Below are 72,089 nucleotides of genomic sequence, written 5' to 3' on the forward strand. Positions count from 1 at the left end.
CGTAGTAAGCTATCATAGCTTAGTAAGTCATAAGCAAATAAACAACTCAATGACATAATTAACTCATTTAAACCAAACCAAATTATACTATCATAATCACATTTAATCTCAAGCTTATAATTTCATGTATAACATATACTTTCACATATAAATTTATTCATAGCCGAATGTACGTATATATATTAACAAAGTATCAATCAATTTTAAAGCCAAAATATCATTATATAACCAAGTACATTTACACTAATATACATATACTCATGAATCATAATATAACATCACATACATATTCATAGCATATGGCCGAATATACTACACAAATGCACATATTTATACATTAGTAACTTGAATAACCAACTTACCTTATTTTCAAATAGGTAATCAACTAACTCATACCTGATCGTTTTAGCCCGTTTTACACATTCGATCATAACTTATCATTGCTCTTTGAACCGTTCGAAATTGATTAGGATACTCGAATAATCACACATATTGTAGAATGCCAACGTCTCAGACGTGGTCTTACATGTAATCACATATCGATGCCACTGTCCCAGACAGGGTCTTACATGAATCAAATACGATGCCGATGTCCCAGACATGGTATTACACGTAACCACATATATTGATGCCAACATCCCAGACGTGGTCTTACACGAGAACACGTATCAGAAATCCTATGTCATGACATATGTATCCTAACTATTCCTAAGGTTCGTACGGGGCTTTCGAACGTTGTAACTCGATCGAATCGAACTCATAAACATAGTTTCCAAGTATATACACATTCGGCTATCATATATACAGGCTCATAAAATTTAAATCAACATTTTTCATTCACATATATTCAAAATTTACAGCATTTATTTGCTTATAAACTCACATCGGACAACAAGAATCGGAACGGGACGACTAATCGACAACTTTGGTTTTCCACCGATCCAAATCTGATTTCTTTGGTTCTTGATCTAAACATATTCAAATTAAACTCATTCAAACATATTTTCACTCATTTTAGTCCAAAAACACATAAATAGGCAAATTACCATTTTACCTCTGACATTTAACACTTTTTACAATTTAGTCCAAATTGCACAAAACACAAAACATACAAAATTTGCAAACACCATGCTTAAGACGAATGTTCCTTATGTTCATACAAGTCCATACATTTCATTTATTTCACATTTTAGTCCCTCAATTTATTATTTTTACAATTTAGTCCTAATTACTCAAAATCATCAAAAATTCCAATACAAAACATGCTAATCCAAAACATATCTTTCATATTTCATCAACTAACATCACAAATCTCAATTATTCATCAATGGCATAACTCAAAATATTCATCAAAATGAGAAATTCAAGCATGGGCTTTGTACATTACACTACAACGATCTAAAAAACGTAGAAATTATCAAAACCCAAGCTAGTTACATACCTTAATCAAGCTTCAATAATGCTGAATACCCTAAGCTTTCTTTCCTTTCTTTCTTTTGTTATATTTGGTCAAATGTATGAAAAAATACATGAATGTTTTAATTTATGTTTTATTATAATACATATTATTTCACATTTTGCTAATTTAACCTTAAAACTAAAATTTCAAACCATTATAAATCATGGTCACTACCGTCCATTAAATGTTATCATGGGAAAATTGTATCTTAAACACATCAATTTACAAAGACATTCATAATTCGACCTTTACATATTAAACCATCAAATTTTCATTTTACGCAATTAAGCCCTTTTTATTAAATCGACACTCAAATGATAAAATTAAAACACGAAAATTTCATAGACAATAATTCAAACATAATAAACACAAAAAATAATTTTGAAATATTTTTCTGACTCAGATTCATGGTCCTGAAACCATCATTCTGAATAAGGTCTAAATCGGGTTGTTATAGCACCTCTATGCCAATTCAAACAATTAATTCAATTTTCATAAGCAAGTAAAAGGTTAAGTGAGGTAACAATATATCTCTATATTGAAACAATTTAATCACAAAATCCTGTAAGTTCTGCAAGGCTAGTGTATTGTTTAATATCGTCGCTGATTAAATATTGTATCCATTAATTATAATTTCAATCCCCTTAATAATTAATTCAATTGTTACCTTACAATTTAAATGCAAGCATAACATAAACATTATTTTATTTAATTGAACAAATCAACAAGGCCTATAACAATACAAACATGATTTTTAATAAATTAAGCAATAGAACGCAATCAATCTAACACGAATTAAATTTAAGTCATTTTAATTAAATCAAGAGTAACGAAGCAATGAGTATTCATCATAACTGAATCAAGAAAATAAAAGAGTAGGGAACTAGAAACAAATCCAATGTCTCTCTGGAGTCGCTAGCGCGCTTCTTTTCTTCTCTACTTGTTTTGTCAATTCGAGGCCTCTATGAATAGTCGAGTGCTGCTACTCCAAGGCGGACGAAGGCTTTTTCTCAAGAGGAGAAATCGGCAAGGAAGGAAAAGAAAGAAAATAGAATACAAAAGGAGGTTTTAGAAATGAAAAAGTGACTAAAAGAGAGAAATAAGTGTGAATGAGAGGTGTGTTGAGTGAATAGGTGAAGGGGGTATTTATAGGTGGAAGTGACAGCTAAAAATAGAAAATAATTAGTAGCCACACACTTCCCTTGGCCGGTCACACATGGGGAAAAGTTTGAATGTTTCCAACTTTGTTAAATTTAGCTTGGGGCAAATCTTCAAAAGCATGATAAGTGGAGGGGTTTGAATGCGATTTCAAGGAAACTTTGAGGGATTTTTTGCAATCATAAAAATAAAAAAATCAACAGATTGGGCTAACTTATGGGACGGTTTTGGGCTACCATTTCTCTTGTTAGATTAGTCTACTTTTATTAGAACAATTGGGCCACTTTCTCCTTTAGGCTTTATATTAATTTTTGATCCAATTAACTTTGGCTAAAAATTAAATATAAACTAAATAAAATAATAAATCATTTGGACCTTCCTTGGCTAGAAAATATTTAATCTTGCCTTTTGTTCACTTGATGTAAAAATTCCCCAACGGTTCAAGCTTTCGAGGTGTCTCTCGAGCCAATTTTCACCTTTTGTGCTAAACTATCGAAAATAATCCAAATTTGTGAAAATTTATTATAAAAATAATTAAAATTCAATATGTCAATAATTTAAGTGAAAATAAATTATTTTATAATTAAAGTATGAAATTCAAACTCAAAAGGTGCTAAAAAAGCCTATATCTTTATGTGTTTCCACACCCCCAAACTTAATGCATTGCTCGTCCAGAGTAAAGCACAAATTGAAAAGAATTTCTTGGAGACACTTTTGAAAAACTCCTTCAGAAAACATTATTCCAAAAATTATGAATTTAGTATACTTATGCCTAAGAACAAAAATTTTGAGATTTTTGCCACTTAAGTATATATATCGTTCAAATTGATCTCAATTATTATTATGATAGAAAAAATAGACTAAATGCTTTCTCAATAGACTAAATCCCTACCAATTTGAATTTATTCTCTTATTTAAGATCAAGCTGCAATCATTAAGTTTAATTTGAACCTTTATATGTTGAACATAGCAATTTCTCTCTATTAATGTAGGTAGCATAGAAACTTGAATCAATAGGTCTTTTAAATAGGTTCTAACATGGCTAGGCTAGGGGCAAGTAAAAGGTAGAAAATTTAGGCTAAAAACCCTAGACTCAACTTGCATCTGACCTTCAGAATAATTATCTTCAATACACCAACTCATTTTGATTTTATATGCTCTTTTGTACATCTATTTATTTCGAGTACATATGCTCTTTTTTTTGAGCGTTTGATACTTCTTTTCAAGTCCCCCAAACCTATTTTCAAAGAATATTCTGAATAGACTGAGTCTAGTGTTTGGGATAATTTAAATATAATTATGAAAGAAGTGATGGCTAAATATTGCAAAGGTTTAAATAAAATTAGGACATATAGTCTCAAGTTGGGTTTCAAGGGATAAATATTCATCAAGGTTGGCTTGAAAGGCTCACGTATTCCAAACAAAAGTTGCCTAAATCATTTTCAACATTCCATGCTTCCTAGCATTTCGTCTGAAGAAATTACTAAATCAATTCTAGAAACTTAAACTTTCATGCATGGCTAGCTTTCCTAAGGAACTAAAAATTTTATGGTATGATTTGCATACATTAATAAGAGTACATTTTTGTCATAATTTGGCTAACATAACAATTATTGAGATAATAGAACATTATTCATACTGAAGTTTAGCATACTTGACAAAATTTCAAAATTTTGAACAAAATATAACCTAACCATAAATAAAAGAAAATTTTATTCTGAGAGAAAATAATTTCAAATTTACGGTCCCCCTACTTAAGATGAACAATGTCCTCATTGTTAGAAATGAATAGATGCTATACACCATGTAAGATTCTAGGGAAGAGAAGGTGAGTCAATTTGACTGCTTAAGTACCAAGCTCTCTCTAAATCCAATCCTACACATGTACATATCTATTGTCTCACTTCTTATTTTGTAACTTATTCATTTTTATTTATGATTCCCACCTCTTATTTTATTATGCAAGAAATAAAATACTAAAAACATTAAATATCCTAGGATAGAAAATAATATAAAGTAAAGATCCCCCTTTTTATTTATTTGCAGACCCCTCAGAATCCAACTCATCTTTTGCTCCATCGTATTTGTTTTTGCACAAATCACTTCGCTCTCTCTTTGGTATTGGACTCCATGGTTCAAATATGAAATCTGGAAACTTAGTCACAAAAATAAATTGGTCATTGAATATTTTCATAAAAAACACTTCTCATTGAGTCATTCCGTATTTTTGAATATCTCCAGTAAGCTTGTTGCTACCACTGCATATGTTACACTATGTCCATCAACTTTGATAGTTCATCATGAAGATCTAGGCTTGGTGGTTTTGTTTTGAATGTTGAGGTTGACATGTAAGGTTTATTATTGGTTCAATTGGTTCTGCCTTATCAGGGATTTCAGCTGACTGTATTGGTTCGATCTTTATGGGATATTCTTTTTTTTTTGGGGGTCCTTGTTCAATTCAAAGCATTTTGTAGAACAGAATCTTTGGCTATTCGATAGAGGTCCTGATCTGTGATTGTGCCTTGGCTATAACTTGTCTTCTTTACGTTTGTAAGAATTTTAGCTTTCAAGCACAAAATTGTTATCATAAAGGGTAAGTAAGCTGGGCCAGATCGTCTAGTGGCACAATTTCTAATTTATCTCTGAACGATTTTTCCCACATCAATGGTCTTTGTCGTTAAAATTCAGTATAACAAGACCATTTTCTCTAATGAAATTGTGGTCCTATGTGAAATAGGCATAAATGATAAGTAAACAAAGTAACATGTTTTTAATCTCATTCTTGATATGTTTTTGGATTATTTATTATGTAAATTAATGAATTTGATGCTCCTAATCCTTTAAATTCATGTTTCTATACTTAGGTGAGCATAGGGGAGTGAAAGGAGAGATAAACAAGCAAAAATCGAGCAAAAAGAGTTATTTTCAGCATCCACACAGCTTGAGCAATTCCACACGGGCTGGCCATGCACCTATGTGCCAGCTCGTGTTGATTTTGCACCCTGTTTCCCAAACACGCAAAAAAAACCCCAATTTTTAGGCTTTCTAAGCACTCTAAAGTCTATAAATAACAAGTAGAAGAAGACCTAATGGGACACAGAGAAGATTGAAGAAATTACTTAAAGAACAGCATCGAAGCCAACTCAGAAGCGAATCTCCTTCAAGATTGAAGATCTCATTTTAACTTCTTTCGAAGTTTATTTAAATTTGTTTATGTCTTGTAGTTTTTCAAACTTCGAGATGTTTTCTTTTTAGATTATGAAATAAATTCCCTAGATAACTGGGGAAGATGAAAACAATGATGAATCTTATTATTTGATTTCTATAATACATGATAAATACTTGATTCTTGTTCTCAATTATGTATGCTTATTTCGTACTTTAATATTTTAGGGATATTAATTCATGTTTAATGTTCTTATTTCGGTGAAGCAAAAGTCCCTGTTTAAGAGTAGATTTAGCATAATTGAGTGGAGTTGCATGCAATCCTAGAAATAAGACAACATAAATCTACCATATTAGAGTCAAATCTAATAGGGGAATCCATAGATTGAATTAATACAATAATAGGGGTTTTAATTAGAAAGAGATTTCAATTAATCAAACTATAGTCAGTTATTCTTACTCTTGAATGAGATATTAAAAATATAGGGATTTCTACAAATAAAGGCGCAAGTGAATAAATCATTTAATTTAGATTCAGAATAATAAGTGAAGTCTAGGTGGATTCTTTCTTGGGTATTGTGTATCTCATCGGTTTTATTTGTTTATTTTCCCATTTCATTTCTGTTGCATTCGTAGTTAATTTAGATTAAAACAATTATCCCAATTTATCAGCTAAATAATAGAAAAATATTAATTACTAGTACTTTTAGTCCTTGTGGATACCATATTCCCTACTCACCATAGCTATATTATTGTTCGATAGGTGCGCTTGCCTTTGTCGTAATTATAGTTAGTTTAGTGACCATCAAGTTTTTGGCGTTGTTTTCGGGGACTAAAATATTAGGAACACTTGATTTTTATTAATTTAGCCATTTATTTTTATTGCATTTTATTTTTGTTTCTAGTTTAATTTTTGTTTTCTAATTTTTCTTTCTATTATTTGCTTCTGGCAAGTTCCTTCAATTTATAACTAGAAAAAACCCATCGGGACCATTAGTATTTGATAGTGAAATTGAAAGTATAGCTCGTAGAACATACAGAAGCAAGGCAAAATCGACAGAATATAGTGGAAGTGTAACACCCCTATAACCCGTGTCTGACGCCGAGGTGGGTTATGAAGAGTTACTGATCCAAAATTTAATATTTAAAAAAAAACATACACAATAAAAATAAAATAAAAATATACCTCGCCAAACTCAGTTAACGATCGAAATTCAAACTTGTATCGACATTCAAAAGTAGCCATATTCACATGGCTTATATATAAGTACATCTCAAAATATCATTCGCTTAAGTCTATTCCATACATGCCATACTAGCTCCAAAATATAGTAGTACCCCAAAATGATAGATAGTGTGACGAGTAGCTTACGATTCCCTTTCCGAGCAGGTAACTGGAATCAACAATCTATAAAACAGAGAAGTTAACAAACGAAGTAAGCTTTCAAAGCTTAGTAAGTTTTAAGCATCACAAATAATTAAAACTTATCGAAAATCAAAACATTCATTTAAACAGACTTATTCTCAATTCAAATTGCTTCATGGCCGAATACACATAAACATACACATATATTCTCAGCACATATTTTCTTTTACTAAAAGTTCATGCGATGCATTTAAATCAAATAATCTCATATAATAACAACATTTGACCGAATAGGTCATTGTTTTACTCGTAGATATAACAATCATTCACACTTAACTATCATTCTTTGATACTAATAATTCACAAAATCATTGACTGAATGTACATGAGTACATAAAGAAATTTTAACATATAATTCATATACAAATATACCATGACCGATCAAATCATTCTCATATTCGCAAATATAACCATCAATCATATTTATATATATATATTCTTCTTTGATGCTAATGGTTCACTTCGAAATCAATTCACCGATAAGTAAGTAATACGTACCTGAACATATTAAATTTATAGTACTTACTCGATGATGGTTTACTGCGAACATTCAATATCGTAATCTTACTTAACTTACTGGCATTAAGCCTGTCAGGTCTTAGGACTTGAAACCAATTACCAGCACAAGCCTGCGGGAATTTAAACCCGGTATAATACCAGCTCGAAGCCTGCGGGACTTTAGCCCGGACATATTTCCAGCACGTAGCCTGCTGACCTTAAGTCCGAATATAATTCCAGCACATAGCCTGTGGACCCTAAGTCCGGATATAATTCCAGCACATAGCCTGCGGACCCTAAGTCTTGATATACATCAGTGAATGTCATGCATACTTATTCGCAAGAAAATTCAATTCACATAACATCTCACGATCATAGTTCATTTATTCCATTCGAATAATAGCATAACATGGGCACCATTCATATAACTTTTGGCTCAATAACATACATAAGAATATATGTCCATTTTACTTTCCAAGCTTAACTTCTAATGTCTATTCGTCTTTAAGCCTTAAACATAAATTATTTGTCACTTCGCAGGACAATTATCATACACATATCAAGACATTATCAATTACTTACTAAATGTGACTATTCAAAACTTACCTCGAATATTTTTGAACAGTCTCAGATTGGCTATTCAACTACTTTCTCTTTTCCCTTGTCCAACCTTGGTTCTCTATGCTCTTGAGCTTAAATTCAACAATTTTAAACTAGTCATTATTCGACTATTCAAGCATTACTTTCAGAATATAATATATATATACGACTTTCACACATATAGATCATAGTAAGTTTATAAGAAAACATTAAGCAACTCGTTAACAAATTTTTATCAATATTTACCACATAATCACAAATTCACAATAAGCTGTCTTCCTGAGCAATAGTCACTAAATTATTTATAATTGGAGCTACAAAACTCCAAATCAATTTCCGTAAAATTTCCCTGAAAGTATACTCATATATATTTTATCCATAAAATTTTCAAAATTTTTAGCTTTTCCAATAAATACCAGATTTTTCTTAAAGTTTCCCCTATTTCACTGTTTGACTAATCTGACCACTCTTCACTACGAATCAAATTTCTCATTGTAAAGAATTCAAAATATGTTCTCATTTATTTCATTTCAAACTAGACTCATTAAGGAGTCTAAGCATATAAACTCCATCATATAACCATTTTTGTACAATTTATCATGATTTTATAAAAACAGAACAGGGGATCTAGAAGTCATTTTAACCTTGTCCTACATCACTTCAAATATCTCATTATCAGAAATTCTTTTGCTTTCACAGTTTCTTTTATAAGAAAATAGACTCATTAAGATTTAATTAAATCATTTATTCATCTTCTAACTCAACTGCCACAATTTATGGTGATTTTCCAAAATCACGTTACTGTTGCTGTCCCAAGCAGATTTATTACCAATTCATTCTTTCACACATTCTTTGCATGCATGTTATTTAAACATGTAAATCACCAATCAATTTCATCACATATATCTATAATTTCACTAAAGCATAATCTCAATACAATACATCGTGCTCAAATCATTATTCAAGTTTAAATTTGGCTAACACACATATAACACTAGCAACTAAATATTAACATTGCATTTCACTATAATAGCCAATTGCCATTAAACAATTAAGCCACAATTATTCAATTTTACCAAGCTTCGACTTAATTTATAATTATCTAAATCATTTAAAACGTTCAACAACAAATTCTTCTTTAATTAAGCACATATTCAGCAATGACAATGGTAATTTAGCAAACCTTAATTTAACTTATAATTGTTCATATTCGGCATATTAAACTCTTGCATGCCTTTAGATATTAATTTCCAGCACGCATTCGAATACTTTTCGAGCTAACAACAATTAAATTTTCAGACAATTTAGCCACCTACATCCTTTCATCAAATACTTGTTTCTTAGTTTCAACTATTAATAATGGGACATTACTAAAATTGAAACTTTTGGACAGCAATATAAATAGCAATTTAAACAGTTTTAAGCTCCCAAATTTTTAAACTCCTCAAGCATAAACCGAACAGCAATGCATGTTGGTTCTAACCATATTTATTTTGTGCATTTTACCCACAGTACAAGATATGCAAAATTTAACAGCAACCAGAATCAGGTGACATCCTTAATCTTTTTCTCTTCAAAAATCTTCCATAGCCGATTACTCATATCACTACTAAAAAATCAAAATTTTGACATGGCTAAGTTAGGGACTTAGTAACTAACTTAATATATGCTACAATTTCAAAAATGAACATAAATTTCATACCTTAATTCTAGCTCAAAAGTGACCGAATGGCTATCTCCCCTTTCTTCTTTAAGGTTCGCCTAAGCAAGGAAGAAGATGAACCAAACCTTTTGTTCTTCTTTTCTTATTTCAATTAATATTTTTATTTCAAAATAATGCAAATTCTTATTATAATATTTAATTAAACATATATATTGCCCATCAACAATCATCATGGCCAGCCACCATAATCAAAAATTGGATATTTGACAAGCAAGTCCAAACTTTTTGTGACATGCATTAATAGACCCCTTTTTAAAATTACCTATCACCTTCCACAATTATTTCACATAAGTCCTATTTAATAATTTCACATACAAATGACAAAATTAGAGCATGCAACTTTCACATATGCATGTACACATATAATAAGCATAGAATATAACAATTAATTATTTTTATACTCGGTTTTGTGGTCCCGAAACCACTTCCCGACTAGGGTCAAATTAGGGCTGTCACAGGAAGAGTAAGAGGACGTTATAATTATGACTGAAGAGATGGCTGATAATCAGAATTATCAGCAACCTCTTGTGGTTGTTGCAAATCTAGCAAATCTGAATCCTGCTCCTTGTACTATGTACGATTATGCCAAGCCTACTCTAACTGGTGCTGAATCGAGTTTTGTAAGACTCACTATTGCTACGAATAATTTCAACCTGAAGTCGAACACCATTTAGATGATACAACAATTTGTTCATTTTGATGGTTTACAGGACGAAGTTCCAAATACTCATTTGGCTAACTTTCTAGAAGTTTGTGATACTTTCAAGATAAATGGCATTTCTGATGATGCCATTTGCCTACGGTTGTTTCCCTTATCATCGAGGAATAAAGATAAACAGTTGTTGAACTCCCTACTATGAGGTTCGATCACCACATGAGAACAAATGATAGAAAAATTTCTATTGAAGTACTTCCTACCGGCTAAGATAGCTAAGCTGAGAATGATATCTCTTCCTTCGAGCAAATTGACTTAGAGACTTTATATGATGCATGGGAGAGGTATAAGGATCTATTGAGAAGGTGCCTTCACCATGGGTTACCTCTATGGCTACAGGTTCAAACCTTTTACAATGAGTCGAACCCCTCAACTAGGTAATTGATCGATGCAGCCGCCAGTGGTACTCTGAATAATAAAACACCTGAAGTGGCTTACGAATTTATAGAGGAGATGGCCCTGAATAATTATCAGTGGCAAGGCATGAGGATGAAGCCTAATAGAGCAGCCAATGTTTTCAATCTACATGCAACCACCATGTTATCAAATTAGGTAGAGCAATTAAATAAGAAAATTTATGGTTTATGTGTTTCTACGTAGGTACATCCGGTGGTGCAATGCGATGCAAATGGAGGAGGAATGAACAATCCAAAATATTTTCCCTACTGTCCTAGCACAAAAAACGAACATATCAACTATGTGGGTAATAATTCTAGCCCTCAAAATAATCCTTACAGTAACACTTATAATGCAGGTTGGAGGAACCATCCCAATTTCTCTTGGGGTAGTTAAGGAAATCAAAGACCACAACCCCTTTTAGGCTATCAACAACAAGCTTACCAACAAGAGAAAAAACCAAACCTTGAGGAGATATTGATGAAGTTTATTTTGGTGTCAGAAACCCACTTTCAAAACACCGAAATAGTACTTAAAAATCAACAAGCATAGATTCAAGGGCTTGAGAACCAAATTGGTCAACTTGTAAAGTTGATTTTGGAATGACCACAAGGTAGCTTGCCTAGCAACACCGAAACTAACCCAAGTGAGCAGCTTCATGCAATTACTATTTGACATGAAGAAGGGTTAGTTGAATCTGAACTGGAACCGAGGCAAAAAAGTGTGGTAAGTAAAGGTAAGGTTGAGGTAAGCCAAAATGAGCAAAACCAGGTCGGTAAGGAGTATAAACCTCGTGTGCAATATCTCAACGGGACAAAGAAACACCACACAGACAAACAATTTGGTAAATTTCTTAAAATTTTAAAAAAATTACATATTAACTTACTGTTTATTGAAGCTCTTTCGCAGATGCCCAATTCTGTTAAATTTTTAAAGGAGCTTTTGGCAAACAAATGGAAGTTAGATGATTCATCACATGTGGAGCTAAATACAGTTTGCTCAGCTATTTTGCAAAATAAACTACCCAAAAAATTGAAAGATCTATGGATTTTTACTATTCCTTATTTAATTAGTAGTTTAAATGTGAATAATGCTTTAGCTGATTTAGGGAATAGTACTAATGTCATGCCCTATAAAATGTTTAAACAATTAAGACTTGGGAAACCCAAACAAACTAGGATGAGCATTCAATTAGAAGATAGAACCATTAGATTTCCTAGGGTATTATTGATGATGTACTTGTGAAAATTGATAAATTCATATTCCCAGTTGATTTTGTTGTTTTAGACATGGATGAGGATAGTGACGTACCTTTGATTTTAGGTCATACCTTTTTAGCAACAACCAAAACTATTATTGATGTTGATATTCGTGTAGGTAATGACATGATTACTCACCAAGCTCATGATTCTGCTAAGATATCTAGTGATCGAGATGATTATATGAGTTCTGTTAATATGATTAACATTGTGGCTAAAACTTCTTTGTAGGAAACCCCTCGGAAGAACATGATGAAGCCACGTTCCAGTCCATGTGACAAAAACAGAATGACTCATGAAGAACGAATGCTACAGATTGATGAACTAGATGAATGGCGGACACATGTCAAGGAGAAATCGAGAATACACGACGTAGAACCAAAGCTACACCATAATGAGCATGTGGATGGAACACACCAAATTAAGGTTGGGGACAAGGTTCTACTAGATAACACAGATCCACGTGTTTCCACTTCAATGCTTAATGCAAATGGAACAACTCCTTTTACAGTACCAAATGTCTTCCCATTCGGTACATTCGAGGTAAATTATTCTGAATTCGACACTTTTAAAGTAAATAGTACTTGACTTAAACCTTATTTTGATAATCGAATTGATAGCGAGAAATAGGAGTTTCAACTTCACGAACCATTGTGACCGTGCAAATTTAAGGTAAGTTGAGCTTAGACATTAAATAAGCGCTTCTCTAGAGGCAACCCAAGTGTTAACACTACTAATTTTCTTAATTTTATATCAAGATATTTTTAACAAAATTAATTAATTTTTTGAACTAAAAAAGGTGTTTTTAACCCATATGGCCTGGACACACGGTCGTGTCCTTGGCCATGTGGATCTTAAGACTTAGTTTTAAAATTTTAAGGAATTTGATAGTGAGTTACACGGCATGGCAACATGGCCATGTGACCAACACGGCCTGGACACATGGGCGTGTCCTTGGTCGTATGGATCCTGAGACTTAATTTTTCCAAAAATCGAAAAAGACATGGCCTGGACTCACAGGAGTGTCTTATGTCGTGTGAAACCTGGAGCTAATTATTTTCATCTATAAAACAAGTCAGAGAGTTACATGGGTAAGGCACACAGCCGTGGGCGAGACATAGTTGAGCCACACAGACGTGTGGGATGTCACACGGGCATGGGAGAAGTGAAGTAGGTTGCATAGACCATGCGACATGGCCTATGTGCCACACGACCTAGACACATGGGCGTGTCCAAGGCCGTGTGAAGACTAGATTGGTATGTTTAAATCATATACGGGCATGTGGCATGGCCATGTTGCCCAAAACGAGCCCTTACACAATTGTGTCACCCTTTTAAAACCCTGAATACTTTGTATGTTTGTTTTGTCTTCTTCTTCATCCTCCCTACCAACCTTAGTCGTTGTTCATCTCCACTTTGCGAATCTGGCCACCACCATCGCTAGTTGTTCCAACTCCCTCACTAACTCGAACCCTTCCCCCTCACTCTCCCTTCCAATGCTCGTTCCCAACCACACACACCCTCTTCTCTCGACCGACCCCACTAACCCCTACCTCGTCGACCTCTCATGCTCCCTTTGAACCATGCACAACCCGACCCCGTCGACCCACTCCTTCTCTGGCCTTTCCACGCTCACCACTCCCTCACCCAAGCTGTCAGACTAACCCCAAAACCAACCCACCCATGCCTGTCGCCCACCTCGAACCACCCTCGCACTGGCTACCGCGTCTCTTACCCACTCACCGGCCGACAATCCTTTTTTCAACCCCCTTATTCTTTTCTTTATTATTATTGTTTCGTTATTTATTTCTTTATTATTATTTTTTTATTTTTGGTTTTACTGATTTTATTTATTTCTTTATTCATTCTTGTTTATTTAGCTTCTTTATTGATTGATTTTGTGCTTATTCTTGATTTAATTGTTGGACATTTCTATTAGTTTATTCTAGTTTAGTTTAATGTATTTTTCACTCAGCAGTACTATACATTTATTTTTAATTGTTCATTTGTTATTATTGATCATTATCAGTTTTAATTATTCTTACTATATTTTTGTTTAGTTTTAGCATTTTGCTGATTAGTTTTCTTATGTTCACAATCAATTTCTTTCTTAGTCCAATTGATGAGCTTAACTTGCATTTTTTATTTTCTATTAGCTTGTAGCTATTATGTTGATTTGTTCATCTTTTGATTGCTTTATTGCAGATATACCAAACACATGTAACAAGTCTAAGGTCGCCGTCCCCACTTCGAAAAAGTAGAAGACCCTTAGTGTGACATTTTCCTCGAGTGCCTTCGCCGAGGCCCGCCACCCTTATCTCTGATTTTCGACAGGACCCTAGGAGGACTTACTTCAATTATTTTGACAGTGCCCACTTGGCCTAGGCCTATGTATTGATTGGGTCCGTTGGAAAAAGTCCACCTAGCTAATCATGTGCACGCCTTTATTACTACGGCACTGTGGGACTATTTATTCTTGATCATCGAGCCCACATATATGGAGCTGACGTTGGAGTTTTCCTCGTTGTTTACTCCCTAGCACGCGATGACGAGTCATGATGAGCCAGGCACTATTACTTTCTGACTCAGTGTCTTGGTGCGCCATATGAGTGTCCCCAAGTTTGGCAATGTTATGGGACTCTACGCTAAGGAGCTTATGAGTGCCGAGAACTTCCTCGACCTCCATCGGCACATCCACCACTCGCCAGCTAGTTGTTGGATAGATCTTACGACAAGTTTGATCCCTTATGACACGAGCCACTCGAAGACAACTTCTCTCTCTCTAGCTTTGCGGTACATTGATGCCCTTTTAGGTCACACTTTGGCCGGTAGGAGAGAGAGCAACGGAGTCATCAGTACTACTGATGCTTATTTTCTATGAAGCATGGCCACTGGGCATATCTTTGATTTTGCATACTTCATCGCCTTAGCCTTCTACCATTAGACTGACTGCCACAAAAACGGTCCCATCTGTTTAGGCCTTTATGTGACTTGACTTGCTCGACACTTTAGTCTCCTCGACACATTGGAGCAGTCCTCTACACTTACACTCATCGGCCAGATGTTCCCACAGGGAATCTCGAGCATGATTCATATGAGGATGGTTGAGTGGCGTCGTGGAGTGGATCCTCCTCAGTATATATTATCTCATTCTAATGCTCAGAGTGAACTTGAGGACTTCACAGATGATGTTACTCTCCATCACGAGCACCCACCTCGGCCTCCACCTTTGAGTCACTGTCCTGTTTCTTTTGCTGCTACTTGAGAGGACCTCCCCAAGTGGTTCACTCATTTTGAGCAGTTTTGCATTTAGAGGTTCGACAATATTGATGCGACATTGTAGCAAATATGTCAACATCTCTATATCTCCTCCTCAGCGTCAATGACTTACGGCACTGACGCGTCTGCTGATGAGGACCATTGAGTCTATTTGTTTTATTTTATTTTTATTTTTATATTTATTGGACTTATTTTGTTTTTATCTTTTGAACTATATTTTTATTTTTATTGTTTCTAATCGAGTTTTAATCCCTTAATCTTCTTAACTATTTGTGTTTATTTTCTTATTAGTTTGCTCGAAATCATGCTCAACATTTAGATTTGACTACAATTTTACTTTTCACTATTTTGGGGATTTCATCCAATATTTAGAGCAGTTTCAGTTTTCTCTCTCTTATGATATTCTGTTTATACGTGATTAGCTATGTTTTTACATTGGGGCAATGTACATATTAAGTGCGGGGAGATTAATTATATAATTATTATTAGAAAATATCTGAATTATGTCTTGTGTTTAAGTAATTTTCTCATACTTCTATTAGAATGAATTTTTATCTATTTGTGATTTTTATTGATGTGTTTTGGATTAAATTCATAGGTATTTGTACATTGATTGTTTGAAGTTTAAGACATGAGAGGATCAAGCATGATAAGTCTATTTTTAGAATTAAATTTTAGGTTGTTTCCCTGAATTGAGGTATTACCTTAAAGCTTGAGATTTGCAAGATTAACATCGAAAACCATAGCTTTTTGTGAGATTTTGAGCCTTTAGAGCATACATTTTTCTTGCTCATTTTTATAATTGGTTATGAGTGTGTCAATAATGATTTGTTATTCTAGAACTTTCTTCGATTATGCATGTCAAGACCACACCTTTGATTTGATATACTAAGATGATAACGGCACTTAGGTTTTAACCGACTTATCCCATAGAAAGCCTACCTACATAATTAACCCTTAGTGAACCCCTTTGAGCCTAACACACGGTTTCTTGATTTATCCATTAATTTTAACCCATAACTCAATTTTTTCTCATTGAGAAATTTTCTTGTTTTATTGACTCCATTTTTATCGAGATTTGATTTAGTTAATTGTCTCATTAAGCCTTTTGTTTAAGTTGCTAAATTATTTCTTCTTGTTCTAAAAAAGAAACCAAAAAAAAAATACATATATATTCGTTATTATCTAGTTCTATGTTAATCGAGCTTAAACAGTTAAATTCATACTTTGAGAAGAAGCTCATGTTATTCTTGAATAGTTTTCGATTGATGTAATTGTTTTTAATTCAGCATTTGTTTATTTTTCTAGTTTGACAATTTATCAATTCAATCTCGACTTTAACCAATTTTTTTAGCCTTTCTCCACACCTTTAACCTAAGCCCCATTACAACCGCTTAAAGACACTTTGATTTATGTATCATCTCATTTTATAGTGGTGGAAATTTGATTTTCATGCAAGCTTATGGTAATGACTTTTCATGTTTGACTATTGAATGCTTATTTTTGGACATTAAACACTTTGAATGGTTTGAGTGAATCTTTAGTAAGGATGTTGACTCTTGTCAATTTTGAATTAAAGGTAATTACTTAGATAAGGGGAAATACCTATGTTTTCATACTGTAAAAATGTTCAACTTGGATTGTTTGAATCTTTAGTGCTCTTTTAGTAGAATTATTAATGTATTATTATTTTTGAATTATGACGAAACATCATTGACGAAAATTATGAGTTGAGAAAGATTAATTTTAATTATGAGTTGAGGATTTTGCTTGAGGACAAGCAAACGCTTATCTTTGGGGATATTTGGTAAGTCATAAAAGTAACATGTTATTAATATCATTCGTGATGCCTTTTAAGATAATCCTAATCCTTTAAATTCATATTTCTATACTTCGGTGAGCATAGGGTAACGAAAGGAGCGAAAAACAAACCAAAATTGAGCAAAAAGAGTTGTTTTCAACATCCACACGGCCTGAGCATTTTCACACGGGCTGGTCACCCACTTGTGTGATCCACACAAGCTTGCCACACACTCATGTGCCAACCCGTGTCGATTTCACACCCTGTTTCCCAAACACGTAGAAAAACCTAATTTTTAGGCTTTCTGAGCATTCTAAAGTCTATAAATAACAATTAGAAGAAGACATAAGGGGACGTAGAAAAGATTGAAGAAATTACTCGAAGAACACCATCGAAGCCAACTCAGAAGTGGATCTCTTTCAAGACTGAAGATATCATTTTAACTTCTTTCAAAGTTTATTTGAATTTCTTTATGTCTCATAGTTTTTCTGGCTTCGAGATTTTTTTTTTCAGATTATGAACTAAATTCCCTAGATACTTGAGGAAGATGAAACCTATGATGAATCATATTATTTGATTTCTGAATTACATGATAAATACTTGAATCTTATTCTCAATTATGTATCCTTATTTTGTGCTTTAATATTTTAGGGATATTAATTCATGTTTAATGTTCTTATTTTGGTAGAGCAAAAATCCCTGTTTAAGAGTAGACGTAACATAATTGAGTGGAGTTGCATGAAATCCTAGAAATAGGACGACATAAATCTACCAAATTAGAATCAAATCTAATAGGGAATCCATAGATCGAGTTAATGCTACAATAGAGGTTTTAATTAGAAAGAGATTTCAATTAATCAACCTAGAGTCAATTGTTCTTACTCTCGAAAGAGATATTAACATAATTTAGGGATTTCTATAGATCAAGGTGCAAGTGAATAATTCGTTTAATTCAGATTCAGAATAATAAGTGAAGTCTAGATGGATTCTTTCCTGGGTATTGTCTATTTCATTAGTTTTATTCGTTTATTTTCCCATTTCATTCTCTGTTGCATTCATAGTTAATTTAGATTAGTAAGTTTAGATTAAAACAATCATCCCAATTTATTGACTAAATAATAGAAAAAAAGTAATTACTAGTACTTTTAGTCCTTGTGGATATGATATTCCCTACTCACCATAGCTATACTACTGTTCGATAGGTGCAGTTACCTTTGTCGTAATTATAGTTAGTTTAGTGATCATCAATAAGGCTGAATCGAATGAAATAGAACCATACCTTCGCTAATGGTATCAAATATTCTCTACAACATATGTGAGTTCCATGCTTTGACACAGTCCACTTTGAACCCGGAACTATAAGTTCCTCGAGAATTTCTTGCAATTTTTTAGCCTCAATATTTCTCATCAAAGAAGAATATTCGTCTTCAAAATCAGGTAATCCAAAGAATTCATTAATAGTGTTTGATCTTATTAGTACCTTGATTTCTCAGATAGAAACTTCCATTAATTCGCTTGAGGTCAAGTTAATCACATAAAATTCACGAACTCTTCATCTGCACTAGGTCTTTTCTTACAAAACAGTTCCCAATTTAGGGCTTCAACAATCTGTCGAATGCGTTCCATGAAATCGATATAGTTGCTTTCTTTTAGTGTAAAGCCTTTTTCTGGGAGAATTTGCTGATTTTTGAAGATGCTATCATATCTCGCTTTGGCTTCTTAAGAGTGAAATTTATTTTTTGATTCTTCAGCTTTGATAGAGGCACGAGTTCTTTTGCAAGGCATGATTAAACTGAATATAAGATGGAAACAATTATTTTCTCAAAAATTTAATTAACTTAAAAATTTAACCATTCATGAAATTTGAAAGTGTAAAATTAAATTAAAATTTAAAAGAAAGAAATTTCTTACCACCTTTGTGTAAAGAAAAATAAGAACCTAAAATAAAAATTAAATTAGGAGCAAAATATTTCAAATGAGGGTTGATTAGAGGGTGATTGTGACGATGGTTAATTGTAATGGTAATTGTGGTGTAAAGGTGACAAGGGCCTTGATTTTTATGGATAAAGTGCGCACATCATAAAGGCAACAACTAGGATAGGAAATAGCAGCTGCTTGGGTGGTGGAAGCAGGTGCGTGAATAGCTTGGGAGCTAGGTAGAGGCACTGTTGGGCGTGCGAGCGGTGTAAGGGAACAGTAGAGTGATGTAGTTGATTGGTTAGATGCAGCAGGCAGGTGCGTCGGCTGGGATAGGAGGTAGTAGTAGCGCGCGAGCAGGGGCTGGTGCGCTAGGAAGTAGGTGCGTGGGTAGCAAGCAGTAGCATGCGTTTTCCTGGCGTGAGCAGTAGGGCTCAATTGGGGTGCGCAGAGGTTGGTACCTGACCTGCTGGGCGCGGAGCCTGGTGTGTGCGATGGTGGCTGTTGGAGAAAGAAGCTGCTATGGCTGACGGTGGGAAAGTTGTATGAGAGGTTGGTTTGATGGATGGTGAGTGATATGAATGATGGCTAAATGTGGTGGTATTTTAAGTGATAAAGGGAAAGAGTTCAATTAAATTTTTTTAGAATAAATTAACAATAAAATATTCTAAGTCCTTATGTAATATATAGTTAATAACAACTAATAAATAATATAATTTATATTAAAATATTATTTGATATTACTTTATTTACTAAAATAATTTTTTTAAATATGATAAAATTTAAACTAATTCTAATTTTATACAAAGTTGATAATAATTACATATTAGTTATTATCACCTTTATTTATTTAAATAATTACATATTAGTTATTATCACCTTTATTTATTTAAAAATAAAAATTAAACATTTATTTTAGTTGTTTTAATAATATTTACAAAAAAGAGACAGCTAATTTCAATATTTACAAAAAGAACAACCAAAAGTTTCAAATATACCTAAACTTAAAGAAAATTTGAAAATTGAGCTGAAATTAAAAATTGGATAAAATTGTCCCGTTTATTTGAAACTTTATTTTGCCATTTATGGAATAATTTCTGAAAAGGTTATGTTAAAATCAATTCTCAGGAAATATTGGATAAGATCCAATCTCCTAGACAAAATTTATTTTAACAAACTAATCCTGAAAATAAACCATAAATCATTTATTTAAAAGGAAACGAGAAAAAATAAGTATCTAATAAAATGAGCAATGATTTGTGCCACTCAATTTTATCCCTCCAATATTGTTTCATATGCTGAGCATTGACTCGAAATTACCTCTCTTGCTGTGGAGTTCAACAACTCTATATGAAAAAACTTGGTGAACGAACCGCACCAACATGATTCCAACTTACCTAGAAAGAATTTTAACCTAGAATTAGATAGCAAGACTTGCTGAGCTGCTTTAAATTCTCAGACTCAAATGTGCTTGTCATGCCATCTTTTTAATCTCTCTTTGCATAACTTGGCATTTTCATATGAGAATGTTTGAAATTCTTCTAACTCATTAACTTGAAGCATTCATTTCTCTTTGGCAAGCTTAAGAACTAAGTTTAGTCACTGAAGCACCAATAAGCTCTATGTTCTAATTGCAAAGGTAAATGACAAGCTTTCCCAAATACCAACCTATAAAGAGACATCCCTACAGGTGTTTTGTATGCTGTCCTGTAGGCCCATAAAGTGTCATCCAGTCTTTTGGACCAATCTTGTTGGTTAGGACGAACTACCTTCTCGAGTATACCCTTTATCTCTTTGTTTTCCAGTTCAGCTTGCCCATTTGTCTGGAAATGGTAAGCTATGGCAATGTTATACTTCACTGTATGTCTATCGAGTAACCATTTCAACCATTTGTTCACAAAATGGGACCTCTATCACTAATGATAGCCCTAGGAGTTCCAAATCTTGTGAAATGTTTCTGTAAGAACTTTGTCACTACCTTGCAACATTTTTCTGATACACCTTGGCCTCAACCCACTTAGATACATAGTCTACTACTACCAATATGTACTTTTTTCCAAAAGAAGGAGGGAATGGACCAAGGAAATCAATACCCAAAACATGAACAATTCCACTTCAATGATGTTTGTTCGGGGCATCGTGTTTTTGTTAGTAACATTTCCAACCCTCTGGCATTGATCACAACTTGTTACATTTGCGTACGCATCTTTAAATAAGGTTGGACAAAAGAATCTGGCTTGTAATACTTTGGCTACAGTACGTGAACCTCCAAAGTGTCTCTCACTCGGAGCTGTGTGACAATGATATAATATTTCATCTACCTCATCTTCTGCCATGCATCTCCTTATCATCTGATCTGCAAACTTCTTGAACAAGTATGGCTCTTCTTAGAAATAGTACTTTACATCATGAAGAAACTTTTTTCTTTTGCTGATATGTCTTATGAAAAGGCATTAAACTACAGGCTAAATAAATAACTAATGAAATCAGTAAACTAATGGGTCTTTTGGACATGACTTACCTGAAGTATGTGTCTGTCTAAGAATTTTTCTTGTATGGGTACAAAAGTAGAAGTTCCCTCTTGCGGCTCCAATATAGATAAGTGATTTGGTACCTGGTTCTTTACCCCTTTCCAATCCTAAATTTCTAGATCAAACTCTTGAAGTAGAAGTATCCATCGAATCAATCTCTTCTTGGCATCTTCCTTAGCGAGCAAATTTTTAATTGCTGAATGATCCATATAAACAATCACTTTAGTACCTACAAGATAAGATCAAAACTTGTCAAAATCTAAAACAATTTATAGTAATTCTTTTTCGGTTACCGTATAATTTCGTTGAGCTCCTTCAAAGTCCAACTTGTGTAGTATATGGGATGAAAAACTTTGTTCCTTCACTGGCCTATCACAGATCCTATCGTAAAGTCACTTGAGTCACACATTAACTCAAATGGTAATTCCCAATCTGATGTGACGAAAATTGGTGCCAAAATTAACCAATTGTAACATCACGAAATAGGGCCTAAACGGAACAGTGGTTGCGAAACCACAAATCCGAGGTAGAAAAAATTATTTTATTATTTTGAGGTTCATGATATGATTTCATGATTGTGTGAAAATTTCGTGATGAAATTCTATGCATAAAGTGCTTAAGTTGAGATTAGGGACTAAATCGAATAATTTGCAATACTTGCATTCTAGAAGTTTTTAGTATGGAATTGCTTTGGAATATTAATTAGGAGGTTTTAAATCACAATTTGACCAATTTCTAAGTTCATGGACAAAATATGTCATGGATGGAATTTTTGAAAGTTTAATAAGGAAGGGCATTTTGGTCATTTGGATATTAAATGAAATAAAAAGGGAAAAATAACACAAAATTCATCATCTTCTTCATTAGCACGAAATTTCAAGGGTTCTCCATAGCTAGGGTTTGTTTCAAGCTTTCAAGCTCCATAGTAAGTGATTCCAAGCCCCGTTTTTAATGTTCTTTACGTTTTCGGAGTCTCGGTAGCTCGATAAAACTTATGCTAGCAATAATTTAAGTTAGGGTTCATATTTGGAAAATATACCCATAGGTGAAAAGTGTTTATTTTGATGTTTTATGATAGAATATGATGTTTTAAATTATGTTAGACAACTTGTGCTACTCGGTTTTAAGTGAAAACAAGTAAAAGGGCTTAATCGGTAAAAATACCTAATAGTTAGAAGTACATGTTAGAGTGTGAATTTGATGTTGTCATAGAAGGGAAAAATGATCATCATGTCATAAAACATAAGAAAATAGGATGAAGTTTAAATTACGAGCCTTGGGGAAAAAGTGCAAATATGTGAAAGTTTAGGGGCAAAAATGTAATTTTGCCAAAGTTTGGGTCAAGGACTGTTTTGATAAATGTGAATATTAAATAAGTTAAATTTGCTATTATAGATCAAGAAAAGTAAAATTCGGGAGTAGATCGGGGAAAAGAAAAAGTAAAGGACTAAATTGTAAAGTTTAGTCACATTTTGTATCGAGGTAAGTTTACAGTAAATAAATGCAATATTCTTTTATTTTACATTATTATTGTCAATTTCCAGCATTTATATACTTATTTTTTGAGAATATTTAAAGTCGAATTAAAGGCGAAGTGACAGAGAAAAAGCATTAGGAAGCCCCGTTTGAACCTTAGGAATGTTAGGATATTGGGGTTGACAGGACAGGACAGGACAGAAATGAGCCATGTAAGTCCATATCAGATATATGGCTCTGGAGACAGGAATGAGCCATGTAAGCCCATATTAGATATATATATGGCATTGGAGACAGGAATAATTCATGTAAGTCCATGTCGAAGACATGGCATTGGCAGGATATTGATAGACAGGAACGACCCTAGTATCCTTAGTATTCCGAGTGGCTCAATGGGTCATTGTACACGTTAAATTACAGTGAATTATCAGCAAAAGGGAAGGTAGATTACATTTATGAATAGTGAAAGGTCAGGTAAGAAAGAAGGTAAGTGAGTAAAGAAGAAGGTAGAAAATGAGAAGTAAAGAAAGTTTATGAGGCTAGGTGACATTATGTATAATTATTCATTATGTGGAATGCTGTAATTTATTTGCTTGTAAGCTGACTAAGCCTAGTGCTTACTCTCTTTATTTTTTTTTTCTTATAGTTTTTATCAACCCATTCGGCGATCGAAGGAAACGTCGGAGACCCGATCACACTATCGAAGAAATCACATTGGTATATTTAGACTTTTCGTTTTGTGTATGGCATGTATAGGAACTTGGTTTCTTTTTATATGATATGATCAATGAATGATGTGTAAATACTTGCTAGTGATTAACTAATAGAGTGACTGATGATATACATATTTAATAGTACGTATGATTAATTAGTAACTATCACAGGAAAACTAAGAAAAATGTGAAAGTAACTTAAAAACAGATTCAAGTATCAGAAAAAAATCACAAGAAATTGTAGAGACATGGGTTGGTGGTGAATAATATATGAAATTTAAGCTAATTGTGTCATGGAATAAGCAAAATAGGTAAAGGTTTTGTATTTTATAAGATATCTAAGTTTTAGTGAAATAGGGCCAGAGAGATTTCTGGATCCCCTGTTCCAACTTTAGAAATTCACCATAATTTTTAAAAAAAATAATTAGGTGGTTTACTTTATATGGTTAGAATACTTATTGAATCTAGTTTTAATAGAAAGAAACGGTATAGTCATATGAATTTTGTACAGAGAGAAAAGTGGTTCGTAGTAAGTAGAGGCTAGTGCAGTCGAATTCTGAAATAGGGGTAACTTTAACTAATAAACTGTACTAATTGGCTAAGTCAAAAATTTTAGAAAAATATTTGTAGATATATATATGAGTCTAGTTTCAGGAAAAATTTAGGATCTTAATTTCGAGTTTTGAAACTCGAGAAATGATTTTTTAAGCAACCATGACGCAGAAAAATAGTTTATTCCGAAAATTAAAATAAGTAGTTTAGAGTTGTTTAAAAGGTAAGATAAGTTTAGTAACACCTCAAGCTTGACTCCGGTGACGGTTTCTGGCATGGGGCGTTACATTTATTGGTATCAGAGCAGGTTTAGTCTATTCTCAGAACAGTTAGTGCGAGTAAAAGTCTAGTTATACATGCCATACCTGTATTTTGATAGTGTGACGACTCCTGACGAGTTTTAGATATTTTGTTTTATAGTAATAGATCCCGAGCGAGATGGTGATGATGATGTAGAAAGTAATGCGCCTGCTCTCGCGGAAGGGGCAGCGCCATCTGAAAATAGGCCAGTAACAGTTGATCAGGGAGGAGTGACTCGAGAAGCTCTCTTCCAAGCTTTAAATGATTGGTTTGCCGAGTTAGTTCGTACGAATCCGGCAGTTAGACCTCCACCCCTTCATGATTCTCAGGCTACCCATATAGCTCAAGCTCCCCCAATCACAGGTACAGTGATAAGAGAAAAGCCACCAGTTGATAGAATCAGGAAACAAAGGGCAGAAGAGTTCCGAGCAACAAAAGCTGATGATGTTGAAAGAGCAGAATTTTGGTTAGAAAATACTATCAGAGTCTTTGATGAATTATCTTGTACACCCGAGGAATGTATGAAATGTGTAGTATCACTTCTTAGAGACTCAGCCTACTACTGGTGGAAGACACTTGTATCAGTTGTACCAAAGGAGAGGGTCACTTGGGATTTCTTTCAGGAGGAATTTTGTAAAAAGTACATTAGTCAGAGGTTTATTGACCAGAAGAGAAAGGAATTCCTGGAATTGAAACAAGGTAATATGACAGTGACCGATTATGAGCGAGAATTTGTCAGGCTTAGTAAATATGCTCGAGAATGTGTGTCCACAGAGGCTATCATGTGTAAAAGGTTTGAGGATGGGTTAAATGATAATATCCAACTGTCAGTGGGTGTCTTAGAAATAAAAGAGTTCGTTATTTTAGTTGAGAGAGCCTGTAAGGCAGAGGAGCTGTTAAAACGAAAAGGCAAAGTTGAGACAGAGACACAAGATACAAGGAAGAGACAGATGAGCAGGTCATTCTTGGCTACATCCAAAAGGCAAAAGGAGTTTTCTACCAGATCTAGTTTCTCAGCCGGGTATTCTAGTCAGAATAGAGGCAGTAGATTTAAGGATCCGAAGGCTCAGACCACCTCAACTGCGAGTGTAGGTAATGTTGGACAGGGTAGATCAGGGTGTCCACGGTGTGGTAGACTTCATTATGGTCCTTGTCGGGCAGGTGAAAATGTTTGTTATAAATGTGGTGCTCCAGATCATTTTGTACGAGAATGTCCAGAGGTGGCTAATCGAGAGATAACACAGAGTGCTAGATTCGGAAATGCTTCTACTAGAGGCAGATCACCGACGCAACCAGAAGTAGGAGCAAGTAACAGAGGTACCTCAAGAGATTCGGCTGTGAGACCAGATGTTAGAGGCCCTGCAAGGACTTATGCTATTCGTGCACGTGAAGAGGCTTCCTTCCCCGATGTGATTACGGGTACATTTTCTCTACATGATATTAATGTCATTCTTTGATTGATCTGGGTTCAACTCATTCATATGTTTGCAAGAAATTGATGCCTAGTATAAGTATGCCTATAGAATCTACACAATTTGTGATTAAAGTATCGAATCCATTAGGCAAGCATGTATTTGTAGATAAAGTATGTAGAAATTGTCCTTTGATGATTAGAGGCTACTGTTTTCCGACCGATCTCATGCTATTGCCATTTGATGAGTTTGATGTGATTCTTGGTATGGATAAGTTTGTAGTTGTGCTCATTGATGATATCTTGATTTATTCTCATGATGAGACTGAGCATGCAGAGCATTTGAGAACAGTTTTACAGATTCTGAGAGATAATCAGTTGTTTGCCAAGTTCAGCAGAAGTGAGTTCTGGTTACGATAAGTTGGTTTTCTTGGACATATTGTCTCAGGTGAAGGTATTAAGGTTGATCCGAGCAAGATTTCAGCCATTGTTGATTGGAAGCCTCTTAGAAATGTATCAGAAGTTAGAAGTTTTCTTGGTCTTGCCGGATATTATAGATGATTTGTAGAGGGATTTTCCATGATAGCTACCCTGCTGACAAGATTGCTGCGAAAGGATGTCAAGTTTGAATGGACTGATAAGTGTCAACAGAGTTTTAACAAGTTAAAAGCATTGTTGACTAAAGCTCCTATTTTAGTACAACTAGAACCAGGTAAGGAGTTTGTGATTTACAGTGATGCGTCCATGAATGGACTTGGTTGTGTACTTATGCAGGAAGGGAAGGTAATTGCTTATGCCTCTAGACAGTTAAAGCCACATGAGAAGAACTATCTGACACATGATTTAGAGCTAGCTGCCATTATTTTTGCGTTGAAGATTTGGAGACATCATTTGTACGGTGAGAAGTGCCACATATTCACTGATCACAAAAGTTTGAAATATTTGATGACTCAAAAAGATTTGAATTTGAGGCAAAGAAGATGGTTAGAGTTGATTAAAGATTATGAGCTAGTGATCGATTATCACCCAGGTAAGGCAAACATTGTTGCTGATGCTTTAAGTTGGAAATCTTTATTTGCATTAAGAGCTTTGAATACTAGTCTAGCCTTATCAGATGATGGTTTTATCTTAGCTGAGTTGAGAGCTAAACCGATGTTTCTTGAAGAAATTTGTAAAGCTCAGAAAAATGATTGTGAGTTGTTAGCCGAAAGAGATCAGTGTGAGTCGGATATAGAGTCAGATTTTCAGATCAGTTCTGACGGTTGTTTGATGTTCAGAGATAGAGTATGCGTACCGAAGAATGATGAGCTTATTCGAAAGATCTTACAGGAAGCACATAGTAGTTCTTTGTCTATTCATCTAGGTAGTTCAAAGATGTATAATGATTTGAAGAAAATGTACTGGTGGGTAGGAATGAAAAGGGAAATTTTAGAGTTTGTTTCTAGATGCTTGATCTGTCAGCAGGTAAAGGCTGAACATCAGGTACCTTCAGGTTTATTGCAGGCTGTGCTAGTCCCTGAGTGAAAATGGGATCGAGTTACTATGGATTTTGTGACAGGATTGTCGTTTACACCGAGAAAGAAAGATGCAGTATGGGTTGTGATTGATAAGTTAACGAAGTCGGCTCATTTTATCCCAATTTGTATGGATTATTCACTTGACAAGTTGGCCGAGTTGTATATTTCAGAGATAGTCAGACTACACGGGGTACCATTATTGATCATTTCAGACAGAGATCCAAGATTTAGTTCACGATTTTGGAAAAAATTACAGAAGGCTTTGGGCACTAAGTTGAGTTTTAGTACAACTTTCCATCCACAAACCGACGGTCAGTCAGAGAGAGTTATTCAAGTACTTGAAGATATGCTTAGATGTTGTGTACTGGAATTTCAAGGCAGTTGGGAAAAATATTTACCATTAGTAGAGTTTGCCTACAATAATAGTTATCAGTCGAGTTTGAAGATGGCACCCTATGAAGCTTTGTATGGACGTAAATGTTGCACACCTTTGTATTGGACAGAGCTTAAGGAAAATCAGATTTACGGGGTTGATCTACTTAAGGAAACATAAGAGAAAGTAAAAATCACCAGAGATTGCTTGAAAGCAGCTTCAGACAGACAAAAGTCGTATGCAGATTTGAAGAGAAAAGAGATTGAGTATCAATTTGGTGACAAATTTTTTTTGGAAGTATCGCCATGGAAGAAAGTTCTCAGATTTGGCAAGAAAGGCAAACTAAGTCCATGTTTTATTGGACCGTTTGAAGTGATTGAGAGAGTCGGACCATTAGCATATCGGTTAGCTTTGCCGATTGAGTTAGAGAAGATTCATAATGTATTTCATGTGTCTATGCTACGTCGTTATCATTCAGATCCGTCACATGTGATTTCTCATACAGAGGTTGAGATTCAACTCGACATACGGTGAAGAACCGGTAAAGATTCTAGCTCGAGAGGTAAAGCAATTAAGGAACAAAAGTGTTGCACTTGTGAAAGTACTATGGAATAAACATGGGGTAGACGAGGCTACATGGGAACCTGAAGAGGCTATGCGAAAACAATACCCAAATCTCTTCACAGGTAAGATTTTCGGGGACGAAAATCCCTAAATGGGGGAGAAATGTAACATCCCGAAATAGGGCCTAAACGGAACAGTGGTTGTGAAACCATAAATTCGAGGTAGAAAAATTTATTTTATTATTATTTTGAGGTTCATGATATGTTTGCATGATTGTGTGAAATTTCGTGATGAAATTCTATGCATAAAGTGCTTAAGTTGAGATTAGGGACTAAATCGAATAATTTGCAAAACTTGCATTCTAGAAGTTTTTAGTATGAAATTGCTTTGGAATATTAATTAGGAGGGTTTAAATCACAATTTGACCAATTTCTAAGTTCATGGACACAATAGGACATGGATGATTTTTGAAAGTTTAATAAGGAAGGGCATTTTGGTCATTTGGATATTAAATGAAATAAAAAGGGAAAAATAACACAAAATTCATCATCTTCTTCATTAGCACGAAATTTCAAGGGTTCTCCATAGCTAGGGTTTGTTTCAAGCTTTCAAGCTCCATAGTAAGTGATTCCAAGCCCTATTTTTAATGTTCTTTACGTTTTCGGAGTCCTGGTAGCTCGATAAAGCTTATGCTAGCAATAATTTAAGTTAAGGTTCATATTTGGAAAAATACCCATAGGTGAAAAGTGTTTTTTGATGTTTTATGATAGAATATGAGGTTTTAAATTATGTTAGACAACTTGTGCTACTCGGTTTTAAGTGAAAACAAGTAAAAGGGCTTAATCGGTAAAAATACCTAATAGTCAGAAGTACATGTTAGAGTGTGAATTTGATGTTGTCATAGAAGGGAAAAATGATCATCATGTCATAAAACATAAGAAAATAGGATGAAGTTTAAATTACGAGCCTTGGGGAAAAAGTGCAAATATGTGAAAGTTTAGGGGCAAAAATATAATTTTGCCAAAGTTTGGGTCAAGGACTGTTTTGATAAATGTGAATATTAAATAAGTTAAATTTGCTATTATAGATCAAGAAGAGCGAAATTCAGGAGTAGATCAGGGAAAAGAAAAAGTAAAGGACGAAATTGTAAAGTTTAGTCACATTTTGTATCGAGGTAAGTTTACAGTAAATAAATGCAATATTCTTTTATTTTGCAATATTATTGTCAATTTCCAGCATTTATATACTTATTTTTTGAGAATATTTAAAGTCGAATTAAAGGCGAAGTGACAGAGAAAAAGCATTAGGAAGCCCCGTTTGAACCTTAGGAATGTTAGGATATTGGGGTTGACAGGACAGGACAGGACAGAAATGAGCCATGTAAGTCCATATCAGATATATGGCTCTGGAGACAGGAATGAGCCATGTAAGCCCATATTAGATATATATATGGCATTGGAGACAGGAATAATTCATGTAAGTCCATGTCGAAGACATGGCATTGGCAGGATATTGATAGACAGGAACGACCCTAGTATCCTTAGTATTCCGAGTGGCTCAACGGGTCATTGTATGTGACAGTCCTAATTCGACCCTAGTCGAAATGTGGTTTTGGGGCCACAAGACCGAGTCCCAAAATTTATTTAAAATTTGGTTGCATATCCTCTATGTGTATTAGTGCATGTGTGAAAATTTGATGTTTTAATTTAGACTTATGAATGTGAATTTCATGTGATTGACTTAGTTGAGAACTTAAGAAAATATGATAGGGGAATATGTAAGGATCAAATAATAACAAAGTGAGGAAACTTGGGTTTGCATGTCAAATTGCCCAAAAACCCAAGTAGTGGCCGGCCAAGCCATGATGCCCCATCCACTAGGTTGAATTTCAATGCAATTATTTTATTAGTTAACAATTAAAATAAATTAAAGAAAGGAATTAAAAAGAAAAGATGAATAAAATAAGGAAGGAAGAGGGAGTATTCATCTTCTTTCTTTTTTTTTTTTGTAATTGTCGTGAGTTAGGAGAAGGAAGGAAGAAATGCTCTAGACATTCGGCCAACTCAAAAGGGGTTGATTAAGGTAGGATTTATGTTACTTTTACTAAATTCTTGTGAAAATCTAGTTAGTAGCCAATGGCTTATTACAACCCATATGTTAATTTTCTACCTAAAGGGGTACTTAGATGGCATATGGTTAGGAAGAGGTAAATGCTAAGAGTATGGTGCTTTTGATGTTGTGAATGGAAGTAGTGGAAAAGTGGAAGAAAATTTTTGTGGAAATATGGTATATGTGGATTTATAGGATGTTACAAATAGATGTGAAGCCATGCTAGATTAGGAAAAATTCGGTCAAGTGTTCATGAGATGAAATTTTGTGTTTAGATGAATTAAAGATGATAGTATAGTTGATATCATATATATATATGCATATTCGGCCATCAAATTAAGAGCATAGGTGATGTTGAGTCTAAGTTTTGCACATTCGGCTATATATATATATAAATGTATGCCCATTCGTGATATTACTTTTGGATTATATATATAATCGACTAAAAATGAGTAATTAGCAAGGGTGGTTGCCGAATGTCCAATTATATATATATGCATGTGTGATTGGATTATTGATAGTAGGGTGATAGCATATGGTTATTAGCCGAATAGCTCAAAAACATATGGTAGGAAGATAAGAATTAGTCATGTATCTCCTATGATATGAAATCATTAATATTTTGATATAAATATTTAGCAAGACGGTTAAACTAGTTAATTTATTGATTAAGCTCAAGAAGTTAAAGGAGGAGAATCAAGCAAAGGCAAAGGAAAGAACATCGAGTAGCCGAGTTGGAACCGTTTTACCCAACACAAGGTAAGTTATTAAGCATATATTTTGTATTGATTTAAATAATCATAATACCTATGTACTTATGCCGAATGGAATGATATATAAATGCATGTAGTGACAAAATTATCGAGTGTAAAAAGTAGTGAGATGTATTGAGTTGTTGATTTTGGCACTAAGTGTGCGGGTATAAACATTTACAATAATGAGATTGGCACTAAGTGTGCGAGTTTAATTGTATAGCACTAAGTGTGCGAGTTTCATTATTAAGCACTAAGTGTGCGGACTTACTATATATTTTCGAATAATTATTAACGTTAAGTGTGCGACTTTATCTAGTAGATCATGGACAGCGGAATGAGTAGATACTTTGAGTTCATGAGGAATAGACGTTATGTTTATATTTGGAACTGAGCTTGGTAAGTCTTGAACCTATGTGGTGATTATATTTGAAGTTAGGAACATAAGATTATTGTGGAATAGATGAAATGCTATTATTAGTATAATCTAAACGAAAATAAAATGATGTGTGGAAATGCATCAAATATCATATCGAATATCGTATGAGATGTCAATGGAGGCTTGGCTAGTTGAGAGCATGTAATGATAAATGTGCGTGAAATTATAGCATAGTCGGTATGGATAGAGTAGCTAATCTTGCAGTATTTGTTTTCTTTTATGATACTTTATAAATGGACGGCAGTGTAATGCTTATGACTTACTGAGTTATATACTCATTTGGTGTGTTTATTTGTCACTTATTTAGGTTCCTTTGATCCATCTTTGTGTGCTCGGGACCATCGTTGAAGTCATCACACCAGCTTGCAACTTTTTGGTATCTTCTTCTTAGTTGGTCTAAGAGAACCTTTCGGCATGTATAGGCTATTTTGTTTTGTTTGAACTTTGGTATGTATACTTTTAGCCATGCGAAAATGGCATAAATGTTAAGTTGGATTTGGTCTTATGATACTTAGTTATAAGTAATAGTTAAAGTCTATTTGATTATTATGCCATTTGTCATGGCTAATCATTTCCGGTGTTACACTCATGATATGGTTATTGAGTAGTAAGGAAATGCTTGGTAATGATTAGCCTTTGGTATGGCTAGTCATGATCATACTTGGTGATATGTATGTTAAATTACTCTAATAGGTAAAATTTACTCTAATAATAGATGCAGACAGCAGTAGGATGTGAAATTGAAAAATCACTAAAAATAGTAGAAATGGAATTAAATAATGAATAAATTATGTAATCGAATCTGGATGAGCCTATTTTCATATGGAAGAAACGAAACAACCATATGAGCTATATTTTATGAGATGTTTAAATTTTTGTGAAACAGGGCCAGAGCAATTTCTGGATCCCCTGTTCTGACTTTGGAAATTCACCATATATTTTGTAGAGATAATTAGAAGTCATCCTTTATATGTGAAGATTCATTATTGAGTTTAGTTTCATTAGAGACAAGCGGAATAGGCATTGAAGCCCTGTGTAGGGAGATATCTAAGTCGTAATGCTCAGAGGTCAGAGTAGTTGAACCCTGAAACAGGGGAGACTTTAACAAATAAACTGTACTAATTGGCCCAACCAAAAATTCTACAATAATTTTATTAGATATATATAGGAGTCTAGTTTCAGGAAAAATTTACGAAATTTGATTTCGAGTTTCGGAACTCAAGATACGAATTTTTAAGTGACTATAACGCAGATTGACAGCTTGTCTGGGAGTTTTAAAATAAATTGTTTGAGCTGTATAAATGATGAATTAAGCCCGATAACACCTCAGATTCGACCCCGGTGACGGCCACGATTTGGGGGTGTTACATTGTACACGTTAAATTATAGTGAATTATCAGCAAAAGGGAAGGTAGATTATATTTATGAATAGTGAAAGGCCAGGTAAGAAAGAAGGTAAGTGAGTAAAGAAGAAGGTAGAAAATGAGAAGTAAAGAAAGTTTATGAGGCTAGGTGACATTATGTATAATTATTCATTACGTGGAATGTTGTAATTTATTTGCTTGTAAGCTGACTAAGCGTAGTGCTTACTCTCTTTATTTTTTTTTTCTTATAGTTTTTATCAACCCATTCGGCGATCGAAGGAAACGTCGGAGACCCGATCACACTATCGAAGAAATCACATTGGTATATTTAGACTTTTCGTTTTGTGTATGGCATGTATAGGAACTTGGTTTCTTTTGATATGATATGATCAATGAATGATGTGTAAATACTTGCTAGTGATTAACTAATAGAGTGACTGATGATATACATATTTAATAGTACGTATGATTAATAGTAACTATCACATTAAAACTAAGAAAAATGTGAAAGTAACTTAAAAACAGATTCAGGTATCAGAAATAACGTGATTTTGAAAAATCACAAGAAATTGTAGAGACATGGGTTGATGGTGAATAATATATGGAATTAAAGCTCATTGTGTCTATTTTCATATGGAATAAGCAAAATAGGTAAAGGTTTTGTATTTTATAAGATATCTGAGTTTTAGTGAAATAGGGCTAGAGTGATTTCTGGATCCCCTGTTCCAACTTTGGAAATTCACCATAAATTTTACAAAAATAATTAGGTGTCAGGTTTTCAGACTCAGGCTACATCTGTAGCTAGCATAGGAGATGCTAAAAATCGTCGACTTGAATGCGAATACTGCAGAAGACGTCATCCGGGCTCATGCAGGTGGAATGATGGGATGTGTTATAGATGTGGTTCTCAAGACCACTTTATTAAGGATTGTCCAGAGATGGGTAAGAGATTTTAGAATGCAAGACAGAGTGGTTCGGCTTCAAAGGTGAGATGTAATAGCCCAAAATTGGGTCTAGTTGGAACAGAGGTTTCGGGACTACAAAATCCGAGATAGAAATAATTATTTTATGATTATTTTGTGGTCTATGATATGATTGCATGATTGTGTGAAAATTTCGTGAAGAAATTCTATGCATAAAGTGCTCAATTTGAAGTTAGGGACTAAATTGAATAAGTTGCAAAACTTGCATTCTAGAAGTTTCTAGTATGAAATTGCTTTGAAATATTAATTAGGAGGTCTTAAATAGCAATTTGACCAATTTCTAAGTGATGGAAAAAAATTGGACATGGATGGAATTTTTGAAAGTTTAGTAAGGAATGGCATTTTGGTCATTTGGTAATTAAAATAAATAAAAAGGGAAAATAAAGCCAAATTTGACTCATCTTTTTCATGGAGGCAAAAATTAGCATGGGGGAAGCCATGGATAGGGTCTTCAAGCTTTCCAAGCTCAATAGTAAGTCCGTTCTAACCCCGTTTTTCAAGTTCTTTACGTTTTTGGAATCCCGATAATTTGATTAAGCTTATTCTAGCAATAATTTAAGCTAGGGTTCATATTTGGAAAAATATCCATAGGTGAAATGTGTTTATTTTGCTGTTTTATGATAGATTATGAGGTTTTAAATTATGTTAGACAACCTGTGCTACTCGGTTTTGAGTAAAAACGAGTAAAAGGGCTTAATCGGTAAAAATACCTAATAGTCATAAGTATATGTTAGAATGAGAATTTGATGTTGCCATAGAAGGGAAAAGTGATCAGCATGTCATAAAACATAAGAATAAGGGATGAAGTTTAATTCCCGAGCCTAGGGGCAAAAGTGTAAATATGCAAAAGTTTAGGGGCAAAATTGTAATTTTGCAAAATTTTGAGTTAAGGACTATTTTGAATATTACATTAATTAAATAAGTAAAATATGATGTTTTAGATCCCGGAAAACGAGATTTGAACCTAGAATGAGAGAAAAATCGAAAATTGGGAAAGTTGGTAAAATGGTCATTTTAGTATCGAGGTAAGTTCATATGTATAATAATTATTAATTTATGCATGTTTCAATGTAAAATTGATATATTTATTATAATTTCTGAGGTGTTGAAAGTATGTAAGTTGGTATGATAATAATACAGCAATAATGCTGTAATTTATATTTGAAAGTTAAATTTAGTGAATTCATTGAATTATGTTAAATTAAATGATTATGGTGCCAAGTTTATGAATTGATTTAAAAATATGTCTATGGTACATGAAGTGCATTGAATTATCATACATAAATGTGATTTCTATGATTATGGATATTATGGGAAATTGTAAGTTCATATGATTTTTAGTAAGGCAATGTGTAATTTAATGTTATTGCCTTGATATTAAATGAGATGTTAGTTTATATGTAAGTAATACATCAATATTACTTGTATTATGATATTTTATAATAATATTGGAAATATGTTTGTGGATAATTACTTGATTAGTGAAATTGTTGGAAAAGAGAGAAATCCCGGTTGAACCTTCGGAAAGATTGGATGATACAGATAGTATGTAGCTAGGTCACATATATGGTGCTAAGTGCACATCATGTGTACAAGAGAGCTACAAGACATTATGATGTAGCTAGGTCCCATGGGTGATACTATGTGTACACCATGTAGACAAGAGAGCTACGGGATATATGTAGCTAGGTCGCATGCGTGGTTCCAGGTGAAGGACACCATGTAGACAAGAGAGCTACGAGATAAATTGGCTAGATCACATGGGTGGTACTGAGTGTTCACCATGTGTACAAGAGAGTCGAACTATATGATGGGTGGAGCTATGTGCTGAAACCACCAAGTATCGAGGATTGATCCGAAGTGTTCAACGGGATACTCTCTATGTATTGCTTTGTCAGTTTTGTGATGAATATTTGCAGGAACTTGGTTATGTGAATGATGTGTTCATTAAGTGACCAGGATGTGGTAAGGTTATAAACAAGTAAGTTATACATGAGGATGATTTCATGGTGACCTTGTGATCATGGGCCTATACTTGTGATGTATGAAATGTGGTGAAAATAATTTGTGATATGTATGTTAAAATGAGGTTAATACAAAGAAAGTGTGAAAGAGTGAATTAGCAATAAAACTATTTTGGACAGTAGCAGTGATGTGATTTTGAAAAATCACCAAAAATAGTAGAAATTGAATCAAAGACTTAATGAGATATCAAATTAAAGCCTAATGCGTCTATTTTCATATAAAAGAAACAGAGCAAGAAAAGGAGTTCTATATTTTGAGATATTTATGTATTTGTGAGACTGATTCAAAATGATTATGTGATCCCCTGTTCTGACTTAAGAAAACCAAAACAATTTGGATAAAAATAATTAGTGGATTAAACTTATATTTTTAAAATACCTAATGAGTCTATTTTCAAGATAAATAAAGAAGAACATTATCCAAGTTCTGTACTGTGAGATAATTAATTTTTAGTGAAGAGAGGTCAAAACTGTTAGAAAGTGAAACAGGGGAAATTTTAATGAATAAACTGTACTAATTGGCTAAACCAAAAATTATGAAAATTTTATGGTGGAAAGATATGTGAGTGTAGTTTCAGGAGAAATTTACAGATCTTAATTTGGATCTCTGTAGCTTGAATTATAAATAAGTGACTATGACTCATGTGGACAATTTGATGTGAGCATTTATTAGTAAATTGTGAAATCGTACTTACAAGAATGCTACATACATTAAGGATGTGGAATGGACAGGAGGAGGAGGAAAATAAATATATGTGGAATACATGGAAACTATGGTATATGAAATATTGATATAATGAAATAAATGATATGTGTTTATAAGAAAACAGAAAGAGAATGATATGTATCATGACATGTATATATATATATATGACTAGTCTCAATGTAATGCTTGTTGGGTATGGAGTTGAATTGAAATATTTCAGGCAAACATGTTATTTTGCGCATCTGAATTATGGTATTTTATAAAGATATGATCTAGTTTTAAATATAAATGCTTGATGATTAAGCTGAAGATATTTGGTAAGATGATAATCTTGGTATAAATGTATAAGTGGTACTATAATAAACAAGGTAAAATGTGTATAAGAGACACATGTATGATGACATACAAATGCTATGTTTGTGGTTTAATTGAGAATATTTAATCATTAAATGAATACCATGTTATATGCTTTTGATTTTGTATAAGTGTGTAAGAGATTAAGGTTGACCAAAGCTTGGAAAATAGCCTAGGTATATTCCACACAAGCAGAAACACGACCATGTGTCTCAGCCGTGTATGGAACACGACTTTGGGACACGGGCGTATGGAGCCTTAAAGCATGAAATTTCCAAGATTTTCGTAAGTTCTTAGTTTAGTCCCGAACCCTTTCTAAAGTTTGTTTTGGGCTTCGTAGACTCAAATAAGGGACTATGTGTAAGTGAATGAACATTTTGAAATATGAATGAAATTTTATGGCCCGCATTTTAGTTTAATGTTTGTATGTTTATCTGATAACGCCTCGTACCTTACCACAGCCTCGGGTATGGGTAAGGGGTGTTACATGAGACCCCCGAAAAGTGTCGGTACTAGAGCTCGCAGCGAAAATATGACACCAGAGACAGCAGTACGATCTGAGGCTAGGGCTCCGGCATACGAGCACATGAAGAAGCATCGTCGCCTAACGTGATCACTTGTACATTTTCTCTTTATGAAATTGTTGTTATTTCTTTGATAGACCCAGGTTCTACATATTCTTACGTATGCATGAAATTGGCATCTAGCATGAATTTAACTGTGGAGTCTACAGAATTTGTGATTAGAGTGTCAAACCCATTAGGCAAGCATGTCTTAATCGATAAAGTATGTAAGAAATGCCCTTTGATGATTAAGGGCCTTTGTTTTCCAGCCGAGTTGATGTTGTTGCCGTTTGATGAATTCGATGTTATTTTGGGTATGGATGCATTGACACTTCATGGTGCTGTAGTAGATTGTAAACGAAAGGTTATGGAATTGAGACATGAGAATGGTGAAGTCCTTCGAGTCGAATTAGATGAACTTAGTGGCTTGTCAATTGTAATTTCTTTGATGACCGTTCAAAAATGTATGAGGAAAGGATATGAAGCATATCTAGCTTATGTACTGAATTCAAAGGAATCTGAGTTGAAAGTCGAATCGATGCCTGTCATATGTGAGTTTACAGATGTGTTCCCGGAAGAATTACTAGGTTTACCTCCAGTTAGAAAAGTTGTATTTGGTATTGAGTTAATGCCAGAAATTGCACCTATCTCTAACACTCCACATAGAATGGCTCTGGAGGAGTTAAAGGAATTAAAGTCACAGTTGCAAGAATTGGTTGACAAAGGTTTTGCGAGACCCAATTTTTCGCCTTGGGGTGCTCCCGTGCTATTTGTAAAAAAGAATGATGGTTTCATGATATTATGTATTGATTACCGGTAACTTAATAAGGTAACGATTAAGAACAAATACCCATTGCCAAGAATTGATGACTTGTTTGATCAGCTCAACGAAGCCACATGGTTTTCCAAGGTAGATTTGAGGTCTAGTTATTATTAGTTGCGAGTTAAGGTGATAGGCATACCTAAGACTGCTTTTAGAACAAGGTATGGTCACTACGAATTCCTTGTTATGCCTTTCGGATTGACGAATGCTCCAGCTGTGTTTATGGACTTAATGAATAGAATATTTTGTCCATACTTGGATAAGTTTGTTGTGGTGTTCATAGATGACATTTTTTTGATTTACTCTAGAGATGAGTCAGAATGATAAACCGTAATTTATAAATAATTCTATCCCATGCTTAGCATATTTTATAGATGATTGTTCCTTAAAATTATTGAATTGAATGATCCTAATATCTTAATTTTATGTTTTATACTTTGGTGAGCATAGGAGAGTGAAAGGAATGAGAAACGGGCCAAAAACAGAGAAAATGGGCCAACGTACGAAATCAACACGGCCTGGACTTCCTCACACGGGTAGACCACACGGCTGTGTCCCTTTGGCAAGGTCAAAGGATGATTTACACGGGTAGATCACACACCCGTGCCCATTTAACAGCCTTGACCACGGCCTTAAGCAATCACACATGGGTGTGTCACACGGGCGTGTCCTTGCCGAGCCCTAGTTTAGTCCAATTAGAAAAAGGCCAATTTTGAGGGCTCTTAGGCATTCCAAAGCCTATTTAAACACCTAAAGAGGCACTTAGACAGGGGACGCACAGGAGGAAGCAAGGAATTGCTAAAGGAAAGCCGATCGATCCATCTCAGAAGCTGGATTCACCATCAAGACTGAAGATCTCCCTTCAGATTCCCCCAGGAGTTTTGGGTTTTCTTATGTTTTGTTATTTTTATTCTTTTGAGATGTGTTCTTTCATTAGTATGAACTAAAACCCCTAAATGCCTAAGGGGAATGAAACCTAAAATGGATCTTGTTATTATTATCTGAATTATTGATAAATATTTGACTTGTTCTTAATTATGTGATCTTAATTCTTGTTTTGATATTCTAGGATATTTATTCAAGTTAAGCTCTTATTCAGAGGAGGAATAGACCCTGTCTAAAAGTAAATTTGTCATAATTAAGCGGAGTTGGTTGCGCGCCTAGAGATAGGGTGACAAGATTTTGCCGGATTAGGGTGAAACCCAATAAGGGGATCCATATATCGAGTTAATGCAACCCTAGGGCATTAATTAGAAAGAGATTTCAATTATTCAAACTAGTGTTAGACGTATTTAATCTCGAGAGAGATAATAATATAACTTAGGGATCTCTACGGAACAAGTTGAATGAATAAATCATCCAATTTAGAGTCAAATAACAAGTGAAGTCTAGGTGGATTTTTCTTTAGGTATTGTCTTAATCAATTGAGTTTTCCGAAAAGTATTTTCCCTAAATTTCTTTCCTGTGATTTTTTAGTTTAATTAATTAGTTAGCTAAATAAAACCCTTTTATTTTTTAGGCTAGATAATAAAAAGAAAGTTAATACTAGTACTTTTAGTTCCTTTGGGTTCGATAATTTGGTCTTCCTAAAGCTATACTACTGTTCGATAGGTACACTTGCCTTCATCATATAATAGTTAGTTTCAAGAACGATTCATTATAAATATTTAAAACCTTTCATGAATATCACGTATCACGGAACATGCCAAACATCTAAGGATCGTTTTACAGATTTTAAAGGATAAGCAATTATATGCCAAGTTGAGTGAAAGTGAGTTTTCACTCTAGGAAGTTGGATTTTTAGGCCACATTGTTTCCAGTGATGGCATTTGGGTTGATCCTAGTAAGATTTCTTCCATTGTTGAATGGAAGTCTCCAAGGAATGTAACTAAAATTAGGAGCTTTTTGGGCTTAGCCGGTTATTATCGAAGGTTTGTAGAAGGATTTTCTATGATAGCCACTCCTATGATAAGACTTCTGCAAAAGGATGTTAAGTTTGAGTGGATAGAAAAGTGCCAACAAAGCTTTGAAACGTTGAAAATGCTATTGACTGAGGCGCCAGTGCTAGTACAATAGGAACCAGGGAAAGAATTTGTAATTTACAGCAATGCGTCCTTGAATGGACTAGGTTGTGTGCTTATGCAAGAAGGAAGAGTTGTAGCCTATGCTTCGAGATAGCTGAAGCCCCATGAGATGAATTATCCGACTCATGATTTAGAATTGGCCGCCATAGTGTTTGCCTTGAAGATTTGGCATCATTATTTGTTCAGAGAAAAATGCGATGTTTATACCGATCATAAGAGCCTCAAGTACTTAATGACTCAAAAAGATTTGAATTTAAGGCAAGGAAGATGGTTGTAACTTTGAAAGATTATAAGCTTGTAATTGATTATCATCAATGAAAGGCGAACGTGGTCACCGACGCTTTGAGCAAGAAGTCTTTATTCACTTTGAGGGCAATGAATACACAGATGGCCTTATGTAATGATGGTTCCATTTTAGCCAAATTGAGGACTAGGCCAACTCTTCTCCATCAGATTTGTGAAGCTTAGAAATTCGATGAAAAATTACAAGCTAAGAAAGTTCAGTGTGAATCATCCAGTGAACCCGATTTCCAAATTGACTCTGATGGATGTTTTAGATTTCGGGGAAGAATCTATGTTCCAAGGGATACTGAGTTGATCCAGACATCGGAGCTTAAATCACATTATCTTTAAGGATTTTGGGTATAAAAAAAAGGGTTCAATTATTTTGGTCATAGCATGTATAGGAAACTTGTCTATTTTGTGTATATGTGTCATGTTGAAGTAGCCAAGTATAATGGCTCATTTGGGCTTTGATTATTTTTATGTGGCCATGTGATTTGGTCCATATTAATGGTTGGAATGTATCCTTAAGTTTATCTTTACATGCATACTAAGATGTCTATGTTGGTTTGATGGATGACTATTCATTTGCTAGTTTGTAGTTGAATGACTTAGCACTCATAATGGATTGATAATAAGGGATATGGTAAACCATGAAATTGGTGTGGAATGACTAAAAGATAAGTTTGTGTGAACACTAAGGGAGTAGTATGAAAAAGGAGTCATAGTGATGCTATAATGTTGCGTGTTTAAGTGTCCAAATATATCATGGGATATGTCAATGAACTTATAGGAGTGTATGATTATTTAAGGGTGACCACTGGCTTAGAGAGTAGCCTCCAAATGGTCCACATGGGTAGACACACGGGCATGTGTCTAGGTCGTGTGTGACACACGGTCGGCCTCATGGGCGTGTCATTTTGCCGTATGTCCCCTGCACCTTGAATTTTAGGTTAACATGCATGGTAGTACACACACGGGCAGAGACACGACCGTGTGTCTCAACCGTGTGGAGGGCACGACCTCGGGCCACGGACGTGTGCTTGGCCGTGTGCCTCAAATTTGTATGATGATTTCATAAACAGAATGCTCGCTAAAATCACATGGGCTTCCACATGGGCGTGTGCCAGGCCGTGTAAGGGACACGGGCCAAGGACACGGGTGTGTGCTCGGCCATGTGAAAACCATGTAGGTTTGAAATAGATAATAAATCTAAAAATTCAACACGAGTGTGGGAGCGTGTCCCCAAGCACACGGTTGTGTGCAACACCTCCACATAGGCGTGTGAGGCTTTAACCTAAAAATTTTCTTAGAATCTCTGTAAGATGTCAGTTTAGTCTCGGACCGTCAATAAGGTATGTTTTGGGCCTCGTAGGTCCATAATAGGGACATTTTAACTCGTTTTGAAGGGTTCTAGATTGGATGAAATTTTATGGCCCGATCTTGCATGTTTGTTTCTATTTAAGTCCGGTAATGCCTCGTACCCTGTCCCAGTCTCGAATACGGGTAAGGGGTGTTACAGTACGTACCTGTATTCTCCCCGTATTTATTTATTACATTTTCACGTCTTTGTTCAATACGTTAATCCATTCGGAAATCTTTCAATACTCAAGGAACTCACACACTTAGTGCAAAAAAGATTAGCCGAAGCTATAACGATGTCGCACACTTAGTGCCATCACATTAAACCGAAGCTATCTCAGTACCGCACACTTAATGCCACATATAGCCGATGCTATTCCAATTCTCACACTAAGTGCTATATATAGTCGAAGCTATCTTGAAACGTACACTTAGTTCCAAACATAGTCAATTTGTCATCATAAGCAATCGTACTCATATATATACAATTTATGCATTATAAAGCATTAAAAACATAACTGTGTCAATGTTTATAACGTACAAACTTACCTCGTACTCGAAATTGACGAATTGGATTGATTACTCGATAACCTTCGATTTTCCTAATTTCGTAAAAACACAATTTTCAATGATTTCAACTAACCCAAGCTAGCAGAATATCTTTTAGCTCCATAATAACCCATATTTATCAATATTTCACACATTTAACCACACATTTTACACTTTTTACAAATTAGTCCCTTTTATGCAATTTTACTAAAAATCACTTTATAAAACATGATAATCTATCAACAAATACTCATTTTCCATCATCAAACATTCAAGAACACATGAATTCATCAATGGAAACTTTCAAAATCATCAACACTTTCAAAAATTGAGGCATGGGCTAGCTAGTACTGAAAACAATGATCACAAAAATGTAAAAATCATCAAACACCGAGTTCAAAACATACCTTAATCAAGAAAAGAGTTGGCCGAACCCTTGATGAACATGGAAGCTTTCTTTTTGTCTTAATATTCAGCTATCCAAGTAAAAATATGGACAAAATTTCTTTTGTTTTTCATTTTATTAACCATTATTGTAAAATGACATATTTGCCCTTAATTATAAAACATGAAAACTAATTAATATATGTCCATAATGGTCCACTCAAGCTATTAATGGTCTATTTACAACATAAGGACTTCCTATTTAATAAGTCATGAAAATTTGGCACTTTTAACTTATACCATGCAACTTTTTCATTTTATGCGATTAAGTTTTTTTTCTTAAATTGAGCTATTAAATGATAAAATTAGCTCACGAAATTTCCACACATACATATTTACATGCTGTAAACACCAAAAATAATATGAAAATAATTTTTTGATCTCATATTTGTGGTCCCGAAACCACTGTTTCGATTTAGCTAAAATCAGGCTGCTACACAAATGCTCTCCTAAGTATAAAAACATGAATTTAAAGGATTAGAAGCATAAAATTCACCATTAACATCGAATAATCACCCAAAAATGCATTAAGAATGAGATTAAAACATGTTACTTTTAGCACCTATCAAATATCCCCACACTTAAGTGTTTGCTTGTCCTCGAGCAAAATCCTCAACCTACAATCAAGTTAAGTTCTCTCAATTTATTATTTCCACCAAAAATGTCTTAGGATAATTTATAGATTGTAACATCTCGATTTTGGGCATAGTCGGAATAGTGGTTTCAAGACCACAAATCTGAAGTAAAAATAATTATTTTATGAATGTGTTGAGGCCTATGATATGTTTGCATGATTGTATGAAAGTTTCGTTAAGAAATTTTTTTATAGAGTGTCCAATTTGATTTTTAGGAGTAACTTGCAAAAGTTACAAAATATGTGATTCTAGAAGCTTTAAGCATGAAATAGCTATGGATTATTAATTAGAGGTCCTTAAATAGAAATTTGACCAATTTTATTTTTGTGGACAAAAATGGGCATGAATAAGTAAAATTTGAAAGTTTAATAAAAAGGGTATTTTGGTCATTTGGTTAATAAAAGAATAAAAAGGAAAATTAAGTCAAAATTTGCTCATCTTCTCCATGCCATAGCCGAAATTCCTAAGGTCACCATAGCTAGGGTTTCTTCAACTTTCAAGCTTGATTGTAAGTGCATTCTAGACCCATTTTTAATGTTCTTTACATTTTTGAAGTTGTTATCAATCGATCTAGCCATTTCTACCATTTATTTGAGCTAGGGTTGATGCTTAGGGTTTGAACCATGTGTGACATGCATGTATTTTGATGTTTCATGGTAGATTGTGAAAGTTTGATGTGTGATAAACATCTTTTACTAAGTGATATTTGATGAAAACACCTAAAAAGGGCTTATTTGTAAAAGTTATAAAAATGGGTTGTAGAAATGTGATTTGATGAAAACTGTGGGCTGGTATAAGCATGATATAGGCTCAGCTAGGCTTGGGTAACAAAGAAAATGAGTACATTTCATTTTACGAGCCTAAGGACTAATTTGTAAATATGTGAAAGTTTAAGGGGAAAATTGTAATTTTTCCAAAGTACGGTTTTCAGACTGATTTGAACAATGTGATAATTAAATGAGCTAAATTTGCTATTATAGATCAAGAAAAATGGAGTCCGGACCTAAACCAGGGAAAGAACAAAGTTGTGGACTAAATCGAATTAGTTAGCCATATTTTGTATCGAGGTAAGTTCGTGTGTAAATGATGCAACTTATATTATGTATTTAATATTTTGTTATTTCATGACTTGTACAATTATCATTATAGATTCGTTCAGCAAAGATTCGATAGGGCAAAATTCCCTGTTGAACCTTAGGAATAGTTAGGATACAAATGTCATGACCTTACGGTTATGAGCTTAAGTGTAAGACCATATCTAGGATATGGCATCGTTAAGAGATTTCGTTTAAGACTATGTCTGGGACATGACATCAGTATGAGAATTGTGTAAGACCATAGCTAGGATATGGCATTGGTATGATTCTATGTATATGTGATTCCCAAGTATCCTTTAGTATTCCAAGTGGTTCAACGGGTAATTTAAAGAATTATGTCAAAGATGTGAAAGGTTATGATTATGTTATGAAGTGGTACATGTACGTACGCAAAACTCATGAGAAATGATCTCGGTTTAAGATGCACTATTGGTAAGGATGCAAATGAGTAAGATATGTCTACGATCACTTGATGATTTTGTGCTAATTTAAATTATGTTATATGTATGTTATTGTACGTTTAAAGTTGATTATTAAGCTTAAAGCTTACCCCCTTTCCTTTTCATTTCTTATAGTGTCACCAGGCTAGCTTGGGGATAAAAAATGGTCAGATATCCACTCACACTATCAAAGTATCATTTTGGGTACTTATTATTACATTATTTTGAGTTATGGCATGTACATGGACATAGTCTTTTGTGATATGCGTCATTATTGATTTGGCCAAATGTGTTGGCTTGTAATGGTAATTGATTCATTTTGTAAATAGCCATTTGGTATTGGCTAATATTGGTTAAGTATTTATACATAAAGAGGTGCCTTTCATGGATGAAGTTATTGCATGGTTTGTGATGATAATTATGAAATGTTGTATGTGATAGAAAATAGCATGTAATTGATGTGTGGATGTCTTGGTTGTGGCTGAATTTGTTGTGTATATACTTGGATTGGTGTTGTTTGATGTTGTGTAAGTTGGTGCAAGTAAGGGTAGCAAAAAGGCTTAGTAAATAGCCTTATTTTTGTCCACACAGGTAGACACACAAGAATGTGTCTAGGCCAAGTGTGACATACGGCTTGCCCATTGGGTGTGTGATCCGACCGTGTGTCTCCTGCATTTTTGAATTTTAGCTTCGAATTGGCCACACGGGCAGAGACACGACTGTGTGTCTTAGCCTGTAAAGGACACAGCCCAGGGACATGGGCGTGTGCCCAAGGCGTGTGAAGTCTGCACCTATTTTATGAAAAATTATAAAATTAAATCGCCCACACGGCCTAGCACACGAGCGCGTGCCTTGGCTGTGTGACCCTAATTTATTGATGACGTCATAAAGAGAGAGTTCCAAAAGTTAGGGATATGGGCGTGTGTGACCACACAGGCATATCCCAAACCACACGGACGTGTGACCCCTGTTTTTATAAAAAAAATTCCTGTTTTTATAAAAAAAATTCTAAGTGTTTGGGAAGTTTCCAAAGTTCTCGGTTCAGTCCTGAACTGCTCCCAATGTATGTTTTAGGCCTCGTAGGCTCGTCTAAGTGACAATACATATGTTTTTGAAAAGTTTGAATTTGGATGGAAATTTATGTCTCAATTCTGCATGATTGCTTGTGTATAAGTCCGGTAATACCTCGTACCCTATTCTGGCGTTGAATACGGGTAATGAGTGTTACACAAATAGTCATGCGTTGGAAATTTACACTAAAATGACACTAAATAGTGCAAGCAATCCATGTAGAGAATTTTATGCTTCAAAAACATTAGGAACTTCATTATCTCAATAATTACCTAAAATTCAAACTCAATAAGAATTAACATCCTCACTAAAGATTCACTCAAAGCACTCAAAGTGTTTAAGGTTTAAGTAATATGCACTCAATAGTCGAACAAGAAATGTCATTATCATAGGCTTGCTTGAAAATCAAATCTCCACCACTATAGAATGATATGACACACCAATCAACAGGTATTTGCAAGTTTGTAATGGGGCTTCGGTTAAGGGTATGGAAAATGTTAGAAAAGTTGGTTAAAATCGAGAATCGGGTTGATAAGTTGCCAGACTAGAAAAAATTAGTTGTTAAATTAAATGAATTTACACCAATAAGAAATAAAAATGAAAACGAGCTTTTCAACTGAATATGAAACCAACGATTCAAGCTCAATGAATTTTTTTTCAATTTTTTTTTCTTATCACTTTTTTTTTTTGCAAAAGAAATTGAGCAATACAAATGATGAAACATGGTTAGGCAACTAACCACATGAAATTTAGACAAAAAAGGAGTCAATAAAGAGGATAATTTTACAACATAGATATGGGTTACGGGTTAACATTAACAAGTGATAAAAAAATGTGTTAGGATCAACGGTGTTAAAGGGTAAATGGGTTAAATCCTAAGTGCCTCTATCATCTCAGTATATCAAATCAATAATGTGGTCTCGACATGTATAACTAAAGAAAGTTCTAGAATAACAAATCAAGTTGACATACTCACAACCAAAAATAGAATGAGCACTAAAAAAACTATATGTTCTACAAACTCAAAAACTCACAAAAAAATTATGGTTTTGATGTCAAACTTGAAAATTTAAAATTTAAAAATAATATTTCAATTCAGGGAGACAATCTAAAATAATAATTTCTAAAAAACAACTTATCATGCTTCACTCTATAACACCCCTAACCTGTATCCATCGCCGGAGCAGGGTTACGAAGCATTTCCAGATTTTACAGAATAATTTCATATAAATTATGTCATTTACTATTCATATATAAAATTAATCATATTGTCCCTTAAATGGACCCTCGAGGCCTAATTTAAATATTAGAATCAAGTCGGGACTAAATCGGGATCTCAGAGAATTTTTCGTGAAATTTTAAATTTTTTCTTTAATACAAGGGTCACACACCCGTGTGAGTAGGTTGTGTGTTCACACGGCCAAGTGACATGCCCATGTCTCAGGCTGTGTAGGCATTCGATGTGAGACACATGACCGGGTCCCACCCCGCATCCTTACCCATGTAACTCTCTGACTTGTGCCAAGCCATGTGGTCAATTTAATTTTCAAAAATTAGGTGCAGGTTTCACATGGCCGAAACACACGCCCATGTTCTAGGCCATGTGTCACACACGGCTGAGACACACGCCTATGTCTCTACCATTGTGCCCAATTTTGAGCATTTAATACTTAGTAAGTTCGTATAACAAGAATTAAACTTACCGATTACATTCATTCAAATAAGCATACAATAACATGATTCCCGAAAATTTGGAAAGTTTTCCTAACCACATACACTTGAACATGTTAGTCACATAATTCACATGTACATTAAATAGCGTGGATGAGCCCATCATGTTACAAATTTTTAGGAATTTTTGGAAAATTCGAGATATAATTTATTTAATCTCATAGATTCTCATTTCAAGAATTTATCCATTGAATCATTGAAATTTCGATGGATACTTAGGTAGTACACACAAGGTGTACAAAACTATAAACCATCAACTCATAACCAGGGGTACCCATTAGGGCACTTAATCAGGGAGCATACTCTCGAGCCACATATCAGGATGCTCAGATGAGCCATGTAACAGGACACTTATCTGGGCTAAATAGGAAACTCATAAAAGTTTTATTCAGAGAGCTCCTAGAGCTTAATAGATAACTCTGAAGAGTTAATATCTGGGAGCACCAGATAAGGTAACAGGGAGTTCAAGAGAGCCATGTTAGGAAGCCCATCAGAGCTTATATCAGGACGCTCATGTAGAGCTACGTTTGTGTCCACATTATATGCTGGATCACAATTGATCGAATCATGTAACAGGACGCTCACAAAGAGCTACGGTAGTGTGCAACACATGTAGAATCACTACCGATCTGGATGCTCGAAAGAACTATTTAACAAGATGCTCAAGAGGGCTTTAACAGGATTGCTTGTCCGAGCTATATTCTGTCTGCAACATATGCAGGACCACATGCAATATGGAAATCACATATATCCATCGAATTTCATTATTCAAACGAAGCATATTACTTACCGAGCAAATTTAGGCATGTGATTATTTTTATACATTAATCATTTATACAATTCTCACAAATACAACATTCAACTCAAACATATAAATATACATAATTAAGTTAGACAAACTTACCTCAATAATCGTTCGTATTTAAAAGCCTACTAATCTGACATCTTTTCTTTTCCTCTATCTAGCTTCAAATTTGAGTTATCCAGATATATATATAAATGAATTTAATCATCAATTTAATACAATTCATATTCAATTCAATTTACACTCTAGGTAAAATTACCATTTTGCCCCTAAACTTTTCATAAATTCTAATTTTGTCCTTAGGCTCGGAAAATGAAATTCATGCAATTTAATCCTTATTCCAAGCCTAGCCTAAATTTTTATATAACATTTATAGCACATGTATTTCATAAAATTCAAAATTTTCCACAACTTTTACATCTTTACAATTTAATCCCTAAATCACAATTTCATAAAAATTATCTTTGTAAAAGTTCCTTATCTATCAACAACCTTTCATTTTCTACCATAAATTTCAAAATTTCAGGATATTCATCCATGGCAAAACTTTGATAACTTTTAAACTATTTTGATCTAAAAAATATAAAAATTACTAAAAACGAGACAAGAATACTTACCCAATTAAGCCAAGAAAGCTTGTTTTCTCTTTTCTAGGGTTTCCATGTATTTTTTGGGAAGAAAATGATATAAAATAAAATGATATTTCTATTTAATTATTTTGATTTCCAATTTAGTCCTTAACCTTTTCTAATTTTTCCATGGATGAATCACCAAAAATATCTACTAACTTTTCTTTAATGGTCTAATTACCATATAAGGACCTCAAGTCTATTTTATCCTTCTAGATATTAGAATTCAACTTATGCAATTTGGTCTTTTCCATAATTAAGCACATAATCGATAAAATTTTCTTATCAAAATTTTCATACAACATTCCTATCATAATACGGACCATGCAATAATATTAAAATAAATTTTATTTTTGGCTTGGATTTGTGGTCCCGAAACCACTATTCCGATTTCACTGAAAATCGGCTGTTACAACTCTCCCCCTTAAGAATTTTCATCCTCAAAAATCTCACCAGTAAAGAGGTTTGGATATTATTTTCTCATGGTATCCCCCGGTTCCCAAGTAGCTTCTTCTATACCATGTTGTTGCCAAAGAACTTTCACTAAGGCTACCTTTTTATTTCTTAACTCTTTTGTCTCATGTGCTAAAATTTTGATCGATTCTGTAACATCCTGATTTTAGGCTTAGTCGGAACAGTGGTTTCGGGACCACAAATTCGATGAGGAAATTTTCATTTTTATTATATTTTTATGGTCTATGATTTCACGGAATGATTTCATGAAAATTTTGTTCAAAAATTTCGATGTTTGGGCACTCAATTTCGTCAAAAGGACTAAATTGTAAAAAGTGCAAAAGTTGAGTTTTACATGTTAGAAGTGTTTAATTGTTATGAGTTTTTAAATCAAAGGTCCTTAAATGGTAATTAGACCATTTTTAAGTTTGTGGACAAAAATTGGACATGGATGGAATTTTTTTGAAAGTTTAGTAGTAAGGGCATTTTGGTCATTTGTATATTAAATGAAATAAAATGGGAAAAATAACACAAAATGGTCATCTTCTCCATATGGAGGCCGAAATTAGCATGGGGGAAGCCATGGCTAGGGTTTTCAAGCTTTCCAAGCTCAATAGTAAGTCCATTGTAGCCCCGTTTTTCAAGTTCCTTACGTTTTTGGAATCCCGGTAACTTAATTAAGCTTATGCTAGCAATAATTCAACCTAGGGTTCGTATTTGGAAAAATACCCATAGGTGAAATTTTTGTATTTTTTTGTTTTATGATAGAATGTGAGGTTTTAAATTATATTAGACAACTTGTGCTACTCGGTTTTAAATGAAAACGAGTAAAAGGGCTTAATCGGTAAAAATACCTAATAGTCATAAGTGCATGTTAGAGTGAGAATTTGATGTTGTCATAGAAGGGAAAAATGATCAGCGTGTCATAAAACATAAGAATAAGGGATTAAGCTTAATTCCCGAGCCTAGGGGCAAAAGTGTAATTATGCAAAAGTTTAGGGGCAAATTGGTAATTTTGCCAAAGTTCGTATTAAAGGCTGTTTTGATGAATGTATGTATTAAATAAATTAATTTTGTATTATAGATCAAGAGAAACGAGATTTAAGTCGTGATCGAGGGAAAAACAAAGTTTACAAGTAATAGGCTCGATTGCTAATATTTTGTATCGAGGTAAGTTCGTATGATAATAATAATGCAATGTTATGTTTGAATTATATTTCTTACTATTATTGCATATATTGTATGATTTAATATATTGGAAAATTTGATGGAATGGTGTTTATGATGTGGAAATATGACATGAAAGAATGTTACATTGAATGCAAGAAAATGATGATACATGACAAGTGATATATGAAATATGTGATTTATGTTATGTAAATTCTTAAAAGCTGATTTGCTATTTGAGTTGTGTCTTATTATACTATGAATGGACAATTGGTACTATGGATAGTGAGATCGACACTTCGAGTAAGTTCGTACATGAATAATTTATCGATTTTTTTATGTTATTTTATGTTGTTATCATATGAATTGGTGGCTGTCCATAGAACGATTAAATGATGGAAATTTTCAAATTTAATTAGATTGTGAATAAGTGTTAACAGTGAAAAAGGAAAGATTTTCCCGGTTGAACCTTCGGAACAGGAACAATACGAATGACCCATTGTGAGTACACGTGTGTAGTACTAAGTGCAGGCTACTACGTGTATCAGATGGTGAGGTCACATGTGTAGTACTAAGTGCAGGCTACTACGTGTACCGTATTGTTGATCGCATGTGTAGTACTAAGTGTAGGCTACTATGCGTACCAGATAGCTTCGGCTACAAGTGTGGAAATGAGAAAATGTACAGGCAATTGTGTATCTGTTATTATTCCGATGAGTTCAACGGGAAATCGATTAAGTGAAAATAAATGTGAAAGTGATTATGTGATGAACAAGTGCAAGTATATGTTTATTTAAATTTATGAGTAATATGCCTGATATTTGAGCGAACCTCAGTAAAATGGAATGGATTAAGTGAAATTGTGCAAAAGTGAACTTTAGTAGTAAAATAGTGTTGGACAGCAGCAGTGCATGAATTTGAAAATTTACCAAAAATTGTGGAAGTTTAATTAAATTTCAAATAAAATATGTAATTAAATTTTATTGAGTCTGTTTTCACATAAAACAAACAGGGGAAGAAAAAGAATTCTATATTATGTGTTATTTGAATTCTTGTGAGACAGTGTCTGAATGAATTCGAGATCCCTTGTTCTGACTTGGAAAAATTGTTAAAAATTATAGAAAAATAATTTTGGGGTATAATTTATATGCCTAGAATCTTGGATGAGTCTAATTTTAATAAAAACAAACGAGAACATCATCTGAGTTTTTTACTATGAGATAAATAAATTTTAGTGAAGAAAGGTTGAAGCTGTTAAACAGTGAAACAGGGGAGACTTTAAATAATAAACTATACTTATTTACTGGACAAAAAATTCTGAAAATTTTATGGTGGAAAGATATATGAGTCTAGTTTTTTGTAAAATTTACGGATCTTAATTTGGAGTTTCGTAGATCTAAATATAAATGATTTAGTGACTGTTACTCAAGAAAACAGCTTAACCAAAACATGTGTAAATGTACAAATAAGTTAGTTTTATTGTGGGAAGCATGTTAGTAAATTGCTTATTATTATTTCATGTGAGCTTACTAAGCATAAAGCTTACCCCCTCCTTTCCATTTCTTTTAGTTTTGTCAGGTTAGCTCAGGGTTGGAGACCGTCGGAGGCAGCATCACACTATCAAGCCAACACCTTGACAGTATAAACACATATGCTAGAATTATCAAGTGAGTGGCATGTATAATGACCTAATTTTATAACATGTGTTATTATAATTTGGCCAAATATACTGGTCTTTAGTGAGCTAATGATTCTAACTTATAAATCTAGTTATTTATGTTATGTTTGATAATGGTGATGTGCATATATGCTTGGTTGTCATGTATGGTTGGTAATAAGTTGTTTAAGTTGTTTAATTGATGAATTAAGTTTAGTAACACTTCGTGCTCGACTCCGGCGATGGTCTCGGGTACGGGGGCGTTACAGATTCCTCATTGTAAGTCATATCAGGTTGAATCTCAACTTCTGTTGGAGAAATAACATGTGAAGGATCTCACTGATATCATCGTAACATAGACACATGAAAAACATTATGAATTTTGTCAAGTTCTACTAGTAATGCCAACTGATATGCAACAAGTCCAATTCTGTTAATAATCTCGTAAGGCCTGATGAATCATGGACTCAGTTTTCCTTTACGGCCAAAATAGATAACTTTTTTCCAAGGTGATTCTTTCAAGAATACCCTGTCGCCGACTTGAAATTCTAACTCTTTTCGCTTAAGATCAACATAAGACTTTTGTAACAGCTCAATTTTGGGGCCTAGTCGGAACAGTGGTTTTGGAACCACCAATCTAAAGTCAGAGAAAATATTTTTATTAATATTTTAGACTTATAATAAGTTTATATTAGTGCATGAAAAATTTGGTGAAAAAATTTCGGCGTTTGCTTGCTTAATTTCGAAAAAGGACTAAATCGCATAAAGTGCAAAAGTCATAAATTGATAGCTAAAGGTGTTGAATTGTTATGAAACTTAATTTTAGGGTCTTTAAAGGGAAAAAAGACCCTTAAATCTTAGCTGGCAGGCTATGGGAGATAAAAATGTTGAAAAGTCAACATTAGGTATTTTGATGACATAATATATGATATAATAATACCCTAAGCCTGTCTATCATATTTTTCTTTCATTCTTTCTTCATTACCACTGATATTTTAGCCATTGTTAGGGGTTTTGAGCTTCAAAAATTTCAGCAACTCATTCCCCTTGCAAGTAAGTGATTTTAATGGCTTTTCTTGAATATTATTGTACTTTTGAGACCCTTGAAGCATGAGCTTTCAAATGAGGGTACTATTTTGCAAAAAGATTAAGAATTTAGGGTTTTTTCATGAAAGGATTTGTAATGTTTGTTGAGATTTTATGAAAGAAAATGAGTATTGGGTGTGTTATAAACAACTTTTGAAAAAGGTGTTAGCATGAAAACACCTAAAAGGACTATTTTGCATAAGTTGTAAAATAGATGATACATATGTGAAATAGTAGAAATTTTGGGTTACTATAAGAGAAAAAGGGGTCCGGCTAGGCTTAATATATGAACAAATTTGATAAAATTGATTTTCGGGTCTAGGGGTAAAATGATCTTTTTACCGAAGATGTGAATTTTCAATTACCAAATTTTATTTAGTGACTAAATAAATATATTTTGCTATTATAGATCAAGAAATACTGAATTCAAACCTAGATCGGGGGAAAGCCAAGCAAATCGACTAAATAGACTAGTCGCCACATTTTGTAATCCGACGTAAGTTGTATGTAAATTATACAACTACATTGCTTATGTATGTGTTGAATTGTATTTGAATTAATATAGCATGAATTTCTTAATTGTGGAATTGAGAAAGTATGATGATAATAGAGATAGTAGAATTCCTGTTTGAACCTAGGAAATAAATCAAATATTTGTGCCATGACAAATGGGTTATTGTGGGCTAGTAAATACATGTCTGGGACATGTATCGGCCACATTATAAGAGCCAGTGTAAGACTATGTCAGGGGCATGGCATCAGTATCGAGACGAGTGCTAGTGTAAGACATGTCTAGGACATGCATCGGCCTCAAGACATAAGCCAGTGTAAGACATGTCTGGGACATGCATCAGCTACAAAATGATAGTCAGTGTAAGACCATGCCTGGGATATGGCATTGACTTGATATATGAGCCAGTATAAGACCATGTCTGGGATATGGCATCGGCACCCTACCCCATGTTTGAGGCTTATCAAATATCTGGTAAAGTTCCGAACGGTTCATCGGTGAGAGATGCAGTTTAAGCTAATGAGTAAGGTATAACCGTGTTGTGAGTGGTACAGGTGCCTATTCGAAATGTATGAGATATGAGCTCGATATATGCTATAATATTTATATGTATAGTAGTGATGAGTAAGTTATGCTTATGCCTATTTTTGTGTTACGAGCATGTTGATGAATGGTGAAATTGTTGTTGTATATTTAATTATGTGCAACTTACTAAGCTTTATACTTACACCCTCTACTTTCCTTTTTCTTATAGTGCCACCTGGCTAGGTCAAGGATCATTGGACGTCTGAGGCAATGATCACACTATCAGCTGAAGCACTCAGTATAGTTAGACTATTTGTTTTTGAGAATGGCATGTATAGGGCTAGACTTCGATTTTTTGAGTCTTTGAAAATTGGCCAAATGTATTGGCATGGGTGAATCCCCTCTATTTTTATTAAGCCTCAAATGATGGCTAATATCCATTTTGATATATGCAAATGATGTTATTTTCAGGGATGAGTAAATTGCACAAATGAGATGTTGTCTATTATGGCTGATCTGGTTGCATGAAATAATCTTGTATTGGTTTTGGTTGCTGTTGTGTAGGTTGTGTAAGTAGTGTGGTAAGGAGGCTTGGTAAATAGCCTTATTTTTTCCACACGAGTAGGCACACAGGCCAGCCCCATGGGCATGTTGTTTAGCTGTGTGTCCTCTACACGTAAAGTTTGCAAGTCAGTATGCATGATAGTAAACGCACGGGCAGAGAAACAGCCGTGTGTCTCAGCTGTGTGAAAGGCACGGCCTAGAACATGAGTGTGTACCTTGGCCGTGTGACCCTTAAGAATTGCTAACATCAGAAACAGAATGTCCAAATTTTTGCACACTGGCTAAGACACAGGCCAGGGACACGAGCGTGTGCCAGGCCGTGTGAAAACCCTTGTAGGTGTGAATTTAGAATTAATTTCACACAGGTGAGGGACACAGGAGTGTCCTTGTATTACTTAGGCCAATAGCACGACCATGTCAATTTGGTCACATAGGCGTGTTGCCCCTCCCACACGGGCCTGTGCCCCTGTGTCAAGTGTCATTTTTCTAAAGTTAGCTAAAGAATCCGAGTTGGTTTCGAATGATTTATGATGTGTGTTTTGGGCCTCGTAGGCCCATATTAAGGTCGTGTTGATAAGCTTGAGAAAGTTTTAAGTTTGTCCAAGTCTTGGAGACTCATAATTGGTCATAAGCACGAGTTTAAGTTAGGTAATGCCTCGTATTCTATCCCGACATCAGATACGAGTATGAGGTGTTACAACTTTTGACGATCAGAAGCTGCTTTCAAACTATCTTGAATTAATTTTACCTATTCTTTAGTTTCACAGCCTAAGTCAACTCCGTGTATCTTTTTGTAACATCCCGAAATAGGGCCTAAACGGAACAGTGGTTGCGAAACCACAAATCTGAAGTAGAAAAATTTATTTTATTATTATTTTGAAGTGTGAAAATTTCGTGATGAAATTCAATGCATAAAGTGCTTAAGTTGAGATTAGGGACTAAATCGAATAATTTGCAAAACTTGCATTCTAGAAGTTTTTAGTATGAAATTGCTTTGGAATATTAATTAGAGGGTTTAAATAACAATTTGACCAATTTCTAAGTTCATGGACAAAATAGGACATGGATGGAATTTTTGAAAGTTTAATAAGGAAGGGCATTTTGGTCATTTGGATATTAAATGAAATAAATAGGGAAAAATAACACAAAATTCATCATCTTCTTCATTAGAACGAAATTTCAAGGATTCTCCATAGCTAGGGTTTGTTTCAAGCTTTCAAGCTCTATAATCAAGAAGAGCGAAAATCGGGAGTAGATCGGGGAAAAGAAAAAGTAAAGGACTAAATTGTAAAGTTTAGTCACATTTTGTATCGAGGTAAGTTTACAGTAAATAAATGCAGTATTATTTTATTTTACATTATTATTGTCAATTTCCAGCATTTATATACTTATTTTCTTTGAATATTTAAAGTCGAATTAAAGGCAAAGTGACAGAGAAAAAGCATTAAGAATCCTCGTTTGAACCTTAGGAATGTTAGGATATTGGGGTTGACAGGACAGGACAAGACAGAAATGAGCCATGTAAGTCCATATCAAATATATGGCTTTGGAGACAGGAATGAGCCATGTAAGCCCATATTTGATATATATATGGCATTGGAGACAGGAATAATTCATATAAGTCCATGTCGAAGACATGGCATTGGCAGGATATTGTTAGACAGGAACGACCCTAGTATCCTTAGTATTCTGAGTGGTTCAATGGGTCATTGTACAATTAAATTACAGTGAATTATCAGCAAAAAGAAAGGTAGATTATATTTATGAATAGTGAAAGATCAGGTAAGAAAGAAGGTAAGTGAGTAAAGAAGAAGGTAGAAAATGAGAAGTAAAGAAAGTTTATGAAGCTAGGTGACATTATGTATAATTATTCATTATGCTGAATGTTGTAATTTATTTGCTTGTAAGCTTACTAAGCCTAGTGCTTACTCTCTTTATTTTATTTTTCTTATAGTTTTTATCAAGCCACTCGGGGATCGAAGGAAACGTCAGAGACCCGATCACACTATCGAAGAAATCACATTGGTATAGTTAGACGTTTCGTTTTGTGTATGGCATGTATAGGAACTTGGTTTCTTTTGATATGATATGATCAATGAATGATGTGTAAATAATTGCTAGTGATTAGCTAATAGAGTGGCTGATGATATACATGTTTAATAGTATGTATGATTAAGTAGTAACTATCACATGAAAACTAAGAAAATGTGAAAGTAACTTAAAAATAGATTCAAGTATCAGAAATAACGTGATTTTGAAAAATCACAAGAAATGGTAGAGACATGGGTTGATGGTGAATAATATATGAAATTAAAGCTCGTTGTGTCTATTTTCATATGGAATAAGCAAAATAGGTAAAGGTTTTGTATTTTATAGGGTATCTGAGTTTTGGTGAAATAGGGCCAGAGCGATTTCTGGATCCCCTATTCAAACTTTTGAAATTCCCCATAAATTTTAAAAAAATAATTAGGTGGTGTAATTTATATGGTTAGAATCCTTATTGAATCTAGTTTTAATAGAAACAAATGGTATAGTCATATAATATTTTTACAGAGAGAAAAGTGGTTCGTAGTAAGTAGAGGCCAGTGCAGTCAAATTCTAAAATAGGGGTAACTTTAACTAATAAACTGTACTAATTGGCTAAGTCAAAAATTCTAGAAAAAAATTATTAGATATATATATGACTCTAGTTTCAGGAAAAATTTTATGGATCTTAATTTCAAGTTTTGAAACTCGAGAAATGAATTTTTAAGCAACCATAAAGTAGAAAAACAGTTTATTCCGAAAATTAAAATAAGTGGTTTAGAGTTGTTTAAAAGGTAAGATAAGTTTAGTAACACCTCAAGCTTGACTTCGGTGACGGTTTCAGGCGTGGGGGTGTTACAATTTTTCTCACTGAGCTCTGTTCAATACAATGGAGTTCTACATGTATGACCATACAGAGCCTCATACATTGCCATTTTAATACTAGACTGATAATTGTTATTATAGGAAAAATCAGCTAAAGGTAGATACTTTTCCCAGTTACCTTCAAATTCAAGTACACAACACCGAAGCATATCTTCTTAAATCTGTATAACAAGTTCAGATTGTCTGTTAGTCTGAGGATGGAATGCAGTACTAAAATGCAACTATGTACCTAGAGCTTTTTGCAACTTATTCCAGAATCAGGACGTAAATTGAGGATCTCTATTTGAAATAATGGAGACAGGCACTCCATGCAATCTAACAATCTGAAATGGCATATTTCTTCTTTGAAAATACAACATCCATGGTAATTCTTTCCCATTTCCATTCCGGTATCGCAACTGGCAGTAATAATCTCGAAGGCACCTGATGTTCAGCTTTTACTTGCTAACATAACAAACATTTAGATACAAATTTAGAAATATTCCATTTCATTCCTGGCCACCAATACATCTTTTTCAAATCATTGTACATTTTATTACTGCCAGGATGAATAGACATATTACCATTATGAGCTCCATGTAAAATCTTCTATACCAGTTCTGAATTCTTCGGTACGCATATTCTGTCTCTAGATAACAGATAATCATCAGACCCAATTTGAATTCTGAATCAGAAGTCTATTCACTCTGTTTCCATTTTGCTTGTAACTCACTTTCATCTTTTTGAGCTTTATAGATTTGTTGCAGAAATGTTGGTTTAGATTTTAACTCAGCTATAATTGAACCATCATTATACAATGATAACCTGTTATTCATCGCTCGTAAGAAAAATAAAGACTTTCTGCTTAGGACATCAGAAACCACATTAGCTTTTCCTGGATGGTAGTCAATAATCAGATCATAATCTTTCAATAATTCAAGCCACCTATGCTGTCTCAAGTTTAAATCTTTCTGTGACATCAAATACTTCAAACTCTTATAATTAGTAAAAATGTGACATTTTTCACCAAATAGATAATGTCGCCATATTTTTAGTGCAAACACAATGGCTGCCGATTCAAGATCATGTATCGAGTAGTTCTTTTCATATGGGTTTAGTTGTCTTGAAGCATAGGCTATTACTTTACCTTCTTGCATCAATACACAGCCTAAGCCATTTAATGATGCATCATTATAAATTATAAATTCCTTACCGGATTCAGGTTGAATTAACACAAGTGCTTTTTTCAATAAAGCTTTCAATCTATCAAAACTCTGGTAACATTTATCAAACCTCTCGAATTTCACATCTTTCTGTAACAAGTGATTCATCAGAGAAGCTATCATTAAAAATCCTTTAACAAATCTCCGATAATATCCAGCTAGTCCTAGAAAACTTCTAACTTCAGACACGTTTTTCGGTGGTTTCCAATTAACAATTGTTGAAATTTTATTCGGATCCACCCTGATACCTTCAATAGATACTATATGTCCGAAAAAACCAACTTCCCGTAGCCAAAATTCACATGTACTGAATTTGGCATACAATTGTTTCTCGCACAAAGTTTGTAGCACAATTATTAAATGATCGACATGTTCATTTTCATCTCGAGAATATACCAGGTAAGGTGTTATGGATATTGGTATTGTCCCCAAAACAAGGTCTATAGAGAACTCCACTTCTCTAACTGGTGGTAAACCAGGTAATTCTCCAAAAATACCTTAGGAAATTCACCAACAATCGCCATTGATTGAATCTTCAACTTAGATACTTTAGTATCTAACACATATGCAAGATAAGCATCATATCCCTTTCTGATATATTTATGTGTCGATATAGCTAAAATCACATTAAATAACCCATCCAAGTTATTAGATTCAACATGGAGTAACTCACCATTCTGACTTTTCAACACAATGTATTTCTCTTTACAATTCACCACTACATCATGTTGAGTTATCTAGTCCATTCCCAAAATCACATCAAATTCATCAAATGGCAATAGCATCAAATCAGCCGAAAAACAATAACCCTTCACCATCAATGGGCAGTTTTTACAAATTTTATCCACCATAACATATTGGCCTAGGGGGTTTAATACTTTAACCACAAATTCAATGAATTCAACAGGTAAATTTTTAACAGACACTAAATTTGGGCATATGTATGAATGTGTGGAACCAAGATCAATCAAAATAGTAATATCAGTATCAAGTAGAGAAAATGTACCAATAATGACGTCTGGTACAGAAGCATCCTCTCTAGCACGAATAGCATATGTCCTTGTCAGTGCTCGTGACTCAGATTTAACTATTGTATCTCTTGTAGCACTTTGGCTACCACTGACATTTTCGGGGTATCTAGGTGGTCTATCTCTTGAGGTAGGGTTACTCGGCTTCGGAGTCAGATCAGTATCTTTTTCAATCCTTTTCAGGCAATTTTTGAGGAAATGATCAAGAGAACCACATCGATAATAGGCTCCACTTCTCAAACGACACTCCCCAAAATGAAATTTATTATAGTGTTTACACCTCGGTTTGGGGTTAGCGACACTTCCCACACTTATTATAGATGGAGACAAGATCTCGGGTTGAAACGTTGAGAGCTTCGCTCTTTCTTAGAATATCTGTAAAGATGGTATAACGATCATGGTACTTCTTTGATTTTTTTGAAGCAGATGATTGTGATTTGCCCATAAATCTTTTACCAGAAATCCAAGCTTCTCTCTTTGCTTGCTTCTTTTCTTTACTTAATTCCTCAACTTTGTGTGCTCGATCAACCAAAACCACAAATTCCCTTAGTTCAAGAATTCAAATCAATAGATTAATAACTTCATTTAAGCCCTCTTCAAAATGTTTACATATATCAGCCTCGGTCGGAACCCATTCTCTAGCATACTTGGTCAACCGAACAAATTCTCACTCATATTTAGATACAGTCATGTTTCCCTGTGTAAGCTCTAGAAATTCTTTCTTGTTTTGATTCAGAAATCTCTAACTAATGTACTTCTTTCTGAATTTTGTCTGGAAGAATTCCCATATAACATTTTCTCTTGGTACAACTGAAATCAAGATATTCCACCAATGGTATATTGTATCTTTTAATAAAGAAACTGCACATTTTAGGCACTCAGGTGGTGTACATGATAATTCATCCAAACCCTGATGGTATTTTCCAACCAAAACTAAGCCCTTTCTAGATCATTATCGACAGTAGCCCTCAATTCTTCTGCCCTATCTTTTTAATTTTTATCTACAAAAGGCTTACCGATTCTAATAGGTTCAGCACCCTGTGGCATCTCGGAAACCGATTGATGAGCAGGTGGGGGAGGTTGTTGTATAGCAGGATTTGTTCTCAAATATTCAGTAAACCATTCGTTCATCATTTGATAGAAGGCCTCTTTTGCCTCCTCACCTCGGCCTTTAGATACGAGCTTTTTACTACTAAATACAGCTCATTGAACAGAAGCTAGAGCAATCCTCTCAGCTTCCTCAAATTCAGCTCTAGCTTGGTTGGATGACAATAATATAGGAAAAACACATTTAAAATGGTCAGGAGATATCACACTATCATAAATTATATAATGGCATGTATAGCTAATCTCATACTTACTACGTTAGTCTAAGAATTGACTAAACTGTAGCTCTGATACCAATAAATGTAACACCCCTAACCCGTATCCGTCACTAGAGCAAGGTTTTGGAGCATTACTAGAGTTTATAGAATAATTTCATATAAATCATGTCATTTACTATTCATATATGAAATTAATCATATTTCCCCTTAAATGGACCCTTGAGGCCCCATATAAATATTAGAATCAAGTCAGGACTAAATCGTGATCTTAAAGAATTTTTCGTGTAACAACCCGATTTTGGACTTAGTTGGAACAGTGGTTTCGGGACCACAAATCAGACATAAATTTTTTTTATTACATTTTCATGGTCTAAAATTTTACAAAATGATTTCGTGAAAATTACGTTAAAAAATTTTGATGTTTCAACACTCAATTTAGAAAAAAAGACTGAATTGTAAAAAGCATAAAAGTTGAGTTCTACTTGCTAGAGGTGTCTAATTGTTATGAAATTTTAAATTGAAGGTCCTAAGATGGTAATTAGACCATTTTTCTTTCAGTTGGACAAAAATGACATGAGGTAAGAGAATTTTAGTGTTTCGAGAAAAGGACATTTTGGTCATTTGGTAATTAAATGAATTAAAAACCAAAAATCAAGCCAAAATTTAGTCCATCTTCTTCATGCTTGGCTGAAATTTTCAAGGGAGACATATCTAGGGTTTTTCCACTTTTCAAGCTCGATTGTAAGTCCGTTCTAGCCCCGTTTTTAATGATTTTTATGTTTTTGAGATCCTTGTAACCTAATCTATCTATTTCTACCATTAATTTGAGAGATGATTGAGGTCTAGGGTTTGACCCATGTTAGATATTTGTGTATTTTGATGTCTAATGGTAGATTATGCAAGTTTAATGTTAGATAAACAACTTTTGCTAAGTGATTTTTGATGAAAATATCAAAAACACCTATTTGTAAAAAGATTTCAAAATGGGTATAAAAGTGCGATTAAATGGAAAATGTGAGCTGTTATAAGCATGGAAGAGGTTCGGCTAGGCTTGGGGTCTTGATGGAATTGAATAGATTTCATTTTACGAGCCTAGGGACTAAAATATAAATATGTCAAAGTTTAGGGGCAAAAATGTAATTTTTCCATAATGTAAGTTTTGGACTGAATTGAGTAATGTGATTAATAAATGAGTTAAATTTACTATTATAGATAAAGAGAAACGAGGTTCAGACCTAGATCGGGGGAAAAACAAAGTGTTTGACGATTAGGTTCATTTCCTACTATTTTTGTACCGAGGTAAGTTCTTCTGTAAATAATGCATTGTTATAATTATGTTATAAATGATTTACTATTGTATGAATTATGATTGACCATTGAGCATGTTCAACAAAGTTATGACTAATGTAAAATCCCGGTTGAACTTTAGGAATAGACAGGATACAAATGTCATGACATTAAGGTTATCGAGACTATGTGTAAGACCATATCTGGGATATGGTATCATTACGATATTTCGTGTAAGACCATATTTGGGATATGGCATCAATATAGGATTTTATGTAAGACCATAACTAGGCTATTGGCATCGATACGAGATCCCATGTAAGACCATATTTGGGATGTGGCATTGGTGTGGTACTATGTATGCGAGATACCCGAATATCCTTCAGTACTCCAAGTGATTCAACGGAAATGAAATGAGAATATCAAATTTGTGAAAGACTATGGTATGTTGTAAATTGGTACAGTACGTACATAGAACTCATGTTTAATGAGCTCGATATGTGATGAATCCCTCGTTAGGGTTGTGAATGAGTAAGTTTGATTATGAGATTTATAATGACATTTATGTTAATTTACTTCAAGTTAATTGTATGTTAAATGTGAGTTTATAATGCTTATTATTTGCATGGGAACTTCCTAAGCTATATAGCTTACTCTCCTTTCTTTTCCCTTGTCTTTTAGTGTCACCAAGCCAGCTCGGGGATCGGAGATTGTCGGAGATCCAGTCACACTATCAACTTAATATTTTGGGTACCAATGATTTCAATAATTTGAGTTATGGCATGTATAAGGACTTGGTCATTTTGTTATGTGTCATAATTGAATTGGCCTAATGTGTTGGCCTATATTGGTTGATAATTTATTTTGTAAATGGTCATATGGTGTTGGCTAATATTAGTTTAAGTATGTATATAGAAATATACGTGTGATGATGTTTTCATAGATGTGGGAAATTGCATGATTTGAGTTGAGATATATGTGATGTTTGTGTATGATCAATGATAGCATGTGAATGTAGCATTGATGCCTTGGTTATGGCTAATTTGGTTGAATGTATATACTTGGAATGGTGCTATGTTTTATTGTGTAGGTTGTGTTTGGAAGGGTGACAATTTGGCTTGGAAGATAGCCTTATTTTTGTCCACATGGGTAGACACACGAGCGTGTGTTTAGGCCGTGTATGACACACAGCTCACCCTATGGGCGTGTGTTCCTACTGAGTGTCCCCTGCACCTTAATTGTTGTAAAACAGAATGCTTAGTATTGAGCACACGAGCAGAGACACGGGCATGTGTCTCAGCCGTCTGGATGACAAGGCCTCAGGCACGGGCGTGTGAAGTCTGCACCTATTTTATGAAAAATTATGAAAATTAAATCGGCCACACGACCTAAGCACACAGGCATGTGCCTTGGCCGTGTGACTTCAATCTGTTCATGGATGACAAACAGAGAGTTATACGGGTTAAGGACATGGGCGTGTGTGACCACACGGCTTGCCTATACGGGCGTGTCCCAAGTCACACGGGCGTGTGGCTCTTAAAACATGAAAAATTTGTGTCGCTCTTAAAACATGAAAAATTTTTTAAGTGTTGTGAAATTTTCCAAAGTTCTCGGTCTTGTCCTGAACCGCTTCCAATGCATGTTTTTGGCCTTGTAGGTTCATTATAGGGACAATATGAATGTTTATGAAAATTTTTCAATTTGGATGGAAATTTACGTCTTATTTTTTGTATGTTTACTTATGTTTAAGTTCTGTAATGCCTCGTACCCTGTTTTAGCATCAAATACGGGTAAAATATGTTATATTTAGTGGTATCAGAGCTACGGTTTAGTCTATTCTTGGACTAATATAGCATGTGTAAGAGTCTAGCTATACATGCCATAAATGAACTGTGATAGTGTGATGACTCCTGACAATTTAAATTGTGCTTTCATATAGTCAATGGATCCCAATCGAGCTAAAGCTAATGACGTTCAAAGTAATGCACCGACACCCGCTCAAGGGGCAGAGCTGTCTGATAGTAGACACCCAATGAAAAGTTAAGGAGAAGGGGTAGGGAATCCTTTCTCCATATGATGAATGAGTGGTATAAGGAATTTGTTCGAACAAATCTAAATGCCCAACCTCTTCCACCCCCACCTATTCCTCGACAGGCTCCCGTAGCTCCATAAGGTATGGAATTTGTAAGAATGAATAAATCCCTAGTTGATAAGATCTAAAAGCATGGGGCTAAGGATTTCAGAGCTAATGTGGATGATGATCCCGAGAGAGCCGATTTTTGACTCGAAAACTCCATCAGGGTATTTGATGAGTTGTTGTAATAGTCTAATTTTGACCCTAGTCAGGACGGTGGCTTCAGAACCACGAATCCAAGTCAAGAAATATTTAAAAATTATTTTCTGTGTTTATTATGTGTGAATTTATGTGTGTGAAAATTTCATTCGAAAATTTTATCGTTTGAGTGCCCGATTTAAAAAAAAGGCGGCTTAATCGTATAAAATAAAAATCTGATGGTTAAATGTGATAGTGCCTAATTGTTGTTGTCTTTATAAAATGAAGTATTTATGCTACAATTATGCCATTTAATTATAGCATGGACGGTTGAGGACAGTCAATATAAAGTTTCATATTAATTTATAAAGGTTAAAAATGCAATTGATGTATGAATATGTTATAATAATAAAACATAAAAAAAATAAGCCATGCATTCATTCTTTGAAATGGCCGAATACTGTAAGAAAGAAAAGAAACAAAAAGCTTAAGGGTTCGATCATTAGCAAGCTTAATTCAAGGTGAGTTTTACCTTGGTTTTTGATAATTTTACGTTTTTGAGATCGTTGCTTCGAATACTATCCGACCCATGCTAGAATTTTTGATATTGATTAATTTTTTGAGTTATGCCATTGATGAATATTTGTGTTATGTGATGTTTGATGATAAATTATGAAAGATATGTTTTGGATTAATATGTTTTGTATTGGAATTTTTTATAAATTTGAGTATTTAGGGCTAAATTGCAAAAATAATAAATTAAAGGACTCAAATGAAAAATAAATGAAATGTGTGTATTTGTATGTGATAGAGGAACATTCGGCCTAAGCATGTTGCATGGATATTTTGTGTATTTTGTGTTTTATGCAATTAGGACTACTTTGTAAAAGTATGAAATATCAGGGGTAAAAAGGTAATTTTCCCACTTATGTGTTGTTGGATTAAATTGAATGAAATTGTGTTTGAATGAGAATAATTTGAAATTGTATAGATCAAGAACAAAAGAAATCAAACTTGGATCAGGGGAAAGCAAAAATAGTCGAATAGTCGATTTACATCGTTAGTCGATATCGGAGGTAAGTCTTCAAGCAATTAAACATCATTAATTTTGAATGTAACTTAATTTAATATGCTGATTTGGAATTCATATATTTATAGTTGAGTTAGCCGAATATGATTAAGCATGGAAATAATGTATTTGAGTTTAATCCGACTGAGTTATAACATTTGAAAGTCTGTATGAACTATAATGAACATCTAGAATTTTCGATATATGAATTGTTTATGAGACAGCTTTATAACAGTGATATTTAGGCTTTGAGCCTAGCAAGCCTTGTGCTGGTGAATTTAATCGGGCTTTATGCCTAGCAGGCTTATTGCTGGTGTATAAAATTGACTTTGAGTCTACCAGGCTTTATGCCGGTGAATTATTATAAGTTTATGCCTAAAAGACTTTATGCTGATGTGGTAATTGAATACGTTAAACGAGCTAAAACAATCAAGTCCGTGATAGTTGATTATGTAACACCCCTATCCCGTATTCGTCGCCGAAATAGGTAAAGGGGCATTACCGGACTTGAAACTCATATCAGAACAGTAAAAATTTTTTCATTTTCTTGAAGTAAAGATCATTCAATTGGATAATTGCTAGACACAACCAGGGATAAAATTAAAAAAAAAACTTATAAAAGTAAACATTCAAAAGATGTCATATTCGCATAGCTTATATACATTAACCAAAATATCCTCCCACTACTAGCCTATTCTATACATGCCATAAGATAATCCAAAACATAGCAGTACCAAACAGTGGATAGTGATAGTTTGACTAGTTGCTGACGATCCCCGAGCCTGTAGCTTCCAAATGAGATCTATAAAACAGAGGAAACAAAGTAAACGGAGTAAGCATTACAATGCTTTGTAAGTTTTAAGCAGTGTCAACAGATAACAATCAAATTATAACATAGTTGTTCGTATTTTTATTTCACTCTTCCTTCGGGCATACCATCCATTTACCGAATATGCACATCTCATCATATATAATAGGCAGATAAATTCTCACTTGATAGTGATCTCTTATAAACATAGGTACATTACATATTTTCACCTAACTTTCCACATTGACCAAATGCACAATAATCATAAAACAGTCTTATTGCTTTACTCACGTATGCATCACATAACGACCTTGTGATTTAGTCCAAATCAAGCTTAAATATAATCTCAAAATACATACCTGACCAACTTAACGCATTGAACGTATTTATTACCAATTGTTACTGTGAAGTCGTATAATCTTATGCTTTACTCGAATCTTCAGCGAAACCTTTAGCTCGAATAGTCCCACACGTAGTTATCGGGTCTTACCCGGACAAAATCTCCACACGTAGTCATCGGGTCTTACCCGGACATAATCTCCACACGTAGTCATCGGGTCTTACCCGGAATATATTTTCAAGTTTCATGTACATTTAATCACATGTTACAACATACACATCGACTGTCATATTTGTAATTCATTTGCCTCATCAAATATCTAATAATACACACCTTTCACATTTGGTCATTCGGCCACAATATACACACATCTGCTACATATTTCACATTAGCCATTCGGCTTTACCAAATATACATATCTCATACATATTTCACACTAGCCATTCGGCTTTACCACATATACATATCTCATACATATTTCACACTAGCCATTCGGCTTTACCACATATACATATCTCATATATATTTCACATTAGCCATTCGGCTTTACCACATATATATATCTCATACATATTTCATATTAGCCATTCAGCTTTACCACATATACATATCTCATACATATTTCACACTAGCCATTCGGTTTTACCACATATACATATCCCATATATATTTCACATTAGCCATTCGGCTTTACCACATATATATATCTCATACATATTTCATATTAGCCATTCGGCTTTACCACATATACATATCTCATACATATTTCACACTAGCCATTCGGCTTTACCACATATATATATTTATCTTGTACATCAATTTCAGCAATAGCTTATAAGCAACTCAAATAGTTTCATCAATGTTTACAACAAAATCACATATTCACTACAAGCTGTTTTCCTGAGCAATAGTCACTAAATTCTTTATAACTGGAGCTACAAAACTCAAAATCAATTGCCGTTAATTTTCCCTGAATATAGACTCATATATCTTCCATCCATAAAATTTTAAGAATTTTAGGTTTGGCCAATCAATACCAGATTTTTCTTAAAGTTTCCCCTGTTTCACTGTTTGACTAATCTGACCAGTCTTCACTACGAATCAAATTTATCATTGTACAGAATTAAAAATATGTTATATTTGATTTAATTTGAAACTAGACTCATTAAGGAGTCTAAGCATATAAATTTTATCTTATAACCATTTTTGTACAAATTATAATGATTTTCTAAAGACAGAACAGGGGATTTTGGAGTCATTCTAACACTGTCTCACACAACTTTAAATATCTCTTTAGAGGAAATTTCTTTGCTTACACGGTCTCTTTTATAAGAAACTAGACTAATTAAGCTTTGATTACATATTTTATTCAGCCTATAATTCCACACCAACAATTTATAGTGATTTTCTAAAATCACGTTACTGCTGCTGTCCTAAGCAAATTATTACAATTTGCTCTTAAATTTCCAAGTCTAAACACTTATGAACTTACCATTTGAGTTTAAGACATATCATGGCCACATCATATCTTATTAAATCAACTCATTATGTCCTATTATGATTGAATTTACTCAATGTTTAATCACTTAAAACTTACCTCGGAAGTGGACGACGACTAGATATCCACGGCTATTCGTTTACTTTCTCTTTTCCCTGATCCGACTTTGATCCTCTTTGCTCTTAAGCTTAAGTAAAACAATAGATTTGCTTAAGTACTTAACTAATATTATTCACTTAACAATCACATTTGGCAATCACATATCATTTAATCTATATCTAAAACAATAGATTTCAATATGTATCATATTTAATAAAACATGCCATGACTCGATTTCATGCTTATTTAATTTATATCTAATTCACATTCACAAGCAAGGAGTCACTTAATTTATCATGCTTCCTTATACATGAATTTAATCATATTGCCGAATGTCCTTATGTGTACATGGTACATACATAAGGCATATATATATATACCTATATATGACCATTACAATTTAAACATTTAATCATAATCGGCAAGCTTTATTTCAACTATTTAAGGTGCAAACATCAATTAACAAACAAACATTATCAACCCATTTTTATTACACGTTTTCCCCAACTTAACACCCCCAAATTATCAAACTTTAACAAGTTTAAAACTCATCTAATGACCATTTATAAACTAAGGCATCAACCATTCAAATTCAACTCATCACAACATGGCCGAATACACATCTCTCCTACTTCCATTCTAAATAAAAGTTTATCAAGCTTCCATCTTCATTTAACTATGTACCATTTAGAACTATCAATACTTTACACCCTTTAACAAATTATAATCAATTGCCAAATGCATCTTTGACAATTTAAACCACGCAACTCAAATTCTTACAATTTAAGCTTAGAAATTTCTATTCATGTAAATTTTAGCAACACGGGGTCCATTAAACACTCCAAAATTCCATTTGAACAACAATTGTTCAACCTTCTAGCATAATTTCAATCTGGACAGCAAGCATTATTTAACATTCAGGCTGTTTTATTAGACCATCCGAATAGCTTAATTAATACCAATTTATAGCCCTTGAACAATGAATTAAACCCATTCGATTAGCAACAAAAACTAATATTTAACAACCATTGTTTTCTTTTATTTCAAACATGCAGCAGACCAATTCCTCCACATATTATAGCACATTCAAATCAGCATTTACATGCTGGAACAATTTGTTTTCAAGCTGCAGTTTCCAGCAGTCATTTATGCATTTAATTGTCAAATTGTTACGTCACTACTAACAACTGAAACTTAGTAAGAATAACATAATATTTTAGCTATTAGACTCAATTTATCAACCCCTAATCGGCATGAAAATAGAACCATTAATTTGTTCAAATTTTGGACAGCATAACGAAGGCACAAAATTGGACAGTAGTAATTTTTTACAACTAATCAAAGAGCTTTTCTTTTCTACAACCCGCATTCATGCCTTCCAACCACAATCCATCATCATTTTTCTTTACAACAAAGTTAAAGATAGAGGGGAGCTTAGAAAGCTTACCAACTTAGGATACAACTCTTAAACAAGTTAAATCCTTAGTTTTCTTCAACATGCAAACTGTCTCCATTTTTCTTTTTGTTGTAGCCCTCTTCTTCTTCTTCGATGGATTACCGAGTTACTTGAAATTTCAACTACCTAACTAGCTAAAATCATAGTTTTTCCTCCTTCTAGCCATCTTCTAAACCAAAAATTAAAGCAACCCAACTTTCTTCTTCCTCCCTCAAGTCACGGCAATGGAGGAGCAAGGGTGAGACAACTTTGGTTTCTCCTCCCATTAACTAGTATTTTATTATTTCTCACACAACATTTTAACACAAAATGTTTATAATATGTTTTAACCCATAGCATGGCCGGCCACTACCTAACATTTTGGGTAATTTGACATGCAAGTACAAGCATTTCCTAGCATGAATTAATAGATCCTTATAGATTAACCTATCACATTTTAAAAGTGTCACACATAAGTCCTATTTAATAAAATTCACTTTCAATTAACAAAATTCAAACATGCAATTTTCACACATGCATATATACATATAATAAGCATTAAGTATGACGGTTAATTATTTTTATGACTCGGTTTTGTGGTTCTGAAACCACTTTCCGACTAGGGTCACATTAGGGGTGTCACAGATTACTTATTTGAAAATAGGGTGAAATGATTTCTTGATATGTGATGAAAAAGGATACATGAAGTTATTGTAGTATATGTGTTAATATGAGAAATATATTTGGCTTTATAGTTGTATATGATGTAATGTT

At 34.0% G+C, this 72,089-nt stretch overlaps 1 non-coding gene across 1 annotated transcript; it reads right to left on the minus strand.

Moving 5' to 3' along the window:
• Positions 1-10,961: 10,961 nt before the first annotated feature.
• Positions 10,962-11,067, minus strand: LOC121205909 (small nucleolar RNA R71). The gene has a single exon (XR_005900982.1). It is a non-coding gene; the product is annotated as a small nucleolar RNA R71 (small nucleolar RNA).
• Positions 11,068-72,089: the final 61,022 nt, after the last annotated feature.

This window comes from Gossypium hirsutum, chromosome A08 (assembly GCF_007990345.1).
Source record: "Gossypium hirsutum isolate 1008001.06 chromosome A08, Gossypium_hirsutum_v2.1, whole genome shotgun sequence".
Classification (NCBI taxonomy): Eukaryota; Viridiplantae; Streptophyta; class Magnoliopsida; order Malvales; family Malvaceae; genus Gossypium; species Gossypium hirsutum.